This window comes from Stegodyphus dumicola, chromosome 3 (genome assembly GCF_044657685.1).
Source record: "Stegodyphus dumicola isolate Sdum_Otavi_A_Nest chromosome 3, ASM4465768v1".
In the NCBI taxonomy this organism is placed as follows: Eukaryota; Metazoa; Arthropoda; class Arachnida; order Araneae; family Eresidae; genus Stegodyphus; species Stegodyphus dumicola.
In genome coordinates this window covers 86,813,833-86,885,921 of record NC_140770.1, presented here as the reverse complement: position 1 = coordinate 86,885,921, position 72,089 = coordinate 86,813,833, and the positions used below count along the sequence as shown (strand labels likewise).

The window sequence follows — 72,089 nt, the reverse complement described above, 5'->3', positions numbered from 1 at the left end:
AAATACTAAATACAAATCAAATCAAATACACATTTAAAAACAAAAAGGACCATGGTCTTATACTATTTACAATTATTTACATTACGTACTATGGCCATAGTAATGAGCTAACCTGTCGTAATGAACGACTTTAGGTTTAGAGTTCGAAGACTTCCGAATCCGAACCACGACGTCATTCAGCCTTTTTAGGACTGTATACGGGTCATCCCAAGGTGACTGTAATTTCGGACTGAGTCCCTTTCGTTGAATCGAGTTCCACAACCACACCTTGTCTCTTTTGTTGAATCTTTGTCCAGTAGCTCTCGCGTTGTATCTGGTCTTCACTTTCTCCGTCGCCAAGTTCACTCGCTTTCGTGCAGAACGGTGCATCACTTCAAAACGGGCCTTGACATCTTGGATGTGTTCCTCAGGCGATGAAGGAGCATCCGTACGGCGATGAAACAGGCGGTCACAAGGCAGACGAAGGTCTCGACCGAAGAGCATCTGAGATGGAGAATAGCTGGTAGTCTGGTGTTTCTTTTCGACCCTAGCATGATTTCGGCTGTTTCTCGAGCTGGTTCTTTCGGACAAAGCGTCGGCATTTCCAGGTGAGGATCCCTTCTTAGGATGGATAGTCATGTCTTCAGATCCTGAAAGCAGTTTGTTGTTTTTCAAGTCTAAGGAAAAATTGTATTTCCTTAAAAAGTCCAATCCGAGTATGCATGGATCTGTGATATCCGCCACATATGCCGTGTGATGGTAGGCGGCACTTCCAAATGTGATTTTCACGTTTAACTTCCCAGTTCGATCTTATCACCAGACGCAGTCTGAAGGGTAACACAGGATGGCGTCCAAATAAGTTTATCTTTAAACTGTTCAGCTAAATCTTTCCTAATGATGGTAACATTAGCTCCTGTGTCAATGATCATATTGCAAGGAACTCCATCGATATTCCCATTAATGGACATTCCGTTACTGTTGCCACTCACTGTATAAATTTTAAGCGCTTTAAAACAAGGTTTTTCATTATCTGGCAACCTCCGTTCCTCGATATGGTCACTAATTTGTTTATTGCTTCGTTGCTGGGAAATGGTCTTATTTTCCGTACCTCGGGGTGTTCTGCAGTTTCTTCGTATGTGGCCTTCAACTCCGCAGTTCCAGCACTTTAGAACTACTTTATTTTCACTTCTGTTCCGTCTCAAGCCACTGACTTGTCTGGTAAAATCATCTGCTTTATATATCGTACCCTGGGGTGTTCTGCAATTCCGTCTTAGGTGACCTTCACTACCACATCTCCAACACCTTAGAGCCACTTTCTTCTCGCTCCTACTCCGTATCAAAGCGTCGACTTGTCTGGCTAAATCATCTAAACGAGCCATCAGTTGATCCACTGGCTCATGGACTCGCACAGCTCTAACTGGGTAGCGATCTCTATTAGTTGCTTCCTGGGCTGCCTCAAACTTCATGGCGTACAACAGAGTGCTTTTCAAATCTTTAACATCCGCCATTCGCAGTGCTTTCTGTATTTCGGGGTCCCGAATGCCATCGCTGAAATATTGCAGCGACAGGATTTCCCTCGTCTCTCTCGGGCACTCCGTAAAGGCGAGGTGGAACAGCCTTTCAACATCCGTGGCGAGCTCCTGAAGTGTTTCGGTAGGCTTCTGTTGACGAGATTTTAATTGGAGCCTGTTGTAGTCTTTTAAACACTTTTCCCCAAAGCGCAGCTCCAAGGCGCCGGACAGAGCTTCGAAATCTAGCCTTTGATTTTCGGGAAGCGTCTGCAGGATAGCGTCTGCTCTCAGAGAAGCGGCGAGATGACAGGCCTTAGCTTGGGAATCCCATCCATTCGCATCCGCAACGATAGAAAATTGTGTCCTATACACCTGCCAGTAGGTCTTCCCATCATATGTAGATAGTTTCAGAACGGAACGAGCAGGCATCGATAAAAATTTGAAACTTTCAGAATTGTTTCCTACCGTCGCTATGCACTTCTTTAGGCTGTCAACTTCTTTGGCGACGGCAGCAGAAACCCTATCATCAATTTGTTGTTCGACGGCAGAAACTCTCTCCTCTATATGTTCTTTTACAGAAGAAATTATTTCTTCTACTTGTTCTTTTACCGAAGAAACTCTTTCTTCTATTTATCCAACTTTAGTTTCAACCGCGTCTATTCTGCTTTCCATAGCCTCAAATTTATTTTCTATTACGCAGGTAATTTCTCTTTTCATTTCATCCTGACCTGCTTTCATCTCATTTTTAAGAGATTTCATCTCTTCTTTAACGGATTCCTGGCCCAATTTCATTTCTTCCTTTACGGAGTTGACGGCCCCTTCCATCTTTCCTTGGCTTGATTTCATCTCTTCTTTCATTTCTTCTTTAAACGAGGCAAAGGCTGTTATCAATTGCCTTAACTGCTCTTCAATCGCTCTTGTTATTGGCATTCAAATCCCACTTCTGACACCAAAATTGTTGCGTGCGTACGGATTCGTTACTAAATGAATGCACAAGTCCGATGAAAAATGAACAAAAATTTATTATTATCACAACAAAAATGCTTAAATTTTCTCAAATTATCATGCAGTATTACAATATCTCACAGTAGTTATCTTTTAACTACTCAAATGTCCATTAGAACGTAATTCAAAACAGCTAAAGAACGCTAATCCGCGAATTCGCTACAATCAACAAGAGCAGTTTTCTAAACAACAATAAATTAAGCAACTACTACAAACTGAGATGTTTTCCTCCTTTTATAAGATTTTAAAATCACGCGCTAGAATTTTCCAGCACTTTCTCGAAATCAAAAAGAGATATTTATTTATTTAACGCACGCGCTCTTGTATTTTTAATTTTTCCGGCTTAGCTTTCTTTTAATATTCGTCACGCGCTGCACTGCGCGAGAAAAAAAACCATTTAATTTATAATTGAACTAACATTAGCTTTTTAAAGACCAAATTCGTAACAATATGATTATATATTGAAAATATATGCATGTGTGGGTATTACACACACACGCATATAGAAAGAAATTTTGTAAAGTTTGTGACATAAATTTATATTCCTTCTGGAACAGTAAGAAATAATACTTTAAAGAAAAATTAAAAAAAAATAGCATCACTAAAGCAAATTTACATTGCAGATTAAAAATGTTTTTCATTGAAAGAAAACGCCGAACTTCGCAACGCCGAACAGCAGAATGTAAACAAACGTCAGAAATGTGACATCACTCATGTGGGCGGAGTTAATGGTGATCCTTATCTGGATTGTCATTGGCCAAACTCAAGCCGTTGTCCTAGCAGTGTACATTTTGCTTATATGCTTCCGGGTCCAGCTGTGTATTCACGCAGTGTTGCAACTCAACTCTTGCTGAGATCTGATGGCTGAGTGAAGCCATCTCGAACTATGAACTCTCGCTTGGAGAGAACTCGGATCGGTGAAGTCGCACGCTGCGTCATGCCACATCCAAATACTTTTCATTATGTAAATATTCTTTAACCCGTTTTGAGTCTTCATTAAATATGTTTGTGTAAAGAAAGTATTTATCATTTATGGATTATTTCCTTCAAGATTTTGCAGATAGATATGCACAGAGGAGAATTCAACCAGTGGCCCTTGCAGAAACCATTGGGACAAGGTAAGCAGTTTTGTTTTACCTGTGATTAATTAGTTAGAAGTAACGATAACGATAAGAGGAAATAAATAATAATATTGTGGCGCCATAACGTGGGGCCATTGGGTTGAATTTGAACTGAAATTTAGCAGATTTTGCTTAAGCAAAAACATGGATTTAGAAAATAAAGAAACGATCTGCTATAAGAGCAGTAGTTACGAGGCTGATAAATAAGATAGAAACAGAAATTGCTAATGAGGGGATATAAAAATGTAATTGAAGAAACGGTTGCTCAGTTAATTAGTAAAGAAGAACTAATCTTAGCGGGTAATGGTATTGAAACTTTAATTGATGTAACAAATTTAGAAGATGAAATAATGTCTAGAGAACACTATAAAAGTAAAATTATTGTTTGGAAATTACTCGCGAAAAGATATTTAGATACTAATCCACATAGTGCTAATTCTACTTCATATGGAACTGTCACTGAATCGCAAAACAAAATTAAACTCCCCAAATTGGCACTGGAAACTTTTCGGGAAAGGATATGTGCAGTTGGCCCGGGTTTACAGTTTCCTGGATTTGGAGAAGTTGAGACAACACTAGATAAAGAATCAAAACACAATTTATTTTCAGGTATCACACAGGAGAATTCCAGAGACATGTTTGAAATCTTCGAAAAACTACGATAAACACGCTAAAACAATCAGCAACACAGCCTACAACGGGGAAGACATCTTCATGGTAATGCAATAAAGTACAGCTCCCTACTCGTATCGGTCGTTCTCAAGCTTATATCTAAACTCAAAACAATACTATTGAACTCAACATACTACTACACGATTCACTACTTCGCGTACAGGCAGGGTACATGTAAACCTCCTTCGAGAACATTCGCGAGGAAAACCGCTGGGTTTGGAATGTTCTCACAAAGTCTATGGCATACAGGCAAATTTGTCGCCAAATGGGCGGTTTCGCGCCAAATCTGGTAACCCTGCCTTTTTTGCCTATTTCTGGCAACCCCAAACCCGATTTGCTGGGAAGCTATCTCACCGTAGCTGGGCATTTTGTAACCATATGGACTTTCACTGGATCCTAAACAAACAAAATCTAAGGATTTTTATTCAAGCCCATTTAATTTTCTGCGAAATATATACTCAGCTCGAATCGCGCCAAATGGGTTCCCTGCGTGAGCGGTTTGGTAATGTTTCGTAAAATAGTTCTAGTACAAGCAATTTCCTTCAGACGTCTCTCTTTAAACTCATTTCTTTCTCTAGGCCTTTGATCTTTTTTTCATAAAGAAAAGGTAAACACACTGCCATGAGTTTAACATTTATCATGGGGAATCGTAGAATGATTTAATTTTTCTTTAATTAAAAAGCGATTTTTTAAAATAATTAAAAGTCATCTAAATTAAAACGTTTACGGGAATGTGAACAAGCATAATATTTTTAATAATTTCATATTATTTTGAATTTTAATTTTGATCAGTATTTCATTTCTGCTTAATTTAAGAACTGGTGTTACGAATGCCTATACAGGATAATTTTATTATTGAAATTTCTACAAAATTTCTGTTCTACATACTTACTTCTTAATTTTACGAATCATGATAATGCAGAAAATTATTACGACGTAGTGAAGTTCAAGAGAACAACAGATTTTCAACCAATAACGAAAAATATTAAATACCTTATACAACTAGTCATGCAAAATTTTCATGTTCCAGCCTTTTTTTGGAAAACAATTTACTAGTTGATAGAGGATTTATGTTCAAATTTTTAATTTAAAAGTATCTTTAAAAAGTTAAAGATTGCTTCCTTATTTTATAAAGTAGAGAAACCATTGCTTTGATGAATGAGTTTCAACGCAAGAACACTTTAAAAGAAGAATACCTTTTCATTTTTCTTTGCTGTTTATGAAGACGCTTCTTTTGAAAACTATTTCCGCACTTATACATAGTCGCGAAAAATACCATGAAACACATAAATACGATAAGTTGAAGGAAAACTAAATTTCACTTTTCACATAAAGAATACAATTTATCGTGGGTAGGTTTATACAGCGGAATTCGAGGAAAATATAGGATTACAATGTCTTTTAAAGTGTAATTGCTTCATGACACTTTTTTTCTTATATTTACATGACACTCTAAGTCATAATGATCTGCCTCGTCAAATTTTAACTAACCTAATTAAGGCAACTGCATTGTGACTTTAACTATAATACTACAGTAATTACAGTAGAATAAATAATATATGAATCTTCTTCAGAACTAATGCTAATTAGCTTAGCTTCATATTCCTAGAGCACACTAAAAATTTCCTTTTCTTGCGAAGATATTTTTTTGGAAAACATCTTTCAAATAACTTAAAAACTATAGAGACTTCAATACAAATTCACACCTACTATGTTATAACAGTTATTATGATACGGGCAGTTTTTCATGCATTGCAGTACCTTCTACCTTAAGATCATAGTGCTTCTTCAACAAGTAGGAATGATATACTGAATGAGATATACTTGAAATTTATCATTCAGTAAGATCATCATATTATAATGGAAGTCTAAGAGGTGAAAGCTAAATCAACAAGTCTAGACATTCCTCAAGGTTGTATTTCTTTCTTCTGTTTTGTAAGACGGATACTGATTTAATTTTTGAAAGAATATCGTGCAATTCCCGAAGTGGGATGTACTTCATAGTTTATATTATATTCCAGGAATTTTATATTTAAAATCATAAAGCTTAGTTTAAATTCCATATATGACACTGTTAAATCAAACATATTGTTATAAATTAAATTATTCTTTTGAAGTCTTAAATGTGGAATGGATTTTAGATGATTAATAAAAATATTTGAATTAATTTATTCAGAAAATTCACCGCTTTATTTTTGAGTATAAGCCATTCTCAAGTCACCTGCTAAAATTAAAATCAAAATTGGTGGGAAGAAAATTTGATACCTAATTACAGTGTAGCTCAGATTAAACGACATCATATAAAGTATTTAAATATTTTTAAAGAAACCCATAAGTTTTGCAATATTTTGACATTATTGATCACATGTAACAAAATATTGATTCATATGTAACAGAAATTTGATAAAAGCCTTCTTTTATCAAAATGTTAGTTTCATTAAAATTACAAATGTTTAAATCCCGGTAAATATTACTCTGATTTGAATTTATTTTATTGAGTTTTAAGCAAGGAAGGTAAATCTGCTAGTTTCAATTAATCGAAAACTGCTTTTTTTAAAAAAATAACATCTATGTATGTGTAAGTAAAAACAAATTGCTTTAAACTGTCAATATGCAGTGTTGAAACTGGTATTCTTTTATAAACAAGTTAGAAATTTGAATAGAATAGTTAGTTCACATAAGGGTTCCATTAATTTGAAAAAAAAATAGAATCATGAAATTTAATGTAGTTGTGAAATAGTGTACAATGAAAGAAATCTTTCCATTCAAAATTAAATCCAATACAGTAACAATAGTTGGAAATACGTGCGGCAAATTAAAAAGACAGTCGTAAATTTCTTTCAGTGGAAGTGAAATACAAAGATTTTCAAAATATTACTTATAACATATAATTTAATACTTTTAGTTGCTTACGAACACGAAAATTATTATTGAAAACTCAACAGTAACGTCGACAACATTATCAGCCTATACAAAAACAAGAGGGAATTTTAAGCTTGAGAGCAAAACTTTAATCAATGCCCTTTTACAATCTTTTCTACAATTAGCTAGAAATCTGAACTTAACTGAAATTTTGTGAAATCAAGTCAGAGTCCTCAAGTCGAGCTTTCGAGACATGAAAAACGTAAGTTGAATTTCGTCAATCGGCCTTGTAGAACGAGATATATAGAACTGGCCCCCTTTTGTTTTTTGCTTTTTGTACATTTATGAGCACATCTACCCCCTGAAGTAATGTTACACAGTTTTAAGAAAATAAATTAGGAAAATGTCAGTATATTTGTAAGTAGATGAAATAGATGCATTTTGTCTTTTAGCATTAATTCAGGTATGGCTAATAATTAATCCAAATTACGATATACTGCATGAAATAGACTTGGAAGTAAAGAAAAGCAGGTGAACCATTTTGGGTCTTGTATAATCTTACCATTCCCCTCTTAATTGCCATATAGGAAAAATAAAAAATCTGTGCGACGTACGGGAAAAATAAATATATATCTGAATATCCATTACTTGAGAGGCAGCGATGATTTTCCAACCACGTTTTTGTGAAGAATAAGCCAAGAAACCCCTCAAGATTATCCCAGGCACGCTGGAAACTAATACCCATAGCGACAGTACGAACAAAATTACCGAGAGCTGGGGAAAAATATATCATGCCGGGAAACATAACACTCAAGCAAGATATGAATTTGACCCTATTTTCGTATTGTATGAATATTGCAATATCTTTCGTGGAACCTTCCTGGTCCCATAGCAGCGAGTAGCAAACCTTTTGAGTAGCAAAACTTATGTCTTCCTAAGGTATGGCAACAGAAGAACTTATCGCATCAATTCTCAACCAAAATAAAATACAGATTTACAAACACAATATACATATAAATATTATTATATTAATACTCCCCAATGAATTTAATAATTAACTTAGCAATACTAAATTAAAAATTAGTTATTAGATAGTCGCTTGGGCCTGACCATACTTTTATAAAGTGCAGAAAAGATGCTCATTTGTATATAATTTACTACGGTTACCAACGTCGTTAGCATAATATTCAGAGCAGAACTCATTTTTCTGGAAACTAGAGTTTCTCTATGGATCATGCAATATATCCAGAAAAACTGTGGAGAAATTTTGTTTCACAAGTGCTTGTATACTTTGCAATCTTCAAGACATTGAAAGGAGACCATCGGTGATTATTTCGACGCAGTTTCTCCACTCTAAGGTTACCTCGTTTATAAAATCATTTAAGATAGTACCTAATGTGACTACCATTGTTTTGAGTTCTATTAGTTGACAGAAAAATACTTCTTCTGCTGTTGATATAATCTCAGAGTAATGAACTGATGCGTATTGTTATCTCTTGTCATATCAAGTCGAACTGAAAACAATTTGACACGCAAAATCCTGAAAACCTGATGCTGTACATTTTCAGCTATAGCACCAATTTGACAAGCAAGACTCACATTTGGCAGACGTATGGACTGCAGGCATTTGGAAAAATTATCGCCAAGCATTGTTCATACAGTCTTAATTGCAGCTGGCAATTAAACTCATCACCAATGATATGAAACCTCTTACATCCGGATATTTATGTAAAACTTTGCAAGAGGCAAGTTTTTCAGATGATGATAGTCAATACTAAGATTATCTTTTGATGGTATGTCTTTCCTCCAACAACAGTGCTTTTCACTTTTGCAAAGAAGCTAGGAAACATAGCAGTTACGTAGACTTTCCTTCTAATAAATTTGGTAACTGCTTCCACTATTTCCTGAGCTTCGGCATCAGAAAGCAGTCTACGATTAATTACCATAATGGAGGCTTCGGCGTAACGAAATGTGATTAACTGCGAAACTCCTAAACATAAATTCCAAATGCATTAAAAATAAACATTTCTAAGCGTATGTTACATAAACTTCAGCCAGTAAAATTAATTACTTCTACTTTTAAATATCAATAAAATCTTAAAATAGAGTCGTTTTTCTGAAATAGCTTGCTGTTAATAATTTAGTTCATATTAAAGAGATTTATTTTCAACACTTGCGGAATAAAATTAATTGTCAAAAATTTTTAAATTTTTGACTTACAAATTAATTAATGAAGATACCAAATTACCAATTAATCAATGAATATATTTATATTTAAAATTATTAACAAAAACAGAAGCTCACCTGAATTTCGGAATAAAAATAATTACTATACAATAGGTTTACCGTCAAATAAGTTTATTTTAGTTTTTTCTCAATTATATGAGTTCCCCATTTTGAATATCTTATTTTTAACATAACATTTTATAGTCAAGAGTTTTTATTTCTTGTGGGCTAATTCTTTAATTCAACGGGGATCACGAAAAGAAAATCGCGAAAATTCATTCTCCCATGAAAATGTACCATAATTGAAAATATCTATTAAATTTACTATGAAGCTTACATGTTTAGTCATGTATTAGGTACAGTAATTTACAGGTAGGTACAGCTAATTTAATCATTTAATACGATGTTAGACAGTTCAATAGACAACTGTAAAAGCTGCATTAAAAATCGCACGTACGACTGATATCATTGTCATCTTGGATAAGGAAAATAGCAGCATTTATCAATAGGTAATATTAGCATGCTTGCGGCTAATATTATGGTCATTTCAAACTTTACATATGAGGATTTACATATGAGGAATTGGGCAACATAGTGTTGTCCAAATCATTGCGCACCAAGCGCAAATCACGCACAGTGAACTTTGTTGCTTTTATGTACTAAGCAAGAACAATTGCATAAATTTGCTAAGAGAGAACGTGATACCTGCATAGGTACATTGCTGAATTAGAATTGACAGTACAATGACAGGTGTATGAAAAATATCAACTGTTGTGAGAAGATGAAGACTGGCGAAGGGAGGTTTCTTGTTGCCTGGATCCAGTGGCCAAAGTAATATAACAGCTGTGGAAAGTCAGGTACTTTATAACGAAGAAAGTGAAATCAGTATTAATATTAGATCCACACATCATATCATTCAATTCGAGCTTGATTTCACAAAGAGTAGAAAGTGAGTACGCCAGGGCTTCACATCTGCAATGAGAAGGACATATTAGTGCTTCATCATACATAGAGAAATACATCATCATATGAAGAAATTCTTAATCAGCATAAGGTAAATAGACCAGTTTTAATGGGAAAGAGTCTCTTCACTAGAGATGAAATCTAGGTGGAAATGAATACAATGCTGACTACGAGTAAAACGAAACGGCCAATGACGATTGAATTTGGTCATTGGTGTACATAGGTTCTCAAACTTATTTTACCCACCGCCCACTTTGAGAATATTTTTCTTTCTAAAGCCGCCCAATTGTTTTACTTGTGAATCTGAAACAGCTTTTGCCACGATTATATTTAAACGTGTAATATTATATACTATAGTCGTAAGACAATATATGGCGCTTTCCTTATTCTGTTTAGAAGATTGTGAAAAAAGTTTTGATGTAGTTGGCTGAATTTCGTATTTCTTTTTCATGTCTTGAAAACAGGTCACACCTTTGTCTTTCTTATTCGGGTGTGATTTATTAAAATGATCTTGAAGCTTAGAAGGTTCATCGCTTCATTTGAAAATGGTTTTGACAAATAAGGCACATTGGCGATGATGGATTCGGGATTCGTGAGATTTCTGATAACTCCGTGTTTAATATAATCCACACTATACTGCCGTCTCTTCGTTTTTGCTTTACAGATACGTGAGTAATAGTAGTGAATGTTAGATATATCCAAATCAAGGGTTATTTATTATAGAATATATATATATATATATATATATATACTGTGACAGCTGTGATAAGAAACGTGACATTCAGAGCATGCAATTTCCTGTGGAAAAGATTGCGTCCGCGGAAGCGAATGGTCTGCTTAGGTTTTATTCAACACTCTAATGTTAGTTTTAGCATAATTCATCTTTTGTATAACCAAGAATTGATTTGATAAAATCAAAAGGATAACCTGTCTGTTTATTCTCCCATCTCAAGAAAACTCAACGACGATACAATACTAGGGATGTATTTTTCAACAATGAAAAAAATCAACTCTGAAAACCCTGTCACCGAATGCGCGCGATAATCCTAATAAAAGTAAAATGAACAATGACTGCCTTTATATAGGTTGAAGACATAAGTTGAACAAGCGCCCCAGTATTAAAGTTTACTTTAGTTAGTGCATGATTAGCGTTTTTCTTTCCTTTTTAAGATAATATCTTTTTAATCTGCCTATGTCCCTCGGTACCATCTCAAAACCCTCTAATTTTCTCTGGGTCTTTATAGAAATTTCCTTTACTTAATATGTTAATAACATGTACACCTATGTGCAAGAAGGCTATTAAAAGTAATTGATTATTTTTATCAGCTTTTTTATCTTAATTCGCTTCTAGAAGCAAGGAAATTTATTGATGATGATTAAAAAAAATTCTTTTGCCAAAGGGAATCTTCAATTCAATTTATGCTTGATTTCTTGCTTTAATCTGATTTACCGTCGCCATTAAAAACATTCTTTCAGTTGTTCTCATGAATGAGGAGAATGGTTTTATTAAGTTGGGAAATATTTTTCTCCTACAGAATAGTTTTTCTTTTCGTAAACATTATTCTGTCCCTAAAATAAAACAGAAATTCTGGACCTTTTTTCAGTCTTTTCTAGTCTTCAACAGATGTTTTTCTTTACCGAGATCTTCACTAGAAAAATTCAGAGCAGATGACATTATTGTGTAAAAACAATCTGAGTTCCACATGTTAGTATTCGGTATCCCTGAACGTTTTAATGCACGATGTTCATTTCTTTTCCTTTGAAAGCTTAGTCAAGTTTAATAAACAAGTATTTTATTTTAGAATTTCTTACTGTCTTTTTATAGAATTTCAATTTTATCTGAGCTCATTTCAAAATATTTTCCATTCCAGCATATAAATATTAATTTTAGGTGCCTTAAAACTGAATACTGTCTGATGTATTTATCATTCCTTTGGATGTGAATTGTATCATATTAAGATTTCATAAAAATAATACATACCTTGTCACCTCGCGCCATTCGGAGCAAGAGGCTGGTTTGTTTTTTCTATGAAATACTCACCATACAGGAAAATAATCTTTACAACCTTGTAAGTTTTTATCCACACGTTTATTACACATCACGACAGAACGCAAATAAACAAATGCCACTATTATACATTGATATAACGTAAACTATTATACATTGTATATTATACACTATTATACATTGATAACGTAACTATTATACATTGATAACGTAACTATTATACATTGATAACGTAACTGTTATACATTGATAACGTAAATATATATATAATTATAAGGCGCGCAAAACATATTTTAGTTATATCTTTCGAAACGGCATGCTTGGCGGTCCAACCGCAAATGTCCCGAGTTCCACTCGTCACTCCAGCCTTGGCCTCGAGTTCCCTTGGCCGGTTTTCGGGGTAGCTACGTCACTTCCCTTATCAGTCTTACACCCCTCGCGGATAAAGTGTTCTCGGAAAGTTTTCCGCTAGGGTAAGGAACTTCACATTCATTTTTATTTATTTAATATAAATGAAATTAGAAGATGATATTAATGATATGCGTGATTTGCGCTTGGTGGTGCATGATCTGGACAACACTATAATGCAAAATTGTTCCTCATATGCAAAGTTCGTTGGTGCTGGTGTATTTAATTATGTCAAAGCACACTAGGACTATCTGCCTAAGGGGAGGGATGCCTTCGTGGAGGATGTTCTAAGGGAAACTGTCTCGTATACACGTTGCGCATGGGGAAAACCACGAAAACACCCATGCAGCAGCCCGTTCGCGAATTTGAACCTCGGACCGAACTACCAGTGTTCAGCGACTTTACCACTCGGCCGCTAGTGGGCATATGCAAAGTTCGAAATGACGATAATTATGTGTTAGTAATCTAAATACAAGTTTAGTACTTTTGGTGGTTTGAATTTTAAGCAGATAAACTAGGTATTGTTAAAAGAGTTTTGTTATGCAATTAAATTTCATTTAACCTTTGAAATTTGAGTTTGATCTTTTATATCCACCTTCTAGAGCACTAAGAGGTCTGATTCTCCTGTTGTTTTTATTGCAAATTTTTGGAAAGAAGAATGTGCTAGAATTGATGATAACAGCATTAAAACACTAAACATTATTGAATAAACACTAGAAATTATAGAAAAGAATAAATAGGAAGTTGGATAACTTATTATAATACTAAGAAAATACTATAAATCTAAAAGAAAGGCCTAGAACAGTGACGGCCCTGATCGTAGCAGCCAACGTTAAATTATTTTCAGGCATTAAATTAAAATTTACAGACAACGTTCAGATTGAAATATCTTTTTGATGTTATAATTTTCTCATTTTATAACGTTTGAAAAATATGTTTTAACCTTTTGAGACTTTTATATTAAAATCTTTCAGGTGGTAGCCTGTAATCTGAAGTTTTCAAATTTTAGTGTTCTGATAACCAGTTTCCTAAATTTGTTTCTCGATGTCTGGAATGGAAATGAGTAGTAGGTTTTGAACAATGTCAATGTTTAACCAATTCGTTTTCAAGTGTCTCAGAATTTGCACTCTGTGGAATTTTTGGTTCCCGTGCTCAAGGCTGACGTCTATGCTGGCTTCTGAGAAGACTAAATAACTTCTCTTGCTTTTATTTTTTATTTGTTTGTTTGGTGTTCGGAAGCTATCGGACTTTTTTTAGTTATGTTACGTTATCTGAAAGACATCAAATAAAAAAGTAGATTGGACACCTAGAAAGAGATGTAATATTATTGTGTTACGAGAAAGTGGTCTTTCATATGCTGAAATTGCAAGACAGGTGGATGGTTCAGTGACTACATCTGAAGCTCGAAATTTAAGGTGATCGCATTTTTAATTTGTTTTGAAATTATTTATTTACTTATTTTAATCTTACAAGAATTAATGCATCTTCTACATTTCATTTAAAAACAATAACTGAATTTTAAATTAATGCTCCTAATATATGTTTCGCATTTATTAATTTGAAATAGCGTATATTAAGCTTTAACTGCAAAATAAGCATGTATGTTAACTATATCCCTTCTTTTTAATTTTTCCGTTCCTTATTTTAGTTCTTTATTTCTTTATTTTTTGAATGAATTTACCTGTATTCCGTATTTTAATGTTTCTGGACGACAAGCACTTTTTGTTGTCATAATTTGCAGTTAGACAATTTTTTAAGAATAAACGATGTCTTGTTTTTAAAACGTTTTAAACCTGCGAAAAATGCCTTTCACTAGCTCAATAATCTACTGCTTTAATTTTTTTTAATAATATTAATTTCATGTTAATCTAATTATATTTGGAAAATATTAGTTTATAAATTGTATTATAAAAATATGTTAACGATTTTTCATTATTAAAGTGTTAGTGCTTTGATTTCGAATTCATATCAAAATTTATAAATGCCATTATGATGGACATTTTAACAGAAATGGATTCCTAGTAATTATACTGGACTTTTATACTAGATGGAAATGTATCTGGAAGCACTGCTTAGTGTAAATTCTTTAGATTATCTTCTGTAAAGATTTCGTAATTTAAATTTTATGAATTCTGTTAAATTATTTTAATTCGATGGGATTTTTTTGAATGATTAATAGATTTGTTTTAAGAATAAATTAAAAATACACGAATGATAGCACAAATTAATGTGATAGGAATTACGGCTTCGTGATATTAGAAATGTCTAGGTAGAACTAATTCTAGTAAATTAACAAACAGATGAATTTATATACGCTAGATTATATTTCCAGAATATCTGCTTCCTGCAGTTACGATGGTTCCATTTTTAAACTCAATAATTCAACTTAATAATATGACAGGAGTTTTACTCTTTATCGTATTAATTACTGCTTATTTTAATCCCCAAATAAATTTGGAACTCTTTGTTATATACCGTATTAAACAATCAGGAGAGATATAGTCTGTATGGGAGATTAAGGTAAAAAGTAAAATGCTTATTTAAAGTAAAATGATTTTACATCAGATCGGACTATCCTTTGATCAGATGTTGTTTATAACCAAGAGACAATGGTTTTGAAGTTTTTAAGTTAAATTTAAAATAGAAATTTATACTTGGGAACCATATTTTAATGACGAGCTTGGCATGTAACCAGCTGTTCCCAACAACTACTAGTAATCTTAAAAGGAGTGACAATATTCTCCACAAAACAGTACGAAAGTATATTTTAGAAAGCACTGTACGCCACACAGTACGATACTGTAAGGTCCAAGAGTGCCAAAGTGTTCAGATGCGTATTCTTAAGAGCTGAATACCACCTATCTGTTTGTTAATATAACCACTTCCACATATATTTCAAATTAATTTATATAGTCTCGACAAAATAATGTACACTTTTTCAATATTTTTACCAATAAGTGGCTAATAAAAGTTTACCTTGTACGTACACTATTTTCAGATTTCTTCATTTCTTCAGTGAATTTCTAGATATCGTATTCTTATGAGGCTTTCGATGGGAAACAGAAATTTTTCTTAGAACAGTTATGTCATCTATGTACACTGCGAAAGAAAAAGGGACAATTCTGTATCTCCCATTCTACTGGGCCAATTGACGACATTCAAATTGCGTTTTTCATGTCTCTAAAGCGCGATTATGGATATATATTAGATTTATATATATCATTGTTCTAACATAGGTATTTTGACACAAAGTGGGTCTTTTTCTGAAATAACATATTAACTTATTTCCCTCAGGATCAATTTTAATATTAGTTTGGATTTAGTTTATTAAGTACTCCAATGCACTGAAGATCTATTTGTCTGAGGACAGGAATGCCTTTGTGCAGAACATTTTAAAGAAAACTGGCTCGTATACACGTTACACATGGAGAAAAACCATAAAAAAACAGTTGCAGCCAGCCAGGTTCACTACGATTCGTACCCCGAATCAAACAGACGACTTTACCATTTTACCTGCCTGAAAACTCTAAGTTCTTTGGGTGCCTGATTTACTCCGGAACAAGTAAAAACATATTTGGTAAAACTTCTGTTTCTTAATAGTTTAATGAAATATTGTTTAGTGCAAGATAAAATAAATATCATTTGAATTTTATAAAAAATCGCCTATTTAGTACTTGAATTTTTACTATAAACTCCGTCATTAAACTTATAACTATTGTTAGCATTCCTAGTAATTCTGTAATAACCTCCAGGAAATGTAGATAGGATAATGAGAGAAAAGAAGGGGACGATAATGTGAGAGAAGATAGAATGATTATCGAAAGGGAAGGAGCAATTGACTATCATGGTTCTTTTAATATTTAAGACATTTTATAAAATCATTGATCGTCTGTTATTCTTTTCCTCACTGATTCATCATCAATTATGCTTTTGTCTGATAAGAGCAGACTATTACTTCATGTATTGAACTTTACAGTCTAATAATGCAATTTAATTATTTTATGTCATCAAATTAGATTACTGCTGCACTAATCCTCGACAAAATGCGCTTCCATAAATCTGATAAGTGGTAATTTATTCAACATGATTTATTATGGCTAATTATATAAATGTATAATTGCTGAACACATTTTCTCAGAGAGTGAGAGAGTTGGAGAATGCTCTCACCAGGGCAACAATCGAACACCTTCTGTATCGAGAAAAGTGAGGGCAACACATGCATTTGTGTATTATCTTACGCTAGGGCACAGCTATGGGCTTTAACACGGCAGAATGTAACGGCAGCTGTCCAGATTACCGGTTATGCGAACAGCAGGTGACTAGAATGGGACGTGTACCTAATGACATCCCATACCAGTACGCCAGGTACTAGGTCCATATGACGATGATGAATGGAAGTTATCAACGTTCATAAGTGTTCATTTTATATGTTATCTGAGATAGCAACAGCTTATGCCTTCTGAATATTATACGATACAGCATCTGCCATTCTTATCAATCAACTTTATTTTCGTCTACTGTTGTTTAACCTTTTGAAGACGGGATGGCCATTATAGTGGCCATAGAGTGCTCTCTTTGAAAAGACAGGGTTGTCCACTTTAGTGGCCATGTCTTTTTCCCCCATTTTCCAGGCTGAAAAGTGGGGTGAAATGTCAAATTTGACGTCCCTAGGATTTTAACCACTTATCTCTTTTAAAGGTCTTCCTTTTGCGACATAGATGCACCCTTCTGAGAATCCATTAAAGTACACACAAGAATCTTTGTTGCAAATATTAGGTGATTTCTTAAAGGGGAGAAAGCATTCGGTTCAAGATTCCCCGTCCTTTGGTAGCTTTTACCGCTACCAAAGCCCCGGCCTCACAACGTTAAGATGTCATTTTACCTTTTTACGTATATGCTGTTGTAATGACTGATGCAATATTCCTTCCACACTCAAAACGTTTTACTATTTCCTTAAAGCATATGGCGCAACTCTATCAGAGGTGTGAAATGCTGCATTAGAGGCTTTTAATATGTGTTCGTATTGTTTCGTACTCCGTCTATATATTCAAGAAGTGTGACGAACGCTAGTAAACAGCCCCATGTACTGCAGCGCCACCTTATCGGACGCTGTTCAAAAACACCTACGCCCGAACTAGTTAGTTCGAGTTTCGGCAGAGGACTATGAACATGTTCTTTTTTATTTTCACTTCAGTAATATTCCTTTTGTTACTTCTTGTTAGTTTTGTCATGTAACTTTCTTTATGTAGTGTTTGTGTTTAAATAAATTCCTTTTGTTAAATGTTAAAGTTTGTCTGGTTTAAATTTTACCAGTTTTGTTTAACAACTTTACAGCTAGCCGTGGTCACAACGCTACATAAAAGAAAATGGCTGCCCAACGGTGGGCCTCGAAAGTTTAAAATTATTCTAAAATAAAAGTCGTACTCTTTACCGAAACTCGAGCTCAATTGTTTCTTCTAGCTTTTCTGGTGATATGAACAATTTCGAATATCCATTTTGAAATATGACGGAATAATCCAATGTCTTTGGTTTTAGTGGGAAGCAGTTATACAGTAGGTAGGAGATTTATTTTGTGTAAAATTTCATTCATTGTGATGGTTTAACATAGAGTGAAAGTCTGTTTTATTTTATAAATATTTAAGTATTAACCGAAACAATACTTAACTGATGTTGTATTATGATCATTTGGAAGTTAGAAGGTGTTAAATTATATTATCACAACCCGTGATATTTCAGTTATGGGAAAATAAATATGTATCTTCAATTATATGGTACATCCGTATATTTTTTTAAACAAAAAGAGCAAAAGTAGTTCTTTGTAATATTATTAAAATTTGTAGAAATGATTTTATATTTGCATTAATATTGTTCATAAGTGTTTAAAGCTTGATTCTTGTTTGTTAAATGGTTTTATATATATATATATAACTGAAAAACAAAACTTGCTTTTGAAATATAAGTATTACGTAATTTATTCCGTCTGAGAGATTGTTACGAAATGAAGGTTTGTCCTTGAACAAAAAGGATCACTCATAAATAACGATTCTTTGAATTAGAAGAGAGTATGTTTATCGTAATAAATAATTTATTGAGATAAGAGGTGTCTGTTATTGCAAAATATATTGCTATTTTCCTTTTTTTATAATAACTCTTATTTAGAATTTGTGTCATATTAATCTGCTTTCATGTTCATTATTTTAAGAGTGAAAGATTAATGATGTTAGCAGCTCAATAAAACTAGTTTGGTAAATAAAAAAAAAATATACGAATGTGTAAATGTGTAATATATGATTAGAATTCTGTGAATTTTGATATTGTTTATGTGAAATCTTTGAAAGTATATTCCATTGCTATTAAATTAAACCCTCATTGCTTAAACTTACATATAATTAATGCTAAGGCTTTAATTTTACTCTTATATTCGGTCATACTGTATTACATTTTAAATAATTAGTGTTGAAATTACTTCTAATTATATCTACATATATGTGTATGTATACAAAAGCAATTCTGTTTAAGAAACTTTATAAGGTATTTCTCCCACTTTCCTAGCGTCATTCGTGGTGTAGTGGTTCTGCACGCTGGACCGGTATTCCAGAGATCCGTGGTTCGATTCCCGGCGAAGGTGGTTGCTATTTTTCATCTTCCCTGCTTTCAAAAAAATACCTAATGTCTCTACAGTGGGGCGCCCGAACTAAAAGGGTTGTGAATGATGATTCTCCACACTCAGGATTTGGCGACTAGGTCCCCTAAAACCCTAGTCACCCTTTAAAAAGGGGAGTATATAAGGTATTTCTCCCACTTTCCTAGCGTCCTTCGTGGTGTAGTGGCCGTTAGGTTGCTATTTTTCATCTTTCCTGCTTTAAAAAAAGTACGTAATGTCTCTACAACTTTTGATTGCAAAGGTGTTGTTATTGCGCATTCTGTGTTCAAAATACATTTAAGAAAATATTGATATTTCTTTATTGTTCTGAGTTGATAATGAAGATATTATATTCGAAATCAAAAATGTATAGTAAATTTTAATAGTTTCCCTTTCCCTATTCTTATAATTTCTGCCAGTGAACAATATTAAATTAGATTAGAGACTTTTTCAACTATTAAAAAAAAAAAAAAAAAAAAAAAAAAAACTTTACATAAATCCCCTTCGAGATGGCGTATTTAGGCAAAGGCTGCAAAGAGGACCTTAAATTACTAGCTTTAGAGCATGGATTACAAGTCGCAGGATAACTTAAAGTTGTGCAATTGCGAGATCTGATAACGAGTTTTAAAAACCTATGATGAAGAATTTACCAAAAATATGTTAAGTAACATAATCGATGAACGCGTAAAAGCCGAAAAAGAAGCTGAAGATAGAACTGAAAAAGAAGCAGTAGAAGCAAGATTAGCCAAGGAACACGAGTTTGAATTAGAAGAAGTTTAAACTCCAACTTGAAGTTAAAATGAATATACCAAAGGAATCTGTTTCTCAAGTAGATCAATCTAATTTTGATTTGAGTAGCATTCTTCCAAAGTTTAAACCAAAGGAAGATGAGATAGGGCTTTATCTGACCATGTTTGAGCGTCAGTTGAAATTCGTAAATATATCTGAAATTGATTGGATTCTATACTTGATTGGATCATTACCATCTGAAATAAATCAATTAGTTGTTAGAGAAAACGAAGAGGATTCTAAAGATTATGAAAAAGTAAAAGCTATGCTTTTGAAGCGATATAAACTCACAGCTTATAGGTTTCGACAAATGTTTTGTCAGCATAGAAAATCTGCAGAAATTACATGGAAGGACTTTGCTTTTGAATTGAAATCTTATTTTGAAGGATGGATTAAAGAATTGAATATCTCTAGTTTCGAGCAGCTACAATACTTGATCATTGCAGATCAAATAAAGAAAAGAACGCCTTCCGAGGTAAGAGAACATTTTGTGGACAATTTATTAGAAATGAACGATCCGTTGGAGCTCTCAGAAAAGCTCGATTATTATGAAAATGTAAGACTAGCTCGATTATTATGAAAATGAAGAAAAATGCACCTACCAATGCAAAGAAACCATATTGTAAAGAAATTCTTAAAAATTTTTCCAGAAGGAAAATCTGAAACTAGTAATCCTAAAAACTTTAACCAGATTAAAAATACAAATGTTGACAATTCAAAATTTACTAATTCTAGACAAGAAAGGAAAACTTCTATTCATTGCTATGGTTGCGGATATCCCGGTTTCATACAATCAAAGTGCCCTAAGTGTAATAAGTTTAAAGAAGAAATTAAAACTGTCGTCAATTGTGTAAAATTGTATGCAGTTGAATCATCCGATCTACTGTCCAATTCCATTTTTTAACTGTTTGTGATGAAAAAGCAGCTTTTTGTGCTGATACAGGAGCATCGAATCCTATTGCTGGAGAAAGATTTTATAAGTTGTTACGAGATCGAAGATTTGGATTTAAAACAACAAATATTACGATGGTACTAGCTGATGGCAAGGAAAGAAATGTTCAAGCTTTGACTACAGTGGTAAATCTTAATGTTGAAGGAAAGATAGTCCGTATGTAATTTATTGCTTTGCCAAAAGCAAAAAGTAACAGGAAGTTACTTGGAACTGATTTTCTACAGGCTGCGGGAATAGTGCTCAACATCCAGAATGGCACTCGGTATTTTAGGGAAAACCCACAGAAGCAGTATCCCTTTTATAAAGAACCATCTGAAACTAAAGAGATTCCAAATGAACTAACATCTCTGAAAGTAATATCTCCAGAAACAAGAAATGTCTGCTGACACTCTTGTTGCAATACCGGAAGCAACCGAATCTGTGAAGTTGAGAGATGATGAAGGAAAACATTTGACGAGAAAACAACGACACAGAAATTAAATTCGTTGTTAGAAGTGTATAAAACTAGATTTCAGCTAGGGGGAGAGCCTTTTCCTTATATTGGGCACAGAATCCAGACCGGAAATAATTTACCTGTTGCCGAACCACCATATAGAATGACAACCGCGAAGGAAGAGTTGTTAAAAAAGGAGCTAGATTCCTTACTAGCTCAGGGTATCATTGAGGAATGCGAATCACCCTATGCGAGTCCTGTTGTGTTAGTCCCTAAAACTAATGGTTCCATCAGACTGTGTATAGATTATCGAATATTAAACTCCCAAACCGTTCCAGATACCTATCCATTACCGTGAATGGATGATTTGCTAACTGAAGCCAAATCAACGAAATACATGTCTACCATTGACCTAAGAGCAGGTTACCATCAAGTTAAAATTCATGAAGCAGATCAAGAGAAAACTGCCTGTGTGTGTCCATTTGGTACTTTCAAGTTTTTGCGAATGCCATTTGGGTTGCGAAACGTGCCTGCAACTTTTCAACGACTCATTGATAATTTTAGATCAGGGTTAAAAGATGTTTTTACCTTGTCATAACTCGACGATATCATAGTGTTATCAGAAACATTTGATAAACATTTATCAGATCTGAGGAAAGTGTTTGAAAGATCTTCTGTGTTTAAACTAAATGCTAACAGGAGCAAATGCCTCATTGGATTACAGAAGACGGTGTAGAGCTAGATGCCGAGAAAGTATCTTCCATTCAGAAAATTCCTAAACCAACATGTGTAAAGGAAGTTCAGTCTTTTCTACAAACGTGTTCCTAGTTCCGAAGATATGTCCCTAATTTTTCAGAAGTTGCTAGACCCCTTAGTGACTTAACCAGAAAGAATAAACAGTGGACATGGGATGAAACCGAACAAAAAGCATTTGATGAGTTGAAAAAAAGGTTGATTTCACCGCCTGTGTTATCTCAACCTGACGGAACTAAACCGTTCATCATTAGGACAGATGCCAGTAATTATGCTTTCAGTCCTTATCCAAGGAGAATTCCCAGAGGAACGTGTGATTGAGTATGCAAGTCGATTTTTAAACTCAGCAGAAAGAAATTATTCAACTAACGAAAGAGAAGCTATTGCACTAGTTTGGGCTCTTGACAATTTACGCGGTTATATAGAAAACCAAGAAATAATAATTGCATCTGACCACCAACCTATCATATTAATGAGAGAAATAGATTTACAGCTCTTTGGTTGGTCTCGATGCAAAGGAATGGACGTTACTCTGAAAGTTCTCGAATTTCGAATAGCCAGTGATTCTGAAATTACAAAATCTTACTAAAACAGTAAAAATTCTTCGTTGGGAGTGATGTGTAAACTGGCAGATTTGAAGAAGAATGTTTTCCTTCGTATGATTTGTGCAATTTATTGCTAAGATTGTTAAGATTAAGCAAACAGTTGTCTACTTATTTCCTTATAGGTGTTTCATCATGTGCATTTGGGTTTCTGCTGCGCGCGGGAGGAGAATGACAGGAAAGTTAGTCTTACGAGGTGATGAAGGGAAATTGTCACTGCTGTAAGGTATTTTCTCCCTCGTTCCAGCATGCCTTTGTGGTGTAATTGGAAGCACACTCGACGCATATTTTGAGGTCCAGGTTCGTTTTACGAACTGTTCATTTTTTATGTACTCTTGCTTCAAAAATAACTAATGACTCTACACTCCGTATTTTTATTTCGTCTCGTGGTTCCAACAGACCTGCAGAAAATGGAAAGACATACACCTCCACCAGTGTAAGCTAAGGTAAAGCGTAGTTGCATCAATTATCAGTTTTGGTTATTATTTAAGAAAAGTGATATATATTGAAAATACTATTAAAAATGGAGAGAGAAAAGCAGAGAAAAGAAAGAACAAGATTTTGAGGCTTAAGTGGTTTTCTGATAGGGATTTGGCGAGATGAGGGAGAAGAAATAACAAAAAGATGTGAAACGATGGAAGCATAAAACAAAAAAAGAACGGGGATGTATTGACTATAATTTTGTGAGATGAACGGATATGAATTATTGAAGGATTTGCCTTTTCAAATGATGATCAAAAGAAAAGCTGTACAAGACTGGTTAGTGTATGAAGGAGAAACAAAAAGGGATGTGAATGTGATAGTTTAGGCTTGAGAAGATCTCGAGACTTTATTCCCGATATTTTCAAATATAGTTTCAATGTTACGGTCCTCCGGGGATGCGCGACGATGCATATAATGTATTCCTCTTTACAGCGACTCAGTTAGAGATTATTCTGGAGTTCCATTTGACTCTGACTCAGATAGACTAGAGTTTTGCCGCTCTCATTGAGCGCGTATATTTGTTCCCTACTAATATTCAAGACTGTTAGTAAATAAATGAACTTCTAAACAGACTTAACATCTTAGAATAGCTTATGATCCTTTGAGTAACAAAATTTTGTACGAATTCCAGCGCTATTATACGTTCGCAAGGGTTAGGGCAGTACCAGGAATCTCCTGAAGAAAGTGTCCGTTAATTCCACCATTCGCTACTGGATATGTCTCTGCAGTTTCCAAAGTCTACTTGCATCAAATCTACTTGCATCGAATTCTAAATATGTGACTAATTTATTAATACGTGTTTATATTCTAGGATTGGTGATAAATTTACTCATCGTTTGTATGGCTTTTATTCGTTACGTGGTTTTTTACAAGACATTTGTAGTATACTAGCTTTCTCACGTTTATCAATTTTAGGATAATGTAACGAGGAATATTTGTAAATAGTATGAATAATCCTGATGAAATATTAAAGGAATATTTTTAAATATATATACCTATTTAATATGTTTATCTGTTTTCCTTTAAGCAATTTATAAATTCAACAATTTTTTTTTGTTAACTACAACCTCTAAATAAACACATTTGTTTGAAAACACCAAGTATGTTTAAAAACATCGTATGTTTATGAATACTAAGTAATGTTGGAAATTGCTTTAACAGTCTACCTGTTCTTCACTTATTCTTTTTAAGAGTAGATTTAATTTCTCTTTTTATGAAAATAAAATCAATATATGAAATAAGAGGTTTTTAGAAAATGTAGAACATGTTTGAATGAAAGTGGATTTTTGAAAACATCCTTCCGACATAAACGTCACCCCAATTACGATAATGTGTGTTTGTCTCTTCATAAGGATACGGGATTTGCAAAGCTGTAGAAATATTAGGTTATTTCGAAGCAGGATAGATTGTGCAACGCCTTCGCCGTGACTCGAACCACGGAACTCTCGAATACGTGCCGAGTGTACTGACCACTACGCGCCGAAGGCATGCTAAGAAGACAGGAGAAATACCTTATAAAGCAGTCGTCTTTACAGTGATAATGCACACCTAAAAAAAGAAGAAAAATCCTATAAAATGCAATATAACTTTTTAAATCTGCAACACCATGAACGAGTCATCCGAATATTTTTTGAAACTTATAGTACTTATAAGCTGTTTATGATAAACAGATGGTTAGAATATCAGAATGTTGCATTATGAGTGGGTAATGTGTTAGTGGCATAAATAGAGAGTTATAGCAGAATGTTATAGGTAATGCATCGTTATATGCCAGGGATAAATATTTCGTAAGAAATTACTTTACCACTTTGACAATAGAAGTTTTCTAATATAATATAAGCTAGTAATGCCGTTTGACAGGAATCTGCGTCCGAGAAGACTGATTTCTCTATCCCTAAATCCTATGAGGAATAATGCATTATCAGTTGTGAGCATGTAAGAAACATTGAGCTCAGGAGTAAAGTAATTTACGAACCTGGCAATTGACAACGAAATGTTATGCAAGCGATGAATGACACATCATCTGATAATCATGACGGACCGTTCTACTTCATCTCGTCACCTAGCGCTGCTACAGGTATCAGCTTCAATAATGAAGTAAAAGGAAAGAGGTGAAGCTGCATGGTAGAAAAACGAATCCAAAAATGTCGCAACCACTAAAAGATAGCAATCCCGACATTTATATATAACACACATACCATTTATTTATAACACACATGCCATTTATTTATAACACACATAACATTTATACATAACATACTATGAACATATATTCACTTTCATGAAACTAAGCTTCTCAAAGGAGGAGGAGAGGAAGAAATACTTACGTGATATACCAGAGCAGATGGATAGTGTATCCTGTCGCATATAACTATTTGTTCAAATTTTTAAGTCTGTAAGGTAACATTCTATTAACTGTATTCTAAATTCTGCACATTGCTGACTGATTATATTTTAGCATTTAAATTATAAAATAAAATTTACAGCTCTTTAGTTAAAGGATTGTAGTGCATTTTATGAATGATTCACTTTCAAGCACTCACTTTCAGCATTTTTATTTTTACTAGCAAAATAATTATATTATCATTAATAATATTAAATAAATATACTATAGAATCATTAGGACCTTTTTAATGATGGAGATATGCAAAATGAGCAGAAGTCGAACCTTGAACCTCTCGAATATACGTTGAGGGTGCTTCTAGTTACACCACGAAGGAATGTGGAAAAGAGAGACAAAATAGCTTACTTTATTAAATTTAAGTTTTCCTCTCTCTCTCATTTTGTAAAGTGTTTACATCCTAGCACAGTTGGATATAAACTAAAACGAAATTTTGATAAATGTTTCACAGAACTTTGCACTGAAGTCAATAAATTTCTTTTCTAAATTCATAATTTTTTAGAAAATTATGTTCACCGATAACATACACCAACTTATAACATTAATAGTCTCCGACATTACACCTATACCAACTTATAACATTATTAGTCTCCGAAATTCTTTTGTTAGTTAAAGGACATGTTTGCGCCTGATTTTCTAGTATGGGAGGATCCTCAAAAATATATTTAAATAATGCAATTATAGTAAAAGCCCAACTATCTGACAATAAATTAACCAAAAGGTGCAGTGAAAGGAAAGTGTAAATAAAGGGAATAATTTTAGAATTATTAATTTTCCTTCTCTTCCTCGAAATAGTACTCAAATGATGAGTACAGGTATTGCAAAGCATGTGTAGGATACAGTCGCCAAACAGGGTGACTTAGCGTCAGTAATGGACAAGCGTGACTTCAGAACACAATCATAAAATCTTCTTCGCTTTGGATTATACAGAGGCTGTTCACACATTTTTAGACGATGTATATTGTATTCACAAAACTAAATTACAGAAAATTCTTGTGTTTAAATGTTCTATTTGGCATCTCTTATTCTGAACTATCTTTCGACACCGCAATTTCCAGGATAATAATGCCTTTTGAAGTGGCAGAAAAGATATTCTATCCCATTCCTCCCAGCTTTCCAGAGTCCTGTTAGGGTTTTGGGACAAGGTTTGGATAATGCAGTTTTTTAAAATGCAGTAAGTCCGAAAGCACAACACTCCATAGGTGACACATTGGGAGATTTATTAGGGATATCAGTGAAGGGTATGGCTTTGATACCAGTTTTTTGTTCCATTTCTTTTAGGAAATTTACAGTGGATTTTGATGTGTGACTGCTAGCTTTGTCCTGATGGAGTCTTACAGATTGATGGCACTGTGGGTAAAGCGATGGTATTTCATTCAGAAAAATTGGCGATAATATATGTTCCTGATAGTATTTCGAGTTAATCTTGACATTTTTTTGCACGCTCTTTATTTTTAACTTGCCATTATAAGAAGAACCAGCAACAATCATGAACCCTTAAAAAAACTTTCTTTCGATTCTTTGAGCCATGTACTTAATTTTTTTTCTCCCCTTTTATCATAATAAACGGCTCTTTTTTTGTTACAATCATTTAAATACACCCATGCTTCATCTGTTGTGACAATTGTTTTCCATTTTTCTTTGGATAAGTGTTTCTCATATAGAATTCTGCAGCGTGTCCTGCGTTGAGCGATAAGCTTTAGAAGAAGACGATGCACATTGCATTTTTTTGCTTTCTTAAGATTAAAATCAACGTTCATCATTTTGTTTACAATGGACACTGAGCATTTTAATGATTTTGCAACTTTCCTTTGACTAGGATGATTTTCTTTTAACATTAAACAACGTACCTTAGCAATAGTCGAAGATGTCTGTTTTTTTCCTTGGATACTTGTTTGGAATTTTTGTCGCACTTGAGGCTTCAATTTGACATTTTTCTCCTTTCTTGTTGATGATATTACCTATCGACGCTTTAGATATCACAAACCATGACTCTCACATCGTTTTCGGATAACGGAGTATGCATATTTCTCTTCGGAAAAAGTGTAAATGTAGCCTTCGAACCACTGCTTTGTTAAATTCGCCATTTTGAATAGAAACAAAACTTTCAATCCACAGACGATAATTTTGACTTTTAAAAACATAGTACAATTGCAGTTACTTCTTTTGCAGCAAAGTATTTTTATTACCGCTTACCAAAATGGTCTAAAAAATGTGCGAACAGCCTCTATATTTGTTATTCAAATAGCATCAAGATTACCATCAACAGAAGCATTTCTAAGAAAATGCGACTCTCCTCACCAGTTTCCTTCATTGAATGCAGACAGAAGTATGGCCTGTATACTAGGAAGCCGTAATATTTCTTCTATTTGCTTAGAAAAGTATTGTTGCTCTTTTTAACCTAAAGATAAACAATTTCCATGGAACTTCTATGGAAGTCTAGGACGCGCCTTTTCTGTGACTTTTTATTGACCACACCTCCCGCTGAAGTTATTAACTATAAAGGTAATAATGGGGGAACTAATCTCTTATATAAAGGTAATAACTCTAAAAAGAAATATTTTAAACTTTTGTTTCAAGTACATAGTTTAATTAATAGGACTTCAAACTCTAGCTAACACCTACTTTTATGTCTAAGTCCCGCTTACCTAAGTACATTGAGTCAGGCTGAGAATTTCTAAAAAATTGCTTAAAACCTCAAGCTTCATGTTAAATTTAATGCTTTTAACAAGATTCACAAATTTGTAACCCGGAATAAGGCTGAAATAAAATTCAAAATTTCAAATAATTTCTATTTTATTCAAGTATTAATATTTCCTCTTTTTACTCAAAAAATGTAAGTGCTCCTTTTTAAATATATTACAATTGCAATTAACGTATTGTAAAAGATTGGGTATAAAAACAAAGAAAATGTAGAAACTTCATGTAAAATCCACATACAATTAGCTTAAACTTTTGTAATATTACACATTGAACACTGAGATTGCACAACACTTCTTATCTACGGTTCATCATATATATGGTACGGCATAAAATTTAGATTAGACATTTGGTATTCAAATTGATGCTAAATAAAGTGACTTTTTATAATTTTAAACTGGAAATTTTTTCTTTCAATTTAGAATTCCACCGCCCGTTGCAGGTTTTATACATTTGACAATCCGGAATTTTTTGCTTGTCCGGCATCCGGCATTTCTAAAACTTTCAGCATAGTCGAGCCTTTATGAAAATATATATAAGAAATGAAAATATACTTAATGCATTAATTAAGTATTCAAGATTTTATATTTATTTAATACTGATATAATATTTGATGGTTAAGATTTAATTTGAATATTTCAAAGCCAAATTAAAAGCTGTAAAATATTACTTATAATATATAATACTGAAATAGATCTAAAAATTCAATTTTAAAATATCCTCGCAATAAAAGAAGGCAATAACAGTCCTCACGTTGCATATTGCTAGATTAAAATGAGGCAGTCGTGTTGTAGTGACATTAGGTATTTTTGGAAGCAGGCAAGATGAAAAATAGCAATCGCCTTCGCCGGGAATCGAACCACGGACTTTTGGAATACCGGCCCAGCGTGCAGAACCACTACACCACGAAGGCACGCTAGGAAGGTGGGAGAAATATTTTATAATGTTAATATTAAACAGCATTGCGTTCATTTCCATTTATTTTAAAAACCTACTTTAAATTTAAAAAAAAAAGAGCAAAACAAATTTACATTGTTTTCTGTAATTTGAATGCAAGGGCAAATACTCTATCATTAACTAAAGTTGCAGGAGTTTTCTTTAAACTCAACATTAAGATTCCCTACTTGCATATAAAAAATTCAAATGCACCTTAATTTAAGCCTCGTGTTTAATATTTAAACAATTTCCAATTTACTACTTTATTATAATCATAAAGTAGGCATCTTCTTTTATTTACCAAAGCTCCAAGCTTTCAGATAATTTATGTTCAGTTCATCGAGTTCTGATCCACCGTGATATAAATGTTATTTACCTATGGAGTTCTAAATAGGCTTCGATTATTTATTCCGACTCTTTTCTGTAAATACCGTGACAAAAAGGGATCAGATTTGGGAAACGAAGAAGTTCTCGGCAAGCCTGGCAATTGGCAACAGGTCATCATTAACGATGACTGTTACTTTAGTTTAGAGTATAGTAATGGTCAAATACATGTTAAGCAGTATAAAGAAAAAGTTATTGCGTATTCTGGCTAACCATAGCCCTTTGCTAAAAGTGGGGATTCGAAAACTGTCCAGACGGTTTTTTTTTTTCTGCCCATATCCCGCCGTACGCTTACTTTCCGTCACTCGCAGCTTTCGAATTCTAATTGAAATAAATTTTTGAGCTTGGTATGACTTCTCACCTCGAAAAAGACCTGAATTGGGGGAAGCAGTTCTGGTATAATCACTTCGATCACTTAGGTACCTCGTCTTTTGCCTTACAACATGTTGAAGATTTGAATTTTTCTTATAATAAATTCGTCCAACTCCTTGGCCCTGTTCTGATATTTGCTGAAGGTTCAGTCTCCAACTTATCTCGGTTTCTAACCACTCAAAATGCTTTTACTAACGCATTTGTAAACGTATTCCAGCTGTGTGTCTCACTTCCTGACTTACCTAGCAGGAACTTGTCTATACCTTTGTACCAGCTAAACGCTAGGCCCTCAGAATTTGCCGTAAAAATCGTAATTTTTTTGCATTTCCGAAACAGTATATAATATGGAATGCAAAACTAACTATTCCAGGAACGACATGAGAGAATTCTTTCTGTCAAAAGTGGCAGCGGGTTTCATAGCGGCAGGCATGACCTCGACTATGAAACCAAAACCCTCCATTGGGTTAACTGGGGCCGATGGAACTTGAAGTCTTGAAGGAACCAAAGTAAATTTTTCCACTGTCCTATACATGGCTTGTAAATTTGTCTGCTGTGAAATGCAACATTCTAGCTAAATTAAAGTTACTTTTTCTGTCTAGATCTTTACTTGAACTGTGAAACAACTTTTCGCTAAGTTCAACCTGCATCAATGACCAGGAACATGAAGAGTAAAAAGCTCCTTTTATTCAACCCAAGAAAGGATTTACAGTCAGAACGTTTGGTGCTACAAGGTAAGAAAATACGTTTGTCTGTAATTGAAAATAGATAAATACAAAATTAAAACCCAGATTAAGTTTCGTAATCAGCCTAAGCTGCATAGAGGTAATTAACGTGAGTTGGCTCTTAGCTCTGCCACTGGCGTAGACAAACCGGCAGTTAATATGCACGATCATAAAATAGCAACCTTACACATCAGCGAAACAGCGTGGTCAAAGGGCAGAACACGTTGTACCTGAAGTAACTCAGACACCAGCTTAAATAGTATTTTTCTAATATACTTTGTATAACGCACGAAACTGAAACATCATTCTGGCAGGAAATGGAATGAGAGACACTAGAAAAGGTAGATAACTGAACAAAACTGGTTTGTTTAAAACTAAACAAGTCCTTCCACCTTAACTGTAAGATTAAACTCTATCTTTTTTATCTCATATCGTCAGTCTCATAAGTTATCTGAAAAAGAATACAATAAGATAAAGTATTCAAGTCTCAAGGAATATGCGTCTGACTTTAAGGGATGTTTTCTTTTTTTTGCGTACTGAAATACTATCTATAAAATCTTACAATTTTCATGTGAATTCGTACTTATTCCATAACTTAAAATAAAAGTTATGCGTGTTAGTTTCGAATATAAAATATTTTCAAATAGTTTACAGTTCAAAATATAAAATATATGAAAATATCTTTCCACAAAAATTTTTGAAATATTCAGTATTTCACGATACGTGAGAGGTATGAAATTTATACTCCCCAAAGCCTTATGCCATGAATTTTAAAAATTCAACTGCATATATAGCAAGTACCATGCAATATAAAATATACTTTTTTTTAGGAATATTGCGAATATTTCAGTTGTGTTTTGATTTTGTTTTGAAATTGAGAAACTGAAAATAACCAAAACTGTATAACAATAGTTTGCATGTTTTTTTTTTACAAGATGCAAAAGATTTTTGATATAAATATTAATAAAACTCGTTGAGATTTTTCTCCAGAACAAAATGTATATGTTTGAAATGCTGAAGTAGTTTCTTTGGTAAATGTGCCTTTAATGGGCCACGTACGATGAGCGAACACAAATTTTCATTAGTTTATAATTGAAATAGAACATAGTAGTGTTGATTTGTTGATCCCTTTATCTGTTATCTTACAAAAGCATAGCTGTTAAATGTATGATTTCGGAGGTGTTCTCAAAAGGTAATCAAACAAAGAAATATTCTTAGCTTAAACTTACTGGTTTCCATAAGGGATAAATCGTTAATCCGTAATATTTTTCTCAAAAAGTATTTATCATGTTATAATTAATAAGCTATTATACTTTAATTCTCAATATTCTGCATATTATGCTTAAAATGTATAAAATGAAATTTTGTTACCTTTGAGGAGAGTCCAACTCTCTATCGTGGTATTTAAAAATTGTTCTAGTTATTATGAGGCGGTGACTCAGTATAGGAAAAGTTTGAAATGGATATTCGTTTGAGTTATAGGATTTAGTGTTTAATTTATAAGACTTAATCTAATTCATATGGTCCTATGCAAATATTACAGTATTCCGTTATTAAGATTTAGCCTCGCTGATCATTTTTTTTTTCATTTATTGTAGGATAATATAACAGAAATGAAGCAAAAGTAGATTTAACAAAAATTTAAAATGGGCAATTCCATTTGTTGAAAAAGCTTAACATTCGTTCAGTGAAGAAACAACTGCACTTTTATAAGTCTGAAAATTTTTATTATTGGGAAGTATCACAAACAGTTTTATGTTAAAGTTTCAGCATGTTTGAAAGAATGAAATTAAATATATCAGTATCATAAGAATAAGAGAATATTATAGTCTGACGTTTTTACTCAGATTAAAGTTTTACTTTTGAAGCAATTTTAAGCTAAGCAGTTATGATTAACATACTATCTCAAGATTCCACCCTACCCCCCCCCCCCCAGGATTTAAAGCTTTATAACAAAATATTTTATATTTCAAATGAGCTGTTTGAAATTGCAAAGTTAAATGGTACGGAAAAATGTTAGAATATTATTTAAGTTTACATGGATGTTAATGAATTTAGTTAATAAAGAAAAGGCTAATTTCTATAGAATATAGCAGGCCATTTCCTCCCGTGAATCGTTTTCAGAAACTATTTTCTTCAACTGACAATATTTACTACCTGTTTCGGCAGGTATAAATCAGCACATTGAGCAGTAAACACCCAGGATAGTTTTAAGATACTTAACTAGCAGCGAGAGGCTTTTCAATAAAAATAATGAAATCGTTCGCTATACAATAGTAAGATGCATAACATACTAATGACACATTGCTTTATGGCATAGATGCAGTGCCGATCCTAGACTGTAGACCACCCACATGCAAATCAAAATTGGCCCCCATTTTTACAGAAATATAATATGTTTGATAATCATTTCGTCACCCTTATATTTGATCGTCTACGTGCTGGGTTGCTCAAACGATAGAGATTATTCCACGCCACGACGGTAAAGTGAAAATTTTACGTGTCAAGACAATATCAGGTATCAATATTTGCTTCCCCTTCCTGCAACTTAATGCAACTAGGGTGACACCCGAAATCAACCTCCGTATCAGGCGGAAGGGCCGGACATGTCCGCTAGACCTCTTAAAGAGATTAAAACTAGTACTCTTGCTACGCCGGGGTGCCTCAAATCCATGCGCAGACTTTTTAGAAAACTCTCTCAAATCCTCCGGGGCTGAACCGGGCCACCGGATGCTTTCACACCACGGGTCTCGGAGACCACCCCGGAGGGAGGACCTCTACAGACCTATGTCAATTTGGCGATCTGACCGGCCGTTGATGCGCACCTGCCAGTACTACACGGCTGCCCGTCACCGAAGGTCATTACCCGGAATACGCAGACTGACTACGCTACCAGATCCTCCGGTTCTGGGACTTCTGCAGTCCCCCTTGGTCCGGCCGTATAAACGACCTTCCCTCAGGTTCTGGAACCGCCAAGCTCAAAATGCTTTTCCCCCAGAGTACTCTGTCAGGATATAGGATCCAGCCAGTTGCACCCCAGGGGGTAATATCAGGTGTATTGTTATGACCGTTCCAATGAATGTTTTCTGTTGAAAATTGCTTAGACATCAAAAAGCAGCTGAAGTAACAGAAGCAACCAGAAAGCAAAAGAAAAGATGAAAAAAATTTGTAAGACTCTACCAAAACGATTTGCATGTGGTCGAGAGATTAAAACTCCTAACGGAATGAACTTATAAAATTTATTATTCATAAAGAATTGTAATGTAATTTTAGTAGGATAGAATTCGGGCTAGAATTGGTACTTTGTTTAAGTATTAATTTCCTTCAGGCAATAGATACCTTTAATGTTAAAATTGATGACCTTCTTTCTACCTTCTTTAGAATTAAATAAATTAAAGTTGGGAAAACGCTAGCTATTGGCGGGCCACACCTTTTGATGGCTTGAATCAAGTTAAGATGGAAAATATTGGCTACTGACGAGCTACACCTTTTAATGCCAGTAGTTAGCTGCAGTGGATTGGCAGCAGTGTGTTCCGTTCTTCTCTCATAAGATAGCGGTAGGTAAAACCGTGACACGAACCTGCATTTTTGTAAATAAATTTTGTTTTTATTGCTCTTATGAAAAGTATTTTTTCATTTCATATAACATGACTCAGTAGAGCCTCTTTTACGCAAAGTAGAACATTGTAACATTCTTTAATAGTTATTAGTCTGTAACATCACTGAAAACGTTTTAATCATTATCCTTGTCTGAAATTCATTTTAATACGCTTAATTTAGGTAGCTGCTTTTAGTTTTAAAATGTTACGTATGTAATGATAGATTTAACTTACTAAACGTTGGATTTATTTAAGTTAATTATTAGAGTCAAGCTTTAATATATAAATTTTTATCCAACTTGCTCTTTGAAAATGTTTGGTAAACATAAGAAAACCGATGAATTTTAGAAATTATCAAGAAGGTGAGAGTTCCAGCCTCAAAACTTAAAAAACGTTGCAACTCTAACATTTAAGTAACAATCAAATGCTTACACTTCGATTAATTTGCTATTAAACCTACAAACTTTGAAAAAAAAACAGAAATATGAAATTGAAAAGATAAAACATTTAATAGCTAATCTTAACAAGGATATGTCAGGGATCAATCAGATGAAACAATTTTAAACTAAGTAATTAAGATAGGCCACCTAACTTAAATTAATCTCCAGGATTTAAATATATAGAATAAGAAAGAAACTATAGCTAAATCGAGCTGCTCAAAAATGGGTAAAAAAATTATGTGATTTTTTTTATTCATCTCACTTTGATGCCCCATGAAATCTTGCATAATTTCTTAATAAAGAAACACTAAGACGCAACTTGCGTATTAATTTCAGCTCGCGAACTACGCACGAGGTTTCCAACCCATCCAAGTGGCACTACGTGATAAGGCAGGTCTCGAAATCCACGAAATAAAGAAAAGATCTTTAGGGACGATCCTTCTAGTTAGTTTAGAATCAATTTGAAAAGTTCTCCCCTTGCGTCTATATCTACATAAATAAGTGTGGATACACTTAATAACTCAGACTGAAGACAACGAAAGTCTGAAACTTTATTATATAATTTAATAGAATATTGTAGAACGATATTTTAATAATATTTTCTGAAGTTTGTCAACGATAACTTTATTGTGTTTACTACTCATATGTTAATTAATGCGTTCTAAACAATTAACAATTGTGATTACACGGTAAAGAAGTATTTTCAAACTCAAGATAAAGTTGTGAAAGGCAGAGAAAGGCCGAAATTTAGCCTTGGAGACGAAGTATTTTTAAAGGCTTTACAACCACCTCATGTTTTACAGCCAAAATACACTGCTCCTTTCAAAATCATAAAAATTTTTCGAAATGAAAATTATTTAATTCAAAATATCACTGACAACAGAACTAAAAAAATATTGTAGAAATTATTTAAAAGAGTTCCTCTGAGGTCTAATTTAACTAATTAAGAGCATTGTTTTCATCGAGCCTGTTTTTCTTGTTCACTAAGTAAAAAAAATAATTAAAGAAAGAAAAAATGCACACATGTTTTGTGTTTGATTATGAATGTAGTAGATTTAATTCCAATTAATGTTTTTTGGGAGTTTCTTGGTTAGTATGGGTGTAGGTTGGCCACCTTCAGGTATATGCTTGGTCAGTTGCAGGCTGGTCCGCGTTGACTAAGGTCATGGAATTTCAAAATAATAAAAAATAAATAAATAAAATAAAAAGAAAGAGAGAAAGAGAAAAAAATGCTAGAACACTTGGTGGTTATTACAAGTAGCGAGTTAGATATGAAAATTACTATACTATAAAACGTTCATAAAACATAGAGAAAGCTAATAGGAGCATGACATATTAATAAGAAGGTTACAGGGAGGTTGTGGATAATAAGCAAAAGCCATCAGACATGGATGATACTTGAAATTGGTGAACTAACATACATGCAACTAGTATCATAATTAATAAGATGCAGGAACGTTGTAAAAGCATCTCTTCCGTATGTATACTACGAAAATAAGCGCATTGTTTCTCAAACTTGTAAAGCGATATTTTGGGAATGTAGCGAACGAAAGACCTGCCGCTTTGAAGACGAGTTTTATACTAAGGCTTTAATTTTCAATGGGGGTTCTGAGCTCTTTTGTTCTCATTTTTCTGATATGTGATATAGAGTATGAAATGAAAATTATGAAATTTCTTTGCATTTTTTTTGAAGATTTTCCGATTGTATTTTTACCAATATTTGGCTTATCTGTAATTCTCAACCCCTGATTAAGCTGCAAACCAACATTTTCATGTTTTTTCTGCGTTATTCATATATTATAAATCAAGATTTTGATTTGAAAGCATAGATTACATTTGGAAGTTCAAATTTTATTTCGAAGTGTTGTTTAAAAATTTATTCTATAACATTTAATGACTTTGAAAGCTGATCTGAAATTTTATTAACATACTATTTATCTAAGAAATTTCTATATTAAGATAAATTTACTTGCTTGTTTGATTGAATACCGCAAAGTATATAGGCTGTCTGATTGAAGGAAGAACTACTTTCATGTTAAATGTTCTCAAGCAAATGGCCCGTATCTATGGAACGACGAAATTTAAAATAAATTTTTATTTATTTAAACGAGGGAAACTGCAAAAATACCAAAGCAGGCAGACTGTTCACCAAGATTAAAACTCAGATCTAGCTGCTTAGTATCCATCGGTCTTACCGATTGAGCGTTTACGAGGGGTAGTAAAGATTGTACGTTTCCTACTTAACTAAAAGCACGCTACTCAGAGAGTTTTATAGCATTATATACTTCATTCTAAGCTATTAGTCACTGTACTGTGAAAGAAATAAGAAAATGTCAAATTATGTTTGAGTTCTGAGATCAAGAAGTTCGCGCACGTTTACTGTTTGGAATAAATATTGAAAAGCAAGTATTCAATATCAGTAAACATTCTAGTAATATTTATTTAAATCTATACCGTCAGTGTAAAAATCAATTGCATTATTATTCTTTCCTTCTGCATCACGGTTTACTTTGTTTAAATTCATTTTAAATAAAACTCTTGGTTTCATTTCCTTCATTTTACAACATATTTACTTACCGAATACACCTGACAAAGGGTTTCTTGATTGTTAAAATGCATCAGACGTACGAAGGTGGTTAGTGTATTATTATACTTCTCCAGGATCTCAGCGTAAACGACAGTTCTTTTATTTGCTCATTTAGTGGGAAGATCTTTGTTTGGCAAGCTAAACAGAATAACGAAACTGTCGGAACTAAATATATTTCTGGAAGAAAATGCCATACCTGCCAATTCTCTCGAGGAATTCGAGATGAATTATATAGAAATAAATTATTTTTCACTTCCTCCTTCTATACAGTTGCTGACATAAGCCATGTAATTAATATTTCAGACATGAAGGTGGTACAGAATTGTGTGTTATTTAAAATGACATTCATTATTATGTATTTAGTTATTCCTCTAAAGTTTCAATCATTCTTATAAGCATGTGTAAAACTCGATACTAATGCGTATTTCAGGATAAGTAAAATAATATAAAACTACAAGTATCTTTTGTTTTAATTGTATTTGCTACAGTATCAATTACACATTAAATTTTAAAAATTTGAATTGAAATACCTCAGTTAATTACAAAGTTCTAATTTATACCAGTGCACAAGTGATTTAGAATTCGTCATCAATATTTGGTGGGGAGGTAGGGAATAGAAAAAGAAGGAAATTTCACATAGGAATCTATGGACGCATATGCCATGTAGTAGGGCAAAATGACACCAGTTCAATGATAGAAAAAACACATAAGAAGGAAGTAGTAAAGGAAAAAAACATTTATTATCTTACATGTAACATTTCTTTGCATCGGTTTTACAGACTTACAAGAGGTGCTCGAACTGTTGAACATATGCTAGAATGCACGACTCACAATGGCGTTGCATGGACAGCCGGATCTTCTGGAATATGCCTGGCATTTACATGCATATTTGCAAGTTCATTCCACGTATACCAGTTCATGTTAAATCTGCAAATTCACCTAGTCGAATGACGACTGGCTGCACACGTCAAACAGCTGTGCACATTTTGCATTGCACATTGCAGCATTGCACATTTTTCATGTCTCCTGCTTTATCTCTACGAAATGATTGAAATATGGGGATTTTATGTTTCTGGTAAGGTTTTTATACCTTTAGCTAATCTGAATGCAATATTATTGTATAATTATCAACAATTTTAAAGTTTAAGTGGAAATTTATGAATTAAAAATAAAAGCCATGTTGTGCAAGGTAATGTTTTCGGCGCATCCTTCTGTAATGATTTGGAAACTGTACTATTTTAATGAATCAGATACAGCATCTCCTATGAAATGAAGCAAATGAAAAAAAAATTATATTCTCTTAGTTGTTCATTAGCACAATGCTGAGAATTTTTCATCGTATTTACTAACCACATTTTGTTTACTAATTTAGGCACTGAGGAAAAAGGTGCGTTTTTATGAGTGAAAAATAACTTTGAAAGAAAATTTTTAAACAAAATTGATCTACAAATATGTAATGATAGTTTTGTTATAAAATGAACGCCCACATTCTAATTATCTTGGTAAGTCTGCCGAAGAGGTAAGCCTTGGTTAATAGGTAAGTCTATAAGATATTTCCCGGCCTCCCTAGCGTGCCTTCGTGGTGTAGTGGTTCTGCACGCCGGGCCGGTATTCCAGAGGTCCGTGGTTTGATTTCATTACTTGTAACATAAATGGGTGCCATTGTACCATAAAATATCTTTTATGAAATAAATTATCCTTTCCCTTCAGCAGATAACTCTCTTGCGTTTTGCCTAAATGGCAAATCTAAATTAATTTTGAAATAGGCAGATCTTAAACAGCTCTTGAGCACACCGCAGCCCGGCTCTGGTACTTCTGAATTTTTGAGATAAATCATAATTTTACCCGGAGTGGAATTTCGTTAAATTTCGTTCATTTCGTTAAATGAAAGTGCTCAGCATTTCTTATATGTAAGTGATTTTAGCAAACAAATTTTAGCAAACACAATTTTAATTTAGCAAACACAATTTTAGCAAACAAATTCTGCTTTAAAAATAAATATACCTTAAAAATCAATTCTACTCTTTCTCGAAATTACATTATGATTAAAACACATTTTTCTGCAAAACATAAAACACTCAACCAATTTTTGAGTAACATAAATAAAAAGGTACGATTTGAAACCGGGGAAGAATAAGAGAGCATTAGACCCATTTAAAACTTCAATACCAATTTAGTTTAGACAGACGTGACATTACTAAAAAGCAAATTCTCATTAAGCATTCACCGGTAATTAACAAGAATACCATTTCATTCAACATAAACTTTAGTGAATTAGCATAATTAAGCACATTGAATTATTATTAACCACATAAAGTTACATTTTTCTAAGTGTTTGCACGAGGCAAAAGAAGTAAACAGTATTATACCCAGCTACAGCTCAGAGTGGAGTTGATAACAACGCCGTGACGAAGAAGCGACTGGAACCAAGCCACTCCTTAACGGAGATACGTGGTAAGTAGAAAGAAACGAAGAAAATGTGAGGATGAGATTTGATAAATTACATGGTGCAAGACAGTCTCTCCTTGGTTAGTTTTTCTCCTCGAACAATCTGGATGGTCCGACACAGCCAGCTGTTAAGACCTTTCATCTCTGGGAGGTTAGAAGAACGTTTTTTGTCTTTTTCACTCGGCGTGTCTCGGTGACTCTGTGTGTTCGAAAACCCGCGCTGATGTTTTTCTTCACTTGGTGGGATCCTTGAACTTGGTGAAGAAACGGGGAAGAAATGTCTTCCAGTTCTTGCAGTCTTCCGACCGCCGAACCTGTGTTTCTCTGGGGAAGTAAGTCTTCGGGCTTCCAGAACCTGGAATCACTCGTTGAGTTTCAAAACAGCCATTCAAGGCTATTTCAAGTGGTCAAACACTCCCTCCGAAAACCACGATATAAACAAAATTCCAGCGCTAGTCTCGTCGCAGGGTCTCGATCCGACACAGATAAGCGTTGAACAACCCAAACCTCACCCCCCTTGCGAGTAGATACAGTAACATAATTACATACAGAAGAACCAGGTCAGCGAAGGGTGCAGAATATTCAAAGACAACACTTGGCAAACCGTTTGAGTAAGAAAAATCACCTTGAAAGTGAAGGGACGTTTGTTCACAGCAGGATAAGCTAAACATTTGAGACAGAATTCTTGGAACTCTGTCGAATACTATAGCTACACAGTCGAATAGTATAGCTGCACAGTCGATTAGTATAGCTACACAGAATTAAGTTTGTTCGTTACATCAGTTGAAATTATACCATGTGAGTCAGAAAATATGGATTCATAACTTTGACAAAAAGAGGGTGAAAATTTAAACAGATTTGGTTTGGGTTTCGTTTTATGTGGTTATAGCAAAGCCTCGAGGGCTATCTGCCTAAGGGGAGGGATGCCTTTGTGGAGGACTTTCGAAAAGAAACTAGCTCGTATACATGTTACACATGGGGAAAACCATGAAAGATCGGCTGAGCTACTTCTTAACCTCTAAGTGGAATTGTAATTTCAAGCGGAGCCTCAAATAAGGCGGATTTCGATAATTTAAGTTTTATTAAGCTATTTATAATTAATTTTAAAATGTATTAAATTTGTATCTATTTATATGCATTTAATTAAATTTTAACTTAATTATTTAATTTTTTTTTTTTTTTTAATTCATTTTTTTTTCAGACAGTCTTCTGCAGGGCTCCGGCACTTCTAATTTTAGAAATTCAACTCTGGAGATATGTGAATAGAAGTGAAAAGCGGCTTATTTCTGAATCCGAAAGCGCGCCTTTTCTTATTTGTAGGGTTCTTCACTGTGAAAACGAGACACTTTTATTTTTTGTCATTGAATTAGGGGAACTAAATAAGCCTCTTCCTCCGAAGCTCAAATTAAATATGTTTTTCTTGTAAGATAATACAGGCAAATTGCATTACTCCCTGTTATGTGTTTTATTATAAGAAAACGTCCAGACTACATCTAAGAACATCTCACACTGTATTGGAGAATTTATTAAAAATATACATATATGATTGCTTTCCCTTTTCTTTCTGATAATAAATTATTGCAAAATTATCCTACGTAAGACTCGCTAATTTGGGTAATTAATTATTCATCTATTTATATGCTTCATTTTCAGTACTCTCAGAAGATAACTTCAGATGTGCTTCAATAATCAAATAATACTCAAAAATCAATATATGCTCATCCATGTTTCTCTGCACGCTATAACTATGTTTAGTTAGTTAAAATTATAGATTATTTTATTAAACAAAATTTAGTTTAAAAATGCTAATGTTTAATCCCAGTAATTTTGCATGGTGCTCATTTGACGAGTTTCGTTCTAATCTTTAATTGTTGAACGATTTTTATTTATGTTACACGTGGGCATTAATGCTTTTAATCCTTTTTTCTTAAAGATAAGTATTTAGCAGATGATTCTATGTCTTGCCACGATAAAAGTTTCAACTTCCCTTCTGAAAGTATTTCATAAAACTACTTAAAATAGCATACAATCAAATATTAAATAATCTCATACCAGTTACATAAGAATAAATTCGGCTGACAAAATTACTCTTGCTAAAAAATGCTATTTATGGCTGGAATGGATCTTTATTTTATATGCGATGCATTTGCAGGAAAATATTAGCTGTACTCGAATTTTCAGAATGTGCCAAACTCTGGCAACCATGGTCATAACCACTCTTCAGGCAATCAATAATTCTTATAGCAATAATTCAGTCAAGCAACTTTGCTATTTTCTTACGCGTTCATTTGTTGCAATTTAAGTTCCAACAGTTTTATATGCAAACGGTAATATTTTTTGCCTTAGTTTTAAAATACACATTTGTGGAATTTGACAGAAGTGAAAGAATCTTCAGCAAAATTTCTGCAGGCATACAGATTTTTGCCACAAAGTCTCTGGAGGAAGCAATGAAGAAATGCGTTTGGTTGATAGCCGGTGCTGCCGCGGTTTTCGTGCCATTTTATCTTTAAAAAATGACAAATTGCTCCAAGTTGGTTGTATTATTACCTAAGTACAAAATTCTAGATTAGAAAATATTTCTGACTCAAATATAGTTTAAGAACTATTAGTTTTAGCACACTTAATAGATGGAAAAATACATAACTATTATTTCACTGCGATAATATAAAAATAATTTTCCTTTGATAAAAATAAATCAAACAATCATACAATTAAAGCAATCATCACAAATTTGTATAACTTAAGAGAATTTCTTAATTTTTTTCATTAAAATGCAACGTCTTCCTCAGTGCCTAGCTTAGTGACTACCTGACTATCAAGAGTAAACAGTATTTGCAATGAAGTAATTCATGTAATGCTAAGCCATGGGTAACATTTTAATCAAGGAAAATAAATTAGCATGATTACTATCTTTTAGTGCTTTAAAAAGAAACTTAATCACAAGCACTTGCAACAAACAATTGATAAGGCTTACTGCAGAATTCAAGTAAGGTTTTAATACCCCATGTAGTGGAATCATATGCACAGAGTAAGAATCATATTATATAATGGAAAGTATAGCTTACATATAGTACGTATAATTAGGCATAAGCCTATTGGACAGTTCATAATCCGACTGCATGGTAGATAGCTCATTAGTGCGCCCGAATTGAAACTGATCATGCTTGCACCTGTAGTACTGATGTATTATTCCTTAATCTTTGAAGAAATAAAAAAAATATCTGTTTTATACAAAAATTTCAGCGTAAAAGGAAAAAAATGATATTTTAAAACGATATCTCATACAGGAGTAATTAAAAATTTCTCCTTTGTTTCAATGAACTGAATCAAATGATCATATTGTTACGAATTTTGTATGTGTGTAAATAATTTTACTGAAAATTATACGTGAACTGTACAATGCAACATGAAATGCTGCAAATGAGAATATGTGTCATAAAAGTCGAAGTTCTGCCGGAAAAGTATTGTTACAGTGGCAAGTTCATTTCACATTCAGGTACGTCCCAACAAGTTTGCGAAACAGCATCAAACTAGCGTTGGTTCTAGGATTAAATTTTGCCGCCAAATTTGGCGATAACTCGCCAAACTTAGCGACCATTTGGAAACATTCGATCCGATCCTTATATATGACTGTTACTGTATCCGGCCCTATAAGTAACTGCAACTGCGTGCACTTTCCAAGAATTTTGAGAAATCGAAGGTACTATACACCGCGAATATGACATCCGTCCTAGTTCTTGCTGTACGGAATTGAACGTCATTTCTGCTGAAATCAGTTACATTGGCATACAAGGCCTGTTGTTCAGTACATATTACTTTCTTTTGTTACAAGATATTTTGAAAAGCATAGTATTACATATGAACACTCTTATGACATAAATCAATACTATATATTAGTGAAATTATATTGTATGTATACACATATATGCATTTGGCAGCGCATTAAATGAATGCTACATTTGGTATATAAATAAGTCAAATGTGATACATTTAAGTGATGACAATCAATGTGGAATCGAAGGTATTGGAAAATTCTCGTCGGCTGGAGAAATATTATATAAGATCGGAGAGAGATTTATTTCTCAGCTGAGTTCGGAGTATTGAGAAATGACCGTGCGAGATTCCTTCTTTAGATGCGCTTTGAATTGCGTTTGTTTGATGTTCTTAGTAGTTTTAATTAAATTCATTGCGAATCCAAACGCAAGTAACAATATCTCAAAGTGCGTTTTTAAAAATGTTAAATGAACAGATTGTAATAAACCTAAATTTATTTCCCAACGTTCCGGTTTATAAACCGTAAACTGTTATCGTTTAATAGTGTAGTACCGCATTAAAAACGCGAAAGAAGATATACATGATTGTTAAATTTATTAGCATATGTAATATGAGGCTTTTTGTACGGCATCTTTCAAGCCAAATACGTTTCCCTTTCATTACAGACATCATCCTTATTTATTCAGAAAAGACTAGGAAAATATGTAAAAATATTACTACAGACTCCAAATATTAGAAGATTAATTTATGTCATTGCATATGATATCATAAATTAATCTCCTGAGATTTGTGGTATAGATTTGTGGTACAGTTGCCACTTTACCTTCAATAGTAGAAACAGACCGTTTGAAAAAAAAGAACTTATGTTCGTAAATGCAGAAGCCAGTACTAAATGAGAATAAATACACCTAGATAATGGAATAAATTTGAAAATCCAGGTTTAATATTTTGCTTTCTTATCGGAAAATACAAAATCGTATATCTTTTAAAGATCTCATTATCACCGATTATACTTAAGCATTTGCAATTCTATAAAATATTTCTTTTCTTACAAAAAAAATGTTCAAAATATCTTAATGGATTTTTAAGTCTGAAATATTTATTAGTTCTTATCTAGAGTGCATTTAACAGAAATAATTAATAAGCCCCATTTTTCATTCCACTTTAATTCTAAGCCCAAAATTGCTATATATCAGGAGCCCGGAAAATAAATCATATAATACAAAATAGTATTTATATAGATAAATAAAAATAAAAATCAGTTCGAAGTTTGTATGGATATTCGTCAGCAAGCTTATTGAATGTTAATGGGAGATTTAAAACACACCATTTAACAGAATGATTCAGATGTGCTTTGCATTTTCGACAATGGCTGATGCTAGATAATTAAAATAAATACCAAAATTTATATTTTCGTGCTGAAGATTTAGGAATATATTAAAATTCTTCTTCTATCTGAATATAGACATTTACTAGTTAAAATTTTGCTTCTGATTACACTGTTCTTATAGTCTCTATTAGCTATAGTTAGTAAGAAATGTATTTATTAATTCTTAGCTTTCTCGGTTAATCTGATTTATGCAACTAAATAAACATACCTGAATACGGGAAAGCATATCATTTGAACTAAGTATTGTCTTGAGTATTCACTGAATTGCAAACAGATGTTTTTATTTTCATTGGCTCCAAAATATGTAGTCTCCCTTACATGAATATCGGCACGAAAGTTTTTTAAATGAGTGGTGGAAAGAATTGAATACCCTTCGAAAAGCTATGATTTTTGGTTAGAGAATAACAAGTTGTTTTTGCAAGTGCACAAACTCAGCTCTTTATCAACTGCAGGACGGTAAATGTTAATTTATGCGTTAATGTATTTTGATGCACAGGAATTCCTTAGAATATATCGAAATGGGATGAACAAAGGTCACATTATGCAACGAACAAAGGAAGAAGAATGCGAAGAGAGCAGCACAGACTATTCGAAGAGTGGAAGAAAAGCTAATGGGATGTATCTTCTAGGAATGGTGGCATTTATACTGAACGCGTGCCATATGTAAAGCTAAGCTGCTATTGGTTTTTTGGGGTTTTAGTTCCATTTGTATCGAGCTTTATGTAAGAGTCATATGACATTAGAATGGTCTCGAATTTGGGAGAAAAGGAAACATATAAGGGTTAATTTAGAGGTGGTCAATTATTTATTATGTTAGCGTAGCAATCGTATTTTATACTATAAATAGGAGTTTGGTTTTCATTCCAGTTATCTGTTGGTACTAGATGTTTCCAGCAGGTGATTTGGAAACACACCTATTCCCAATTGTTGTGGTGTAGATAATCCTTTTCGTCCATTGAGCAAAATAATTTTAACAATTTTAGGGCAGATGGTCACAAATTATGTGCTGAAAAGTCACTTCATCTAGAAATTTTTGAACTGCGTGACAGCAACCTGGTTGGCTTTTCATAAATGACTCTACTATTATAATTTACATTCTTGTAAATATTTTTCCCTTTACTCAATTTAGATAATCGTGAATCGATACAATCTTCGAACGCTAAGACAATTTGATGAATATTGAGACAATGACCATCATTTGGTCGATGATAAAGACTTTGACGGTGATTTTAACATAGTTGAATTACCACCACATACAGCTGACCGATGTTTTCTACTTGGAAAATGTAGATGACAACGCACTGGAAGATACGGCGTTCCAAGTTCATTATACATTCATGCAGGGAGGTGTAATGAACCCCCAAGAAAAGAAATCTTAAAAAAAACTGGCTAAAAGAAATAGAAAGCATCCATTATTCAACATGTCCAGTCATGGAGAAGGAGAACACAACCAACGTGAAATAAGAATGGTAGAGAGATAAAACAGCAGTAGAAAATTTTCAAATCTTCTTCACAGATGATCTAGTATAAAGAGCAGTGTATCTTATCCAGCTCAAAATAATCGTCACCAGTTTACGCTCTCTGAAGATTGCTTCAAAAGCCTTTTTGGATTTTTACTGTTAACTAGATATTACTCTTTGTCTTCAAATCAGATGTATTGGTCAGAAGAAGGAGACATAAATACTGAAATGATAGTAAAATGTATGAAAATACTTCTTAATACTGAAATAAAGAGAAATCTACATTTTGGTAGCAATACAAATGTACCAACAATAAATGGGAACAAACACAGGTCATTCGAAATACGACTAGTTTTGGATGAGCTAAATAAAACATTTATGCAATCTGGCGTATTTTGATATAATCTGAGTATCAAAGAATAAATAGTGTGTTATTATAATCATCATTTTCTGGAGCAATTTATTATAGGCAAGCCCATTCATTTTGGTTTCAAGCAATGGGCAGTGTTTTGTAGTGTGACTAGATATGGCTACAGTGCTAAAATATATGAAGTTCAGATAAACAGTAGTTCAGGAAAAGATAAATTAATATTGAATAAATTAGCAGCCATAGACAAACCAGAAGAAAATTGCTTTTCTTTCTATAATTTCTTCACATGTTTTGATTTGATAAAACATCTAAAAGAGGGAAGTACACCTGCTACAGAAACAATAAAATATAACTGCTGTATAAAAATACATACGAGAATGAAGAAAGAATTTCGTTGGTCTTTTATAACTATGCATGTGATGAAACAAATAGAATATTTGGCCGTATTTGGAAAGATAAAACAAAATGTTAGGATGTTATCAAATGAATTGGAAGCTTTACCTTTGGCACGTGTCCAAAGATGGTCTAGAACTGAGAAAATATGAGTGATAATTCCGTAGCCTGAAGACATTGGAACATGGGTGGTATTGACAGGCTTGATTAGAATATGTAAAAGTATAGAATAGAGGCAAGAAATCGTACTTTTCTTATTTTTACTGTTGCAATAGATATGACTCTCAGAAGAATAGTTGCAAAGAAAGGTTTAAACGTACACTCTCTATCTGACCCGCAAAATAGTGCAAGACCATCCTACGATGCGAGTTTTTTCAGAAAAGCGTACCTGAAGACGTGAGAAACGTTACTGAAGGGCACTATTTAGACTGAAAATTCGATGGAAAATAGAGGAAATTTGTGTGTTCTGTACAAAAAATGTGTTTGGAAACGATGTGTAAAGTGTAATGTTGGATTATATGTAGAATGTGTTGCCGCATGACACTCGTAAGAAAATTACTCACTTTACATGTAACGTGCCATGATCTCAAAATGGGGACTGGTTTTTCAATCAATAAAAATATATTCATTTTCAATAATGCAAAATATTGTGCATTATGTTTGTTTACATTCAAAAGAGGAACTACATTTTAAAAAAAGGGTCTAAAAAAACGGCAGCTAATGGGTTAATCATACGATGGGCAAATATCTCATCTCAGGGCAACACTTATCTCTCTTGTTTCTTACTTACATTCTAGAGTTTACTGACTTACAGAGTAAACTGATGTACGTTACTATGCGCACGTCGTGAGTACTGACTGCGGATGCATAATCTGGGCTATGTTTTACAAGTATGAAATTGATTATCGATACCTGCAGAAAAATGTGAAACTGCAATGCAAACCATGTTTACCCCATTACAAAATACAGATGGGACTGATATGCTCCAAAATCATAATACAAAATTCTCCCAAAAATAGCAGAATTTAAAAATATGGTGCAGAGTCATTATTATTATTTTTTTTAATGTTGAAAAGCAGGAGACTTGGAAGATGTGCAATACCCTCCCCGGGAGTCGAATTCCGGACCTTCCAAATACGCGTTGTGTATGCTTTCACTTACACCAAGAAAGCATGCGACAAAGTGACGAATTATGGTCCACCACAATTTTTTAGTTCAGTCGCCACAAGACTCGAGAATTGTGCTTTGCTTTCGCCGCGACTTCAATTCCGGATCTCTCTAATACACGTCGAGTATTATTAATCGTTCCACCTACACTACAAAACGTTGTAGAAAAGAGGAAGAAAATACTTATTATCATTCCAGAAATATTTCGGCACGGTAAACATGTGAATTTCCAGATGACGTACTATATGACGCGCGTTATAACGTAACGCATGGGAAAAAGTATAAAAATATCTCTACAGCCAGCCTGTTTGCGGAATTTGAACACATATCGTGCTAGGAATGATTCCATTCAACCACTTATAGGGCATATAAATGTGTATAATATTTCATCTTCTCATCATCATTGCGAAAACAAACTCTGTCTCACTATATAGGCGCACAATTATTTACAGAGATTTCAAAAACCCTAAACTCATTTTGACACAACACTGGAAGGATTTGTGTCACGATTAGAAAATGTATATAATGTGATAAGTATTGTGTTGAAACGAAACTTATTTGTGTCAATAAAGGTTTAAATTTTTAAGTAATGTGTCAGAGTAGAATGATTACGTATAATGGGAACGAACAATTGTTTTCGTCCAATCACTGAATAATACGAGATAATCAAGAAGAAAATAGGAAAATTTCCATTTTTCAATTAGAATTTTAAGTATTCAAATTTAAAGTATTCATCAATGATATAATTCTTATAATGATAATATGAAACTGCATAATTAAAACAATCTGTAACTAAATAGAAGTTAGGTTCATATATTTGATGAATGTTTTACATTTTCAAAATTTCCCAACCGGGATAGTGCTTAGTGACACTGACTGCTGTACTGAAGGACCCAGGCTCGAAATCTTGAGAAGTTATGGATGTTTGTAAATGTATAGAATCTGTACGGTATAGGAATATTCTAAATATGTGGCGTTTCGAAAGTACCTTCGAGATGATGTTGGTAGGAAAATAGTTGTGGAAAACCTCCGATTTGTCATGTTGGGTATGCTTTTTCAACATTGGGGGGCAAAATTGAACTCTTTGCCTCGATGAATGTCATGGGCTTGTGCTGACGTTTGTCAGAAAAGTGAGGTTGCTAACAACAAAAGCAACATTTTAAAAATAGTGGCTTTAAATAGTGGCTTTAATATTTTAATACTACAATTTTGGTCAAACTAACATAAAATTCAGGATTTTGAGAGCGTAATTTTCTTGAAAATCGTTTAATTAATTGCAAGAAATCGTATATGTTCAAATTAAAAATATCCGATATATTTCATAGAAAATTCCAGTGAGTAAAAGTGAGATGTAAGAAGAGGAAGGAAGCCAATTGGTATGAAAGAATGAGAAAATAGATTATAATAAGCAATAAGCAATGAATTGGATGCATGCATTAAGCTATTTCTTGGCGTCATTATCTTATGTCTCTGGAATTAACGTTTTGGCATACTCCTGATTGATTAAAAAGTAATGCAGAATTGAGGCATGAAGAAATGTGAAAAACTAAAACTGCTTACATTTAAAAATATGCATTAATATAATGTTCATACCCTTCTGTGAGTTCTGCCATATTTCAGGAACATCTAAATTCGCGTTTATGAAAATTGCTTAGCTTTTGCTGCAAAATATCCATGTATTATATTATGGACCTCCTGTTTACTATTAAAGCTTTTGCCAACAATATGATGTAGTTACTGAATAACTAATGACGAGAAGGGGAGGTATCTGGACTGAAATTACACATAGTTCTCAGGTTATATGTAGGAGTAAAATGTTTTAAGTAAGCTTCTGTCGAGTCATTTTTACAGTATGTAAATTAGCACATTCAGTTCAATTAGTGCAAGTTACTTTGTGGATCTATCAAATTATCTACGTTGGCAATAGATATCTGAAGTAAGGTTAAGTTATTTTCTTAAAATTCAAAAGGAACTGAATCTTCGATATTCTATTATATGCACAGCTAAACCTAGTTTAGATGCACTTTTGGTTTTTCTTTGAAGTTTGGAGCTATTCTATCTTTTTTCGTGTAACATTAACATAATGGCACTTCCAGTCACGTTACGCCTAAAGTAAGTCCCCACTCAAATTTTATGAATAGAAAAAGACAAATCGATATTCGTTGTTGACAGTTTTCAGTTATGAGCTCATCTGGAACAGGAGAAAATTGAAAAAAAAAATTCTTTTTCATTTCTAGCGATTTATGCTATTCACTGTGCATATGAAACCATACATTATTTCGTTGCTGGTGACAGTGGATCTAACTCTGATGTTGTATTCTTCGTTTTTTCACCTGCGTTAGTCGCCAAGTTCTGAGCTTGAACTAAAGATTTAAAGTTTTAATTTAAAATATTTTGACGCTCTTGATATTGATATTCATTGATAGCTCCTAAGGAGAAGATTGACTTTCCTATTTTCTAGTAGGTGAAACTTAGTACAAAGTATGATATGAAAAATATGAAGCTTATCACATGGCATCATTTACCTAGAATAAAATTTACGAAATGTTAAGTCAGCAGAGTTGGGAATAAAAAATTCTGATACCTAGATTACGGTAATCTGAAAAAATTTCAATTACAGAACTAAAATTTGTCATACCTCTGAGCACTTAAATTTCGGAATCCAAAAATTTTTCATTTCTTTCAGGAATTCTTATTCTCCCTTTAACCACCGACTAAGTTTTCTCAGATTTCCAGAACCAAGATTCAGTGAAAAGAAAACAAATTTAATTGTTTTGTTTTGGTTGATTTGACTAGCACGCTAGGGCTATCTGCCTGATTGAAGGAATATTTTCGTGTAGGACTTCCTAAGGAAAATTGGCTCACATCTACATGGCACATGATAATAAACACAAAAAACTCCCATGCAGCCTTCATGGTCGCCTAGAATTATATTCATGTCGAACTACCAGTGTTCAGCGACTCCAGCTCTCAGCTTCTGGTGGGATCATATTGCACAATTTGGTTCAACAAATTCGTGGCTTTTATGTACACAAATCCAAGTTAACCCATACACTGTGGCGATATCATTTTCGATACTGAAGCTCTATCTGTCAAACTCTTCCCGTGTGATTTTTTCTTCCGCCTGAGTGGCAAACATTTAGCCACCGGGGAATGACTGATTTTCTCTTTCGTGAAATTCGATATGAATAAATGTAAATAAATGTTAATCTTATAGAAGTTAGAGAAGTGTTTAACATCTTCCTACATTCCAGACACTTCATGCATTAAATATATACTGCCTTATTTACCTGGATGATCTAGAATCTTCCATTTCCGATATTTGTCCTCCTGCATGGTGCGATGATTGCAGAAAATGACAGTTCGTTTGCCTAGAGAAACTTAGTTCAGTCAATGCTATACATATTTTAACTTCGTTGCATCTCGAATACAAAACTTTCTTCTTAAAATTATCATTATAGCCATATATGCCTTAATGATATCCTTTTCAACTGGCATAACGTCCTTTCAGCAACAATTTCTCATGAATAATATTTTAATATTTTATAAGCGTAGATATTTTAATATTTCATAAGTTCATATTATGGGAAGTTTCTCCCATAATATGAAATGTTTATATAAGTTTCTCCGAATTTTGTGATAACTTTAATTTTTCAGGAAGAAGAATGTCAACATATTCCATAAGGTTTTGCTACATTCTATTCGGAGTATTTCCTTGATACACTTTGTAGTATATTAACAGGCAAGTTTTACGGTATTTCTTACGAGTATATGAAAACTAATTTCAATTTCCCTTCTACGCAATAAATTCTAGATGTTTAATGCAACTTACTATTTTAAATACTACTTTCTAGTTTCTTTTAATTTCTTGAGATAAGCACTCCAGTAGTTTAATCATATTATCTCGTATATTTTTAAAGATTTTGGACAAATTTTCATCACTTAACTCATCAACTTTAAGTAGAATTCTTAAATTCAAATATACATATATTTCTGATAGAAAACGGTCTTTTTCCGTAAATCATTTAATAGCAGGTTATTTTATCCACTGAAGAAATCTGAATTTTTCCTAAAATTTATATACGGAATTGCTAATGTATAAAATATAAAATACTGTAATTAAGAAAAGTGTGTGTGTGATTATGGCAAAGCCTCGAGGGCTATCTGCCTAAGGGGAGGGATGCCTTCGTGGAGGACTTTCTAAGGGAAACTGGCTCGTATACACGTTACACATGGGGAAAACCACGAAAACGCTCATGCAGCCAGCCCGTTCGCGGGATTCGAACCTCGGACCGAACTATACTGTAATTAAGAAAAACATTTTCTTTTTATATATTAGGAAAGGGTTTCATTAACAAGTGCAAAAACTAACAAAAAAAATACAAAAAAGAAAATTTTATGAATGATTTTAATAATGTTATATATATTTAATAATGTTCAAAATATTTTATAATATTTTGAAAATTCTTCTATATTTTTCTTCTTTCCGTTTTCAAAGAATTTATATAACTGACACATTGTAGATGTTTACAGTAGTAAATAAATTCCAAGACTATGACAGGATAACCAGTCCGACAAGGTAATACAAGGGTAACAAAACTAAAATCTCGTTTTTTTAATATGAAAGCGTATAAAACAAATAAAGAATATGCTAAATTAACAATTTTGTAATTTTCCAACTATTCTTTTATTTACAAGATCATATTTTCAAATTATAGATTAAAATTTTTCTAAGAATAGAGCAATGGAAAAAGCAAAAATATTAATAAATTGTAACTATTGTAATTTTAAAGAAGAACATATTAATAAAGAAGAAATTTGTGAATTTTAATTTCACGTACCTTGTTATAATTATTTCAATCCTCGTGTAAATTATAAATTGAACAATAAAATTAGACCAGTTAACAGAGTTGGTAACGCTTGTTTAAGACGCGATATTAATTACATGATAGCAAGTAATACAAATACTAAAGTATACTACAGTCTGATAAAGAATTTTTAAATGCATTAAAATATATTCAAAATCCAACATGTAATGAATTAATAGATTAATAATGGTAATTCCTCTTATAAATGTAAAAACAATTACTGATTCATTAGCAAGTTGTTACTGAATTATTATAATTTTAATCAAATGAGTAATTATTTTACAAATTGGATTAGTAATATCGATAAGTTTTACAAGTCTCGAATAATATTAAAAATAATGATTGGAAAGTTATTCTAGATCATTTTTATATAGGTGACTTTAAAAAAAAAAAAAAAAAAAAAAAAAAAAAAAAAGTATTTCTGAAGAAGCAAATAATAAAGAAACAATAAATATATTTGACTGGACATTTAGTAAATAGCTTACTGATATAAGATCTATCATTACGGTTATAAATTATACCCTTGGAATATAATATTAAAAAAAGATATAGATACTTTAATGATGAATAAGAAATATGTAATATTCATTCCTTTATTGTATTTAATGTGAATGACAATTATAAAAACATCTTATAGAAATTTTAATACCTTTTACAAATGGTATTTTAGACAAAAGTATTAATATAATTTTAGTTTATTTACTTATGGAAAATACATAGATTTTTTAATAACTCAAAGAATATCGATATTAAATAATAATAATTAGGTAACGTTTTTCAAATAACTTATAAAGAATACTTAGAAGATATATTTCTAATTTTGCAGCTTTTATTAAATTATAAAATAAGAACTATTTATTGATTGTGAAAGTATGTGTCTTAACGCAAACAGCCATACCATCAATAGAAGAAATTAAATTTTTGTTGAGAGTGGATTAATCTTAAAAAAAGCAATTTACAAACAAAAATGATCAACTGGATCAAGCTTTTATTATTATTCTTAACAAAAGGTGAAATTTATAATTCTTTAGAAACAAAAATAAAAAGAAATGTGATAAAAATATTGAAATTTTATTAATGGTGATACATCAACTACAGGAAAAAACTGAAGAAAATTTCTTAATGTGAAAATTATCAAACAGTGATAAACTAGATTTAAAAAAATTTGATTTAATTATTAAGTATTCAGTTTCACAGTATATAAATGAAGTATTAATGTCCAAAATATGAATATGCTGTAAAAATACTAAATGTATGTTCTTAAATATAAAACAAATTGCAAATTATATTAAAGAAATAAACTACCAGACAGATTAAAGAATTCAGTGTTTTTAAAATTTTATAAATGGTCTTAAAAATTACAAAATTGAAACACTGAAATAAAAATTACTGAAAAATCAGTTACAGGAATTATAGATGCAATACACAAAAATGAATTATATTTGTGGACCAAATATATATAAAGATACAAAAATGCTAAATTGTGGAAATTACAATAAAATATTAGGTAATATACCAAATATAAATTGTTGGAAACATGCTATGGCATTAAATTTTTACAAATATATACTTTCAGAAAATTAGAATATTAATATTAGAAAATTAATCATTGTGAACTTTCATAAAGTTTTTGAAAATTACTAAATATACGATGTTCCTAATTTAGATGACGATAATAAACATATAATTCTTTTTTTTATTTTAAACTTACGATAAACGAATGGAATATTATATTTAACGAACGAAACTTTTATTATACAAGAAATAGAACATTTATTTTTAAATAATACTATATTAGAAGTGAATGAACACTACTTTATAAATAGCAACAGGGAAAGATAGAATTTTAAAGAATTTATAAGTACATTAATTAATTTAGAATTTGAATAGTTATTTGATTCATTTGAAAGTATATTAAGCATTGAAAGTTAATATAAAAGATAATAATTTATCCCTTATCATAATATTACTGCGAAAACGTTATTTCATTTTTCGGAGTGGCAGCAGTCTCGGAATTAGCTGAGATAAAATTGCTTTTTCGAAAGGGACAATTGCTTCGAAAGGGGGGGACAATTGCTTCCGCTCCAGATTTGTGTTGGCGGAAAGGTCACGTGTCAATTTAACTTTTTTTCAAATATGTATGGAACAGCGCTGAGTTGGAATCCGAGACAGGTATCGTCGGATTGCAAAAAATTCTCGGAACGCATTGATACCACTCTCATCTTCGTACGACTTTAATCAGCTGAGATATTAATTAAAAACTGAAAACGCTAATTTTCGCGCTCATTTTTCCGATTGCAACAGACTCTTAAATCGCCGCAGATAAAAATCAAGGTTATATTCTGAGGTTAAACAAAGCACGCGATTGCATGTTACGTCACTGTATGTTGAAAATATTTCTTTAATGTCAGCATTTTAAATAAACAGCTGCTTTTTGCAATTTTTTTTAATTTAAGGTTAGGATGATTGCCACGTTATTTCTTTTATTGATATTGAATAAAAGTTATTATATTACATTAAATTTAAATGATGACGTTCTTGAAGTTGTACAACTTTAATCAGCTGAGATGTTAATTAAAAAATCTGAAAACGCTACTTTTTAAAAATATGTTATTTTTTTAATAATAAATTTGATTTTTTGGAATAATTTATTTTTTATGGTATTAGATACGTGCACTTAATTTAGATATGATCTTTGAATGTAAAGGATATTTTAAATAAGTTCGCAGCAATAAAATTAAATTCACTTTTGGTTTTTTTTTTTTTTTTTTTTTTAGATTAAAGATTTTTTTTTGCATATTTTTAAGGGCTCTAAATTAAATTCCTGTTCCTTGGAGATGGTATACGGGAACTTTCAAATCCCGGTGAGCAGGCAGGCTACACTGATGTTTTTGTGATTTTACGCATGTCTGTTGTGTATGCAGGCCTTCTGGATGCATAAATGAATAAAGCGGGCTCAGCCCGCGCAAGAAAGCTGAACTCTGGTAGTTCGGTCCTAATTTCGAATCCCGGCGAACGGGCTGGGTCCATGGGTGTTTGCGTGATTTTACGCATGTGCCTCGTGTACGCAGAATCTTCTGGATGCATAAGTGAATAAAGCGGCCGAAATTCGCTCAAAACCTCTGATTACTGGTAGTTCGGTCCAACTTTCGAATCCAGGCGACCGTGTTGGCTCAATGTGTTTTTTCGGGATTTTCCGCATGTGTAACGTGTATGCGGTATCTTCTGCATGCATACTTGAATAAAGCGGGAGCAGCCCGCGCAAAACTACTGAACACTGGTAGTTCGGTCCAACATTCGAATTCCGGGGTACTGTACATAAAATTTGAACGCATACGTGAATACAGCGAGAGATACCGGGTAAAACCGCTGAACACTGGTAGTTCGGTCAAACTTTCGAATCTCTGCGAGCGGGCTGGCTGCATGGGTGTTTTCGTGATTTTCCGCATGTGTATAGTGTATAAAGTGTTTTCTGGATGCATATGTGATAAAAGCGGGCGCAGCCTGCTCAAAACCTCTTAACGCTGGTAGTTCGATCCAACTTTCGGTGTCGGCGAACGAGCTGGCTCTCCGGGTGTTTTCTTGCTTTAACGCACGTGTATCGTTTATGCAGTATCCTCTCCATGCATATGTGTATAAAGCGGGCGCAGCTCGCACCACAAAACCGCTGAACACTGGTATTTTGGTCCAACTTTCGAATTCCGAGGCACTGTATATAAAATTTGGATGCATACGTGAATACAGCGCGCGGATAGCGGGTAAAACCGCTGAACACTGGTAGTTCGGTCAAACTTTCGAATCTCTGCGAGCGGGCTGGCTGTATGGGTGTTTTCGTGATTTTCCGCATGTGTATAGTGTTTCTGGATGCATATGTGATAAAAGCGGGCGCAGCCTGCTTAAAACCTCTTAACGCTGGTAGTTCGATCCAACTTTCGGTCTCGGCGAACGAGCTGGCTCCCCGGGTGTTTTCTTGCTTTAACGCATTTGTATCGTTTATGCAGTCACTTTTCCATGCATAAGTGAACAAAGCCGGCGCAGCCCGATCATAACCGCTGTACACTTGTAGTTCAGTCCAACTTTCGCATACCGGCGAAATTACAATCGCAACTCTTATACACACGAACAATGATAAGCGGGCTTCAGCCCGCTCAGCTGGCGGGCTTCCCCGCTAGTATCATAATATTACTTGAATAATGGATAACAAATTTAAATTACCTGATATTTATAATGATTCTTTATGTAACATATTTTGTTTAATAAATATACTATTTATATGCTGTAAAGAAAAAACTGAGTTTGATATAATAAATATTATATTAAATAATATACATAAAAAGACAAATATTTTAAATGAATATTGAATATTCATAAATAAATACAATCTTAATGTAAATCAAGATTGTAATTTCACAAATCCTATAAAAGTTACATTTGAAGAATATCCATCATTACTCTCACTTAAAATTAATGATAATTTTCTAATATAATAATTGATAACATTTATATAAAAGGTATATAAAAAATTGCTATATAAGGTTAAGAACAATGTCATCAATGATAATTGTTTGATTACTCTATCGTGTGGTGTTGTCTAAGTTTTAGTAACCTTGCTGGCAGTCTGTCCGTTAATAGTGGTGTCAAGATGCGTCATTTTCATCTCATCAGAATAAGCTCCTCTGTACTTCATGACCTCCGCGACCAGATAGTGCCTATGTGAAACTCTAGTATTGTATAATTATAGTCCGGGTGTTGTATAATTATAGTTTATCTTAATTATAGTACGGGAGTTGTATAATTATAGTTCGGGTGTTTTATAATTATAGTTTATCTTAATTATAATCCGGGAGTTGTATAATTATAGTTTATTTCAATAAATTTGGAACCTATATTAATTAATAATGAAAAAGATGCAGTTGCTACCCATCAGTTATGCCTGTGATAAGATTATTAGTTTTTTGTGTAATTAATTTTCACATATTTTTTCTATTTGATTTTATTTAAAAGGGCACATTTTTAGTACAGAAAACTAATACTTATATTATTTAATTTCATTCTTCACTAATATTTTTATAATGTACCTGCATAATTTGAGATTGCTTTACAGATTTAACTTTATCAAAATCTATAGTCTATCAATGTATTATATATCAAATATATAAACGTACTTTTTAACTTAATGTGATTTTGTGTTCGCTAAAACCTTTTATTTTCTTTGTTAATTCTCATTTTGCACTTAGTATTACTTCCCGCATTTCTTTATTAGTCTTTTAGTTAATTCTTGTGTTGTTTTTATTTCTTGGATTTATTTTTTGAGATTCTTGGGTTTATTAGTTATATTAGTTATTCTACCTTCCGTTTACTAGCTATTCTTCCTTTTTCCCTTTAAAATATTCATTTTCAATTTGGAGCATACTTTCGTGATATTATCCATTATTTTCAAACAGCTCTTTATTTTTCTTAACTCTAAATACTTATTTTACCTTTATTATATGTTGTAATAACTTTCTAATACGTGTGTTTCTAAATTCGTTAGGTTAATTAAAAATTGCTTCTTAAATTTTATTCCTTGATAACCTTTTACTTTCTGATTTTATCTTATTTTATCACTATAAAGCAGGCTATAAAATATGGTATAAACATTTCTTTTAAACATTTAACGTAATGTCGTTTAACATAATGGACGCACCTTAAGCCCTTAAGGTTAAGTTTTGAAACTTAGAGACTAGATGTCTCATGATGAAAATAAGCGTTACATGAAGGAGATTTCAGCTTGAATGTTAGTAAGTGGACACAAAATTTTTAATTTTTCCCTCTAGAGCAGGGGTTCTCAACCAGGAGAGAATTTCACAATTTTAGGGGAGATGCAGTCAGGCTTTTATTTAGCTAGTATGCATTTAGTTTTAGTTTATGAATATAAAATATTCTTTAATTCAAGTAAAAATAGTCTATATATATATATATATATATATATGTTCTTTCAAGTTTTGCAAAGGACGGAGGGGCAGAATGATTTTCTGGTAATAGTGAAAGAAGTGCATGGACAAAAAAGGTAAAGAACTATTGTTCTAGACAATGTTATTACTGAATTGTATTATTTTCTGACTGATTATATTAATATAATTATTGGAAAATATTAAATATGTTATTCTGTTATAAAGAAGTACGCTAGAGCTGAAAAGTTTTTAACAAAAGTTGTCTCACGCAGTAAATTTTAGCTGAAATTAAATGAAATTTGATATATAAATTATTATTTTTGTGTCAAATGTGGCACATAAGATATTCAAATTTATATTCAATAAATAGTTTCCAATTTAGAGCTCTTTGTGGTAAAGATGGAGGGAAGTTTTTTGAAAATATTCATGTGTCTGCTCAAGTATTAAATAAAATAATTTGCAATAAATAGTTGCTGAAATACACACGCACGCACACTAAACAAAGAAAAGGAAGCAAACTAATTTCTTGTTACATTTAGCTTTATTACTTACAGTCGATTTCCAGATGTGGCATAAGTTACATTCAGTACATGTCTTTGCACACCCTGTAGAAAAGTAACTGTTTTAAATGATTCTGAGCAACGCTTACTTGTCTTTGGTGCTATTCCGATTTTAGTCACAGATCATAAGGTACGAATCCTTATCTCCAAACATTTTCTCATATCCATCATTATCACATATAACTAAAATCTGTAACTACACTAAATTCTTCTGAATGACATTAGAAAGCTGGATTTAGATTTACTGACTGAAGAGTAAAAAACAACAAGAAAGAGCATTAATTTTATACATGAATTTAAACGTAGAAGTTGACAGGATACCTAAAAACATATTGAAGTTAAAAGTGCCGTAATTGATGGACAGATGGATGACTTGCCTAGGGAATATTAAGATTTGTTTTGAAAAATTCTGTTACTGATCGACGAAAATCTTCCACGCCAAGTGTTCTTCGACAAGATTCAACGAATTGTTATTTTTTGCAACATTCGATTATTTAACTATCAATAATCGCCTTGCCAATCGCTATTGCTTAGTCTTGTGCGAGATCACAAATAAGGTTTTCCCCTTTTATGTAAAAAAGGAAAAAATGTTATATACAGGCTAAAGCACACGGATTTTTTAAATTTTTCTTAAAGTTTTCTTTACAGCTTTAATTTCATCTCTACAGAAGTTCTTTATCTCTGTTAGAAATTTTATAAAAGTGTTTATTTTTGCGTTAGAATCTTAATCATAAAAATATTTGTTTTTCAATTTTGTCATTTGAAAATCATTCAAAATATTATTTCTGACTAATTGGAGACAACGAATTGCTTATCGCGCTTTTGTGTAATTATAATCAGCGTAACTTGACAGCCTCAAGAGAATTCTTTATTAAATTTAAATACTTCGATCTTTCTTCTCGTTTATCCGTCGCTTAACTGCCGTATAGAACTAAAATAATCAATGAAATCAAATACTCTGGGGCTTCATTTTAATTGCATCGTCTGACTGCGAGATGTAGACAGTATGTGAGATCGATGCAATAGTTTAAACTTTTTTAATTTTAAATATTGTTTATGATTAAATTATTTAATATTTTAATGTCTTATACTATATTTTATCTTTGAATTTACAAATTAAATTTCGTATGGATGTTTTTCATCTAACACACATTTTTAACTAACTATAGATTTTTTATTGTAAGATTATTGTTACGTAATAAAACATAAAATATAGATAAAAATTAGAAGTTCATAAATGAAGCTATTGCTTGTTAACACAGACACACACACATATATATATATATCCTATCTATGCAAAACTTCAGCAGCAAATACATTGTTCAACTGTAGTGGGGGAGTTGAAGATGCTAAATAACAATTCCAACGTTGTTTTCCACACCACAGAACATTTAATAAAGATAATCAGAAAAGGTACAAATTAGATTAAATACAAGTGCCGTTTGATACAAACAGGATTCTGTATAGTTTTACCAGTCTTATCACATAACCGATTAGTGCCTACTCACACTTGCTGATGTATTAAGCAGTTCAATTTACCACCTTCGCGTGGAAAACTACAGTTCCTTATTCTACACCTTCACGTGCAGACAGACATCTCACCACCTTCGCGTGGGATAGCAGAAGAGTCTCTGTCATACTCCTTTTTCACCTCGCTGCTGGCGCATCGGTGAGGCCCTCTGGTGTTGTGTCGCACTTCCAGATACTACAGTTCGGCCTTCCTGACATTTTTTCGTCCTCGAAAACACGGATCAGCAACACTGGAACATCAAGACAGCACCTGAAAATAAATTAAAAAAAAAAAAAAAAAAGAAGTGTGGAAGAACCACACATGGTCCTATATACTAGAAGTCCACGGCTTCATGAGATCAGCTGCTGTAGTGGTACATCCAGGACCTTCATGGTGTCCCACTTTTTCTACCTGGTAACGATCTTTGCCTTTCCTCGCTGTTACACGATATGGGCCGAAGAACTTTGGCCTTAAATTTAGACCACCTCCACACTGCGTTCTTTGTATGGCAACTAAGTCGTTCACATTGTATACTTGTGCCTCTTTCCTCTTTTTGTTGTATGTTTTTCTATTCTCTTCCTGAATTTTTAGAATGTTTTTTCTTGCTTCCTCTCTCATATCTTCTCGATCTTTCATCATAGTATTTCTTTCTTCTTTTCCAATAATTTCCATAATCTTTAAGTCCTCTCGATTTCTCATTTTAACACCAGTGAGAAGCTCAAATGGAGAACTCTTTGTGCTTCTGCTCTTAGTACTGTTTAAGATCCTTTGTACATCTCCAACATATTTGTACCACTTGGTTGGATCATCTATGGATAATTTAGATAGGACTGGAATCAGAGTGAGATGAATCCTTTCTATTTGTCCATTTCCTCTAGGAACGCCGGTAGTTGTGAATATGTGCTGGATATTCTCTTGACTACAGTAATTTTCAAAGTCTTTAGAGGTAAACGCCGTACCTTTATCACTTATAATTCTCAAAGGACTACTGAAAGTTAATTGTTGCAGTTTCAACTTCTGCAATGCCTCTTGAGCTGATGTAGACTTGACTGGATAGAGCCATACGAACTTTGTGAATGCATCAACCACGGTAAAGATGTGATTGTAGTTCTTGTTTGTCGACGGTAATGGTCCTATAAAATCGATATGAAAAGTGCTCAAAGGGATACTATCTTTTGGTATGGGATTCAGCAATCCTTCGCTCTTACCTCGTTTTCTGTCGCACAAAATACATTCTACACAATTTGAAATAACTTGTTCAATTCGTTTTCTAAGGTTAGGAATATAAAAGTCGTTTTTTAGCAGATCTTCTGTTTTAGACACTGCGAAATGTCCCTTGTTATGAATATTACGTATGATTTCTAACTCTAATGCTTCGGGTACCACAAGTAGCTCACGACCACTGTCGAATTTGTATAATATTCCATTTTTCACTAGAAAATCTTTCTTTAGTCCTTGCTCGACTAAGGATTTTAGCAACTGGAGACGCTCATCACTTCTTTGCGCAGCTGCAATTTTGGCTGTAATTTCTCCCTGAGAACAAGTAACCATCATGACCGCGTTTCTACTTAAGGAATCCACATGCTTCATTTTTTGCCCAGATCTGTAAACAATTTCATAGTCAAATTCTTCTAGAAGAAACGCCCATCTCGCCACTTTAGGGGTTAGATCTTTCTTAAACATGGTCTTCTGGAAAGCATCGCAATCCGTAACTATCCTGACCTTAGATCCTAAAAAATAATTCCTGAATTTCTTTAGAGCTTCTACTATAGCTAAAACTTCAAGCTCATCATAACTAGATAGCTTCTCTTGTTGGAGACTAGTTTTTTTACTCATGAAGTAAATGGGGTGTAACTGTCCATCATCTGAATTTTGTAGCAATACAGCCCCGAAACCATGACTGCTTGCGTCTGTATGCAATTCTAATGGTGCTCCTTGTTTAAAAATATGAAGAACCGGACTTGTGGATAAAAGTTCTTTCAATTTATTAAATGCATCTTTTTGCTCAGCCCCAAATTTGAATTCTGCTCCGTTACGAAGAAGATCACTTAATGGTTTCGCTATTTTTGAATAATTGGCAATAAATTTCCTAAAATACCCAGTAAGGCCCAAGAAACTTTGAATCTGCTTAAGGTTTTTGGGTTCCGGAAAATTTTGAACAGCCCTGGTTTTTTCAGTAGAGGGGCGAATTGTACCATCCTCAGTAACATACCCGAGAAATTCTATTTTTCTTTTCAAAAATTGACATTTCTTAAAATTAATCTCCAAACCATATTCTTTGGCTACTTCCAAAACGCGTTTCAACTTTTCTAAGCCTTCGTTCTCATTTCGTGCTGGAATAATAAAATCGTCCATGTAAGTAACAACCGTGTCATCCCGAATTAAATCTCTAAACACATTATAAATAAATCTTTGAAACACACTAGGGGACGTGCACAAACCAAAAGGTGCTTTTAGAAATTCGTACAAGCCTGCATGAGTAATAAATGCCAAATATTTAGTACAGTTTTCCTCCACTGGAACATGAAAAAACCCATTTTTTAAGTCTAATGTCGAAAAAAACCTTTGCTTCACCCAAACGATCTATAACTTCTACTTGTGCCATAGGAAAAGAATCCTTAACTATTTTTTTATTTAACTGCCTGAAGTCAACACAGATTAGTGTCTTGCCCGATATTTTCCTACACAAAACAATTGGCGAAGCATATTCTGAACACGACGGCTTTATAATCCCATCCTTTAACCATTCATCTATTTGATTATCAACAATTTTTTGATCAGCAAAAGGAATTCTCCTCGAACGCTGAGAAACTGGAATATCATCTCTTAATATTACTTTCATTTTTAAGTCTGTACTGCGCGGCTTTTCTAACGGTTTATATTCATTAATAAGAGTGGAAACAGTATTGCATAAATCTGTTTCGCTGTCTGCCTCAATGGCTGCAGAAATAAAAGACGAAAAATTCCTTTCCGAAGAGACGGAATCATTTTCATATTGCGTAATCATCACCTGGTCACAACAGATCATTTTTAGACAGGAAGGGGGGAAAATACAGTCTGTTATCAATCCATCAACCATCGCTGCTTCTATCTCTTTTTGTTTTTTGCTTTCGCATAAAGAGAAAATAAACTTAGCCGTTTCTGCATTAACCACGTGACCAAACGAACTTTTGAGTTCTATACATCCACTTGATAATTTATTCGGAAAAAGGGATTTCTTTACAACTATCAATTCACTTCCAGAATCTATTAAACATTTTACTTTCTTACCATCAATCAACAGTTCAATAAATTCTAACTTATTTCTAGCTGCATTATCCGATTCAATCTCTAACCCAGATACCTTTTTTGGAGACAAACTTTCCTCCTTTCCTAACCGTTTGGGACAATTTCTCGCAAAGTGAAATAATTCTCCTTTACTCCCACAAACATAGCAAATACGTTCTGGTTTACTACTACCCTGATTTACAAACTTCCCTGAATCCTTGAAATTGCTCTGAGCTTTTCTAAGATTGTTTTTGGAAAAATTAAGCTTTTTTATTTTCTGGAGTTTCGATTCGTGTGTTACTAGTATCAACTAAAGATTTACCCCTGGATGAATAAAATAAATCACATTCTCTTCCCAATTGATTAGGTGGGAACCAACTTTGACCCTCCCGAACACTAATATGTTCCTTTGTTTTAGAATCAAGAGTTTCATACAATTTATCAGATACAATGAGATCACACAATTTCTTAAAGTCATCTACCTCTCTTAACTTGCAATAATAATTGAAAGTTGCACTGAGCCGAGACGCGAAATGAACATGCGATTCAGATGAATGTCTCTGCGCATTTTTAAAATTGTTCAAACACTCACGCGGTGTTGGCTGAAATTCTTTCAAGATTAGAGTTTTTAATTTATCATAATCCGCGATTTCTTGTTCAGAAACATACGTTAGAACATTATTACATTTATCACCTAATATATTAATCAACACTTCTGATTTTAACTCCACTGGTACACTTTTAGTAGTAAAAGCTTTCTCAAGTGACTGAAGAAACAAATGCATAGCTTCCGGTTTCTGAGGTACAGCAATAGTTAGTGTTTTGACGCTTTTAATAATATAACAACACTAGTCAACAACTAGTCTGCGCGTTTCCTCTATCACTCGATAATGATTGTGATTTTAAACTTTCTAATTCAATCTGCTTCTCAATTTGAGCTAATTTAAGACGTTCGATCTCTAACAGATAGTGCTCATTACTTGTTTTAGGCGTCCGATCCTCTGCGATCGACTTGACGACGCCACGAACAAATTCAATGTTCGTTTTGAAAACATCAGAATTTTCGATAATTTTTTTAATTTCAGCTTTTGTAGCATTTTCTGGAACAGTCTGTCCAATTTGTTCCGCAATTACTATTAAATCACTTTTCTTTAAATTATTTAGGAAACTCATTTTAAAAACGAAACGAAAGTATCACTATCTTCAAGAAAGAAATAAAGCAAAGTTTTCACAGTACCTTCTCTGAAGTATCCAAATATCCAAATATCTCGGACAGACCCCCAGATTTTCTGTAGGGGGGGAGTTGAAGATGCTAAATAACAATTCCAACGTTGTTTTCCACACCACAGAACATTTAATAAAGATAATCAGAAAAGGTACAAATTAGATTAAATACAAGTGCCGTTTGATACAAACAGGATTCTGTATAGTTTTACCAGTCTTATCACATAACCGATTAGTGCCTACTCGCACTTGCTGATGTATTAAACAGTTCAATTTACCACCTTCGCGTGGAAAACTACAGTTCCTTATTCTACACCTTCACGTGCAGACAGACATCTCACCACCTTTTCGTGGGATAGCAGAAGAGTCTCTGTCATACTCCTTTTTCACCTCGCTGCTGGCGCATCGGTGAGGCCCTCTGGTGGTTGTGCCGCACTTCCAGATACTACATATATCGTATCTATACAAAACTTCAGCAGCAAATACATTGTTCAACATACAACCATGAAATTGTTGAAAAGGGCTTGTGGTGTAGTGGCCGAAACCGCTATGCAAAACCTGGGTTGTGACATCAGGTTGAAAACAAAACACAGTATAATAAAATTTATTGAATGCTAAAAAAAATGGCTACATACAATTCTTCAGAGAAAAACCTATCTATATCAAAAATCAAATTCTATACATTTTACGTGCAAGAGCAATTCTTGGCTCTCGAGCTTGCGTTTTTAACATTGCCAACGATTTAATTATTTTAATAAAGACTATTTTTAACAACTATTGAAAACATATTTGTAAGTTAAAAAATAATAATTTTCAGCTTATGCTCACGAGACATCCTTGTCCATATAAATCTTCAGTCTCTTCTTCTTTTATGTAACCTTATCACAGGCTCTTTGCGATCAGTACAGTGAAAAGACAGCTTTGTAGAAAAGTGATGAATATGCAAATGTAAGCACTATGACATCTGAGGGTACATCTAGACAGTAAAAACGCACAGATTCAGTGCGCGCAGTCCTTGAAAAGGAGAAAGGGAGGTGCATTTGCCGCAAATGAGCTTGTACTTGCAGTATGGCTACAAAAAGCATCAGGGCATCTTTATACGTAGTAGAATAAGCAGCAGACTTGAGGAACTGCACAGTTAAAGCAACATTGTTCTTAGACATCATACAATTAACATAATTTAGTTAATGATTTATTCAGTTTCATATAATTCAGTTATTTGTTTTCATTCAGGATGAATAAAAAAATTTTGGAGTTAAGTTAAGGCTTTTAGAAAATTATATTCACTATAACTTAATTCAGCAGTAGTATTACTGAAACATTTTGCATACGCTAATAATTTAATGCAACAAAAATTAATCCAGAAACTAAAGTAAATAATTAGTTACTAAGAATATATAGAAGCAAAAAATGTCAACATTTATCTGGCTATGATAAGTCACTATCGCATTCAAGAGAGAAAATTTGTATTTATCCAAAATTAAAAGTTTTCTCTTACTTGCTATGCTACACATATCTAACATTTTTGGAAAATGAAACCTAATAAGCAGCTTCAAATACAAAAAATAACATTAGTAAATCTAATTAAACTCGGAGTTAATTAAATTAGCCCGTGAAACACGTATAAAGCTTGTTTTTATAAGGATAATCCTTTTTTCCTTCAGTATAGATAGCTATGAAATGTAGTACACAAAAGAAAGAAACGACCACGCTAACGATAAGCAGGAAAGCGATCGCGAAACCAGTTTATATAAAGTATATAAAATTGATTTACATTTTACAAATTTTTAACAAATTAATACGAGAAGAAGTTTCCTATTTATCGTTTCATTAAAAGTTGCAACCTAAGATAGCAATGATTCCTGGTACACATCAAATTAATCCGGATTTGTAGCACGGTGTCCGATGTCTAGGCACACTTAAAATTTGTCTCTGTAAACACAGAAAAATTAAATGAAAAATGATTTTTAGGTTATACCGTATTTCTCCCGCCTTCTTGGCATGCCTTCGTGGTGTGGTGGTCCCCATATTGGGATCGTATTGCAGAGGTCCGTGGTTCCTTTCCCGGCAAAGACGTTGCATATTTTTCATCTTTCTTGCTTCCAAAAAAATTCCTAATGTCTCTACAGGGGTGCCTGAACTAAAAGGGGTGGTGGATGATGACTCTCCAGACCCAGGATTTGGCGACAGGGTTCCCTAGAAACCCCACTTTTTTCTTCGTTGTTCTTGTTACGTTCACTTGTTTCTTCGTTGTTTTAATGACAAACCAAAATTTAAACCAATTCAAAGTTTTAATGGCAAACCATGACACATTTAAAAATCCTCTGCTCAAAAAATTCGAAACAGATTGACAAACATTAAAATGTACAATGAAATAGAAACTCTGACCTAATCAGTGATGTTCAGTGATTGCCGACCTGCTGAGAATCCACATAGATTGGATATAGATTCCATAGAATGGATATATAGAATACCTATGATTCTCTACGTGGACAGTAAATACGAAACATTTTCCCTAGAAGTGCTTCCATAAAGGCTTTGATTTCTTTAGACAGATAGCCATTGTGTGATTTACAGTTTCGATAAAATAATATGATTAACTAACGAATGAAAGAGGTCGATTAGAAACAAGCTTTGGTTTCAGCACGTTGAAGAGATAACTAGACTGTAGTTCCCTGCATAATTAAGAAAGTGTGTAAATATCGTACAATATAAATTGGGAATATATAAGTGAGAACGCATTTGCATCATCACCAAAGATCCAGCGTTGCAAGTCTACATTTCATTATAAAATCAGAGCAATTTCACCCACACTGTTTAATATAAATTGACAAGGTTATATATGCATCGTTCGCAGAAAATCATCTTTGCATATATTTGAATTACTTGATCATACGAGGAAGCCTCCACTAGATTTGGTAGAGATAAGGAATCAAATTGCACACATTTTGTCATATTCTGACATGTGATAAAATACAGAGGATGAAATTGTAAAACAGCTATTAACAGATTTTGGTTGGCGGAAGGAAATGCTGACTGGTGCTAAAAGCAATATTGCAAGTTGAAACCTAATAGGCAGCTTCAAATTCTAGAAAATGTCTTTCGCTGTTCTGTCTGATAAAGTTAGAGTTAATTAAATAATCGTGTAAAAAACATAAAATGCTTGTTATTGTACGGTTAGAGCATTTTTTCTTCAGTATAGACATATTGTTAGCAGAGGAAAAGAAAAAAAAAGACTACCACGTGATATTTAAACAAACTTGCAAACAGGAAACCGATCAAAAAAAAAAAAAAAAAAAAAAAAAAAAAAGATCTAGATTAACAGATATATCTCTGACCCATTTTCTAGCAATTATTAGTGCGAGCAAAACATGTCTCCAGAAATCCGAAAGCTGGTTAAAATAAGTTACAGTAATTGGGAAAGAAGCAATATATATCCTTCTACTAACCGGATTTATTTATATTTCTTAACTTTTTAAAAAAGAACTATAATATTAGGTAAGATTTTATGGCTTGGTTTGGTTCATTTGTTTATAGCAAAGCACTTCTGGGCAATCTCACCTAAAGGGAGTATGCTTACGTGGAGGGCATTTTAAAGGAATTTATCACACATGGGGAAAACCACAATAACGCCCATACTGCCAGCCCGTTCGCTGGATTCCAAAATCGGCCTGAAATAACAGTGCTCAGCGATTTTACCGCTCGGCCGCTGGTAGGCCATAAAATTTTATGTATTTACATATTTCGTTGCTTATTATATCATTAAGTATCAACACGGCTTGTTGTTTTTCGCAGCCTGCTCTATTATGCATTGATGACTATTACGTCAACCTGAAATACTCCGTTTTTCATGGCTGATTTACAGTATGTAAAATATTGTTGCGTGCGTACGGGTTCGTTATGAAATGAATGCACAAATCCGATGAAAAATGAACAAAAATTTATTATTATCACAACAGAAATGCTTAAATTTTCTCAAATTATCATGCAGTATCACAATATCTCACAGTAGTTATCTTTTAACTAATTAAATGTACAATAGAACGTAATTCAAAACAGCTAAAGAACGCTAATCCGCGAATTCGCTATAATCAAAAACGGCAGTTTTCTAAACAACAACAAACTAAGCAACTACTACAACTACTACAAACTGAGATGTTTTCCTCCTTTTATAAGATTTTAAAATCACGCGCTAGAATTTTCCAGTACTTTCTCGAAATCAAAAAGAGATATGTATTTATTTAATGCACGCGCTCTTGTATTTTCAATTTTCCGGCTTAGCTTTCTTTTAATATTCGTCACGCGCTGCACTGCGCGAGAAATAAAACCATTTAATTTATAATTGAACTAACATTAGCTTTTTAAATACCAAATTCGTAACACTGTCCCCTTCCCAAGGACTGCACGTCCCAGGCAGTACAATCCCTGGACAGGAAGCTAAACTTACAACTGTAGCATAAATGCATTAATAAGCATTACATTACAATAATAAACAACATGAACAATAAATGCAATACATAAAGCAAATCAAATGCTATCAAATACTAAATACAAAACAAATACTAAATACAAATCAAATACTAAACACAAATCAAATACTAAATGCAAATCAAATACTAAATACAAATCAAATCAAATACACATTTATAAACAAAAAGGACCATGGTCTGATACTATTTACAATTATTTACATTACGTACTATGGCCATAGTAATGAGCTAACCTGTCGTAATGAACGACTTTAGGTTTAGAGTTCAAAGACTTACGAATCCGAACCACGACGTCATTCAGCCTTTTTAGGACTGTATACGAGCCATCCCAAGGTGACTGTAATTTCGGACAAAGTCCTTTCCGTCGAGTCGGATTCCACAACCACACCTTGTCTCCTTCGTGGAACTGATGTTCAGTAGCTCTTGTGTCGTAGCGGGTCTTCATCTTCTCCGTCGCCAAGTTGACTCGCTCTCGTGCAAAGTTGTGCATCACTTCAAACCGAGCCTGGAGATCTTGAATATATTCCTCAGACGATGAAGGAGCATCTGGAGGGCGGCCAAACAATAGATCACAAGGCAGACGAAGGTCACTACCGAATAGCATCTGTGATGGAGAATAGCCGGTAGTCTCGTGGACAGCACTGCGGTAAGCCAGTAAAAACAGCGATAATTTCTTGTCCCAGTACTGCTGGTTTCTGGAAACCACTAATGAGAGGTTATTAAGGATGGTTCGATTGAACCTCTCTACCATGCCGTCCGACTGGGGATGTAATGGCGTCGTTTGGGTCTTGTCAATGCCGAGTAGTTTGCATAGTTCTTTGATTACTACCGAGGTAAAATTCCTTTCCTGATCGGAATGTAACTGAAGAGGCACTCCGAACCTGGAAATCCAGTGCTGTATCATTACCTCAGCTACTGTGACAGCCTCTTGATCAGGAATATGATAAGCTTCAGGCCACTTGGTGAAGTAATCAACGACAACGAGTATGTATTTGTTGCCATCAGCAGTTCGTGGCAGAGGTCGCAGGATGTCAAAGGCGATTCGTTCAAAAGGCGCCCCTACGTTGTAACGTTGCAGCTTGCCTCGGCTGCGTCTCTTAGGTCCTTTCCGACCTGCACAGGCATCGCAAGATCGGCACCACTTTTGCACGTCATCCTTTGCATTATTCCAGTAAAAGCGCTCACGAACTCTCTGTAAGGTCTTCATTATTCGAAAGTGACCTCCCGTAGGGCTGTTATGTAGTTCTTTAAGGACATCAGGAATGCGGGATCTTGGAAGTATCAGCTGCCATCGGAACGTCTTCCCATCATCCGATTCGAATTTCCGGTATAAGACGCCGTTTCGAATGTGAAGTGAATCCCAGAGTGCCCAATATTGTTTGGTTGTAGGACTACAGATACAAATGTCCTGCCAGGTAGGTTTTCTGTTTGACGACTCCATTAGATCAATTATGGGTTTAATGTCGCGGTCTTCCAGCTGGTCTTTCCTGACTTCATCATCACTCCACGGTTCTCGATCAGCCGATGTTGATGTTGTAATTTGTCTTGCGACCGGAGTCAGCAGCCCGTATTTCGCTTCCACCCTGGAACAATATCGGCAGTTTTCTTGGCAAGGTCTTCTAGACAGGGCGTCGGCGTTTCCGTGTGATGATCCCTTACGATGACGGATAGTGATGTCATATTC

The 72,089-nt window shown here is 33.4% G+C and overlaps 1 long non-coding RNA gene across 1 annotated transcript; it reads left to right on the top strand.

Annotated features, from left to right (window-relative positions):
• Positions 1 to 17,919: 17,919 nt before the first annotated feature.
• Positions 17,920 to 41,448, top strand: LOC118179566 (uncharacterized). Its single transcript, XR_004756463.2, has 3 exons — positions 17,920 to 18,311; positions 30,803 to 30,934; positions 41,201 to 41,448. It is a non-coding gene; the product is annotated as an uncharacterized LOC118179566 (long non-coding RNA).
• The last annotated feature ends 30,641 nt before the right edge of the window (positions 41,449 to 72,089 follow it).